We start from the raw sequence: 72089 nt of genomic DNA, 5'->3' as shown, positions 1-72089 counted from the left end.
CGGGTTCGTGCCCCGGTCCGGGAAGATCCCACATGCCGCGCAGCGGCTGGGCCCGTGAGCCATGGCCGCTGAGCCTGCGCGTCCGGAGGCTGTGCTCCGCAACGGGAGAGGCCACAACAGTGAGAGGCCCGCGTACCGCAACAACAACAAAAAAATGTACTTTAGTAGGAAAACCATTAACATTCTCATCAAACGAATTAAATAGACAAGGGATTCTTTAAACTCATGCACACAGAATTATTCTTTGGAGGAGCAGACGTGTCATACTGTTGTGAACAAAGGACACTTTTTTTTGTTTGTTTGTTTGCGTTACGCGGGCCTCTCACTGTTGTGGCCTCTCCCGTTGCAGAGCACAGGCTCCGGACGCACAGGCTCAGCGGCCATGGCTCACGGGCCTAGCCGCTCCACAGCATGTGGGATCTTCCTGGACCCGGGCACGAACCCGTGTCCCCTGCATCGGCAGGCGGACTCTCAACCACTGCGCCATCAGGGAAGCCCACAAAGGACACTTTTGCTACTGAACTCATTTGATGGAACAGATAAAGTTGTGTGTTTACTTTTGTAAGTGCCACAGTTTTACAGAGAATTTGACCAATTTCTAATAATAAACTATCATGTCATAAGGACAGGAAATTATAGCCTATAACAAAAGTTGAAGAAATGGGATTATTTAAATTTTAGAAAATAAGTCGTGAAGGATACATATCTGTTGTCTTCAGATAACTGATCTGTTGGCATGCAGAACTGAATTCAGACTTGTTCTGTGTTTCTCTGGGTGTCCCTGGTTCAAATTATGGTGCTCCTATGACTATATTATTTAGCTTGAGCTATACCATAGTTTTGCTGAAGTTCATATATGTGGATTTTAAAATTTCTTCTCCACAGCTAGTTCCCATGTCAATAGCTTGCCTAATCCCCATTTCTCCTTGATATATTCTAGAGGGTGAGTGCAGTTCTTTGACATGTGGAGTCCTATCTGAAAACTGAAGATTGATAATTGGGGACTGTCTTAACCATGAACAGACAGTGAGCACATTACCTGTATGGCTTTCCAAATAGTATCTGCCTGGATTATCTATTTCTGTACCCCACTCTATTTTGGAAAAGGATTATTCAGTTTTGTCCTGTGTCTCCAAATACAAGCTCTTAGAGAAGATTATTGTTTGCAAGAACACTGTGGACATACTCAGGAATATCCCCAGGAGTAGTCTTAAACATTAATATTTACGTTGCAGTTAGTCAACTTCTGAATCATAGCCCTAACACATTCCAATCCATAGTCTACTGATACATCATCAAATTGGGTTGATGAATCTCCAGATACTCGAAGTGTTCATTCTGATTTAATTTTATAGGTCTTTCACTGGTTTGCTTTTCACTACTGTTCTTTCTGTATCTCTAGAACTATAGTTACTACTTCTATTTCCAACGTCACTCCATAGTTCTTTACAAATGAAAAAACCCTTTGCAGGGCTTCCCTGGTGGTGCAGCGATTAAGAATCTACCTGCCAATGCAGGGGACACGGGTTCGAGCCCTGGTCTGGGAAGATCCCACATGCCTTGGAGCAACTAAGCCTTTGTGCCACAACTACTGAGCCCACGGGCCACAACTACTGAAGCCTGCGTGCCTAGAGCCCGTGCTCCACAACAAGTGAGGCCACCACAATGAGAAGCCCGCACACCACAACTCAGAGTAGCCCTCCTTCTCTGCAACTAGAGAGAGCCCGTGCGTAGCAACAATGACCCAAAAAAACACAGCCAAAAATTAAAAAAAAAACCAAAACTTTGCATATTTTCCTTAGAAAATAAAGATTGCTTTTATCAATGTTGATGATTTGAGTTTTTGAAAGCACAAGTTTCAATGCAAATTCTATTTCATAAAATAATTATTTTTTATTACAAGTCTCTGGTTGTCAAGAATATGAGCTTCCTAAAGAAATTAGAACAAATTCTGAAAAAATAAGATGCTAGAAATAAAGGATAAGTGTTGTGACATTTCTTTTCTAGTTGATTTTTGAATTTTCAATATGATTTTTTAATTAAAATATTCAGTATTACTGTCATAGGCAATTTTATGTTTTGGAAAGAAAAAATAACTTTTTATTTGTTTTAAAACTGAAGGAGGTTTACAAACCAAATATAATATTCATGTTTCATATTTTGTTTAGGATTTAAGATTTTCTCTACTGAGCTAAAACAAAGGATAGGATTGCTAAATCAGACTCATACAAATTAAAATCAAGTGATACTAATAAATTCAAGGATACAAGAAATCAAGAGGCACAGGCAAAGTAGAGAGATGCCATGTGTTCTGAGTGTGACCCCTCAGGTCTTCTTTCCCACATCAGCTGTGCTTTCTAGAGTTTTCTAAGACAAACGAGCAGGTAACTTCATCCAACGAGGAGAATTTTAGGATATGACATATCTCCATTTTATGTTCAAGTAGTTTCTTATGATATATAGCATTTTCCAGGATTCCAGAGATTCTAGATTTGTTTTCTTTTGTTTTTACCAAAAACAATTGTAAAGCAGGACTATCAGATCAAACAGCAATCCATAGTTAAAGAATCTCCTTTTAACAAATATCATTAGTCTGTATATTAGTCCATATCATCAGGTTTACACCTCATCATCTACTTTCTTTTATTCCCAGTGTGTCCTTAATAATGGAAAAGAAATGGATCTCAGGCTAGTTAATTAACTCCTGTCTTCCATCTGCAAAACTTAACTTGATTCTGAAAACCATAAGCGCAGTACACAAGCAGATATTACCCATTTTATAACCCCAGATAACTCCCCTCATTTTGGTGGAGCTGGGATAATAACCATGCTTGCCAGAAGTAAGGCTCTTTCTTCTATCTTTCTCAATTTATATCAAAATTTCTCAAAATTATTTCCAACAAGTTTTAAGGACAATCCACAGCTTTTATAGTATGACTTTATGATTGTCAGTAATTTTTTATAAAAATATAATTTATAAATTTTTCAGAAAAAATCTTATTGTTAGCTTCCTAGAGCAAAGGTAGAGTACTCAATTATGAAAATTGGAAAAAGTATAGGAAAGTCCTAGGTTAATAAAATTTACTTTAAAAGATAAAAAGAATTTGAAGAATCAATATTCAAAGCTTAAGTACCCTTATTGCACTGATGTGCTTTAAAATGTATAGCTCTCATAAGGGTCTGTTTCTCCCATCTATTTAACAGACAGTAGGCATTTCAATGAGCACCTGATGCCTAATTGTGTAAAAATTAAAATATGAAAAGTGTAATGAAAGCATTTTGTTATTTATGATAATAGGAAAATGAGCTTATTTCCAAGGTAATGATGTATAATACATTGAAAGTCACAAAAATGAGTGTTGGATAGTACCTACAAATACTAAAATGTATGGGGTCTCAGAGTGGTATTAAATCCATGGAACACAGTTTTCAAAGGGTTAGGAAATGATTCAGTTCTTGCTTATCTCTAAGAATACTAAACGATTTCCAGTTTATATGGTTAGAGTAACACTTAAAATTACCTTTCTTAATGAACCAATTTCTTTGTAACTATTCCTTAGCAAAATCCCAATTTTTATCCCTGTATTTAGTCATGGATAATTTCCTTTTTCTCTCTGGGAGGAGAAGCCCCCAGAGCATTTGGCAGGAATGCAGGAGATCCACAGGACTGGGGAAACACAGGCTCCACCCTAGGAGGGGGCATACAAGGTCTTGTGCACACTGAGACACAGGGCAAAAGTAGTGACTTCATAGGACCCTAGGCCAGACCTACCTGCTGGTCTCAGAGGGTCTCCTGGGGAGACGGGGGATGACTGTGTATCCCTGTGGGGACAAGGACACTGGCAGCAGAGGTACGGGGAATATTCATTGGCATGAGCTCTCCTGGAGGCTTGGTGCCATTTTGGCACCAAGACCTAGCCCCACTCAGCAGTCTGTAGGCTCCATTGCTAGGATGCCTCAGGCCAAACAACCAACAGGGCAGAAACACAGCCTACCCATCAGCAGAAAGGTTGCCTAAGGATTTCCTGAGCCCGGAGTCACCTCTAGACATGCCCCTTGACACAGCCCTGCCCATTAGAAGCCAAGACCCAGCTCCACCCATCAGCAGGCAGGCACAGGCCCCTCCCATCGGGAAGCCTGCACAAAACTCTTGAACAGCCTCACCTACCAGGCAGCAGACCCCAGAAGCAAGAAAACTATGATCCAGCAGCCTGCAAAGCCGAGTCCATAAACAGAGATCAGAACCTACCCTGGGACAATCTGGTCCCTGGCCCTTGCGTGATGAAATGGGTATGTGTACTGCTAGAACACATATGACATCCCCTACTGAGGGTCACTTCTTCAAGGTCAAGAAATATAACTAACCTTCCACACACATAAAAATACAAATAGAAATTTAGACAAAATGAGATGGCAGGGGAATGTGTTACAGACAAAGGAAAAAGATAAAACCCCAGAAGAACAACTAAGTGACATGGAGATAGGCAATCTGAGAAAGAGTTCAGAGTAATGATTATAAAGATGATCCAAGAACTCAGGGGAAAATGGATACACAGAGAGAGAAGTTACAAGAAATTTTTAACAAAAGAGGTAGGAAATATAAAGAACAACCAAACAGAGTTGAAGAATACAATAACTGAAATGATAAACACACTAGAAGGAATGAATAGCAGAATAAATGAGGCAGAAGAGCTGGAAGACAGAGTAGTAGAAATCACTGCCACGGAACAGAATAAAGAAAGAAGAATGAAAAAAAAATCAGGAGAATTTAAGAGACCTCGGGGACAATGTCAAATGCACCAAATTTCACATTATAGGGGTCCTAGAAGGAGAAGAGAGGGAAAGGGTGTGAGAAGATATCTGAAGAGATTATAGCTGAAAAATTCCCTGACATGAGAAAGGAAACAGTCACCAAAGTCCAGGAAGCAAAGAGAGTCCCATACAGAATTAACCCAAGGAGGAACACACCAAGACACACACTAATCAAATTGACAAAATTAAAGAGAAAATATTAAAAGAAACAAGGGGAAAGCAACAAATAACATACAAGGGAATCTCCATAAGGTAATCAGCTGATTTTTCAGCAAAAACTCTGCAGACCAAAAGTTAGTGGCACAATATATTTAAAGTGATGAAAGGGGAAAACCTACAATCAAGAATGCTCTACGCATCAAAGCTCTTTTTCAGATTTGACAGAGAAATCAAAACCTTTACAGACAAGCAAAAGCTAAAAGAGTTCAGCACCACCAAACCAGCTTTACATCAAAAGCTAAAGGAAGTTCTCTAGGCAGAAAAGAAAAAGTAGCAACTAGAAATAAGAAAATTACCTGATAGGAAAGCTCACTAGTAAAGGCAAACACACAGTAAAGTTAGGAAATTTTGAAGAACTCCTTCATATAAAAACTTAATACAATTTGATTATATACCCCACAAGAAATGAAAATCCAGCTTTGCCTCCAATCTCTAGTGATCTCAGAGGCTTAATTATAGTATCCTTGTTATCCCTTGTTTTGATATACTTTCCCTGAATTCTTCATCTTGCCTGTCTTGCCTCCTGAGGCTGGTACAAATATTTTTAAATTTGTAAGTTAGCTAACAAATATGGAACAAGCAGTGAACCAGCCCCAGACCTCTGGATTTTCATAAAACACTGCTAAGTTTCAGAAGTATTTTTGCAGCAAAATTTGAATGGAGGTTTATGTCAATGGAGGAATTGTAGAGAAGTACAGAACAGTAAGCCCCTAACATACCATGCATCTGTTCTTAGAAGTGCTTTGCTACTCCTGAGCCTCTACACCGAAAACACTTTACAAATTAACTTGCTCTTCAGCAACGTGCTTGCCTTCTTGCTCCTTAGGCATTTCAGACCTCTCCTCCTCCCTCCAACTTCTTTCCATAAAGCTTCAGGCCTTTACCCCTTCTCTCTTGGGTTTCTCCCTTGAAATTCAGAAATTTATTTATTTTATGAGGGCTATTGACTTGCTACCTTGTATCCAACTCAAGGTCTGTATTTCCTTATCCAAAAACAAATTAACGCATCAGGATCATGATAAGTTCAACTATGTCTGTCCTTAAATCATTTAACAGTGTGAAAGAACTAGCAGAGTTGTTAACATTTCAACCTTTTCTTGATATGAGCAAATATTTGGTTCAGGCTTCCCTCTGTCCATCTCTATAAAATGTAATCTTTCTTCACTTTAGAGAAACTTCCATTCACCATCACCCAGCTACCTTGCATTATAAGCTATAATTTCTGTTTCTTTCTTTGTTTGTTTTAAACAACAATTTGTTTTTTTCCAGCTACATTTATACAACCCATGGTACCATTACTGCACTGTATCACTTTCAAGAAATACTTGAATAAAATCTCAGGAGAAAATAAACAGTTTTGTGGAGCATGTCTATGTCAATATCAGAAAAAAAAAAGTCTGAAACAAAATGAAATAGAATTAAGTATTTTAAAAGTCATTTTTGACCAAGAGTAGAAGGAATTTAGTCATGGTAATATCCAACAGAATAACATTATGTGGACCCCAGAATATCATTTAGACTGGACTGTGATTCAAATATACATCTATATCTAATGCTCTAACACATGAAATGCTCGCCATCTCTCTGAATTATTTCAGCTGCCCATTCCATGTTTCTTCAAACACAGTGTCAGAACTATGAAATGTATCCCTGTAATACTTAGTCTCACTTTAAATCAGTAAAAACATTATCTGGATTTTCAATGTTTAATTTCAAATTATTTTCCTATAAAAATTGCTCCATTCATTGAGATAATGTGACACCAAATTATAAGCTCTGTGCAGCTGTCACTCTTTGCCAGGCATTCAGAAATATAAATGAAAACTGGCATGCCATTTATCTGAAAATTCAGTGTCACCAGTAATAATATCCCTGGGCTTTGTACATTATCAGTTTCAGGGAATATGTGAATTAAAATGAAAACTGAAAATAACTTTTGTGTATAAGAATAAAAGTGTACAACTGCTACTGATATTGGTGATATTTTAGTTTGCAATTGGGAAAACCTCAAGCACTATATGTGAAAATGAATATTATACTAGAAGAAGGAGAATCTTTTTTTTAAGTGAATGGAGCTCATGACAGTTATAAGGTGAACATTGCATTTCTGGAAACAAACAAGTTAACTTCCTATATTTGTTTAATGCCTTATAGTATACAAAGTAGTCATATATATAACTTATTTCACTTGATTATCCACAACTCTCGTGAATTTCAAAGGACTGTTATGTGTTCCCATTTTACAAAGTGAGAAATTGTATCTCAGAGAGTTAAATAAATTCTTCAGATTCTCCTGCCTGGCAAATGTTAATCCTAAAACTAGAATATAGAAAATGTGTCTTTTTAGTCTAATTTCCTTATCTTTTGTTTCATTGTCTCTCCTGCTTCTTCACTTTCATTCTTATTTCATAAGTCTTTCATACAGGTTTAGAATCATAGCTTAATTTTTATTTTAACATATATCTAAAGCAACATATAGTAAACAAAGAGGATAAGTTTCAATATCATAATTTCTAATAGTAACCTGTAATTTTCTTTCATTCTGCTTATTGCCACTTGTATTTATGTATTATTCTTTCTTAAAGTCAAACTTCATACATGCAAGAAACAGTTTTTACCACAGGATCAACAACCTCTATCAAAAGGGATCATAGCAGTCATGTCATATATAATGTTTTCCAAATAAAGGAATACCCCAAGGTAAAAAATCAGAGATAATTCAAAAATTCATGGATGTTTTAATTTTTCTCATTTTGCTAATCAGTCCTTTATATTAATATACTTGAATACATCTAGGAAAAAATATATATGATAAAAAAAACCAAAGTAAAAGTATCACATAGAAACTGAATTCAAATATGAAATAAAGATATTTTCTATATGATACTCTATTTCTTGAATCAGCTGCTTTAAGATTTTATTAAGGATTTTTAAATGTTGTAAATGGAGTCTACTTGTTGATATAACACATTCCAGATCAACTGACCTTAGTGCACAATTCAGAGCCAAGCTTTTGCTCACAATTTTCCTTAAGGAGATGTAACTATTTGGATGGATAAAGGGTAAACTTTTTCACAATCTGAGCTGACAAATAAAGTAAAACACACATGTAAAACAGTTACAAAACTTTTGCTAAGTGTAATGTCTTTAAGCTGACTAGTATATTTAAAGAGACATTTTTAAAATTACAAGAAACCTGTTTTAACCGAATAATAATGGTTCTCAAGGACAAAGTAGTCACTTGTATAGAGTCAGATCAGAATACTGTTTTCTAAATGCCACCAAGAAAGGGAGATGTATAACTTTACTTTTTTTTCTTCTGTGATATATATATACAGTTGGTGTACAATGTTATGTTAGTTTCAGGTGTACTACACAGTGATTTGACATTTGTATACATTATGAAATGGTCACCACAATAAGTCTAGTAATCATCAATCCCCAACAAAGTCATTATAATATTATTGATCATATTCTTTATGCTGTACATTACATGCCTGTGACTTATTTATTTTACAACTGGAGGTTTGTGCTTCTTAATCCTCTTCACCTATTTAAACCATCCCTCTCCCCTTTGGCAACCACCAGTTTGTTCTCTGTATCTCTGAGTCTGTTTTCATCTTGTTATGTTTGTATGTTTTTGTTTTTGAGACTCCACAGTACTTGTCTTCAGGTAACTTTACCTTTATTAGCAATGGAGAAAACTTCATGGATAAGAGTTACATCTAGGATTTACCCTTGTCTTTGCTGGAAGAACTAAAAAGTGACAATGGTTGGTTACAGTGGCTAGTTCTTTTTTGAGGAGAACAAGGATACCTATTTTTATGTAGTTCGATTCTGTTCAATCAGATAGTTGTTCTCCAATTGCTTATGATATTATTGTAGTTAAGTAGTCAACAAGTGCATATTTATATCCACAAAAGCTAACAGGTATTAGAATAGTGGCTACTCTTGATGGGGGTTGAGGGAGAGATAGACTGACAGTGGCATAAAGGAGGCTTGATATGTTCTTGACATAAACTTATAAAGGGCATGAAATTTCTGAAAAGGGAAAAAATGCAGATAAGAGGCTTACAGGGCATGGTGGATGATGATAATGTGTGTAGCCATCATGGATTATCAAGGGTAAACCAAGAGAACAGATTGGAACCTGATGGTTGAGGATCTTGTAGGATATGCTAAGCATTTTGATTTTATCCAATAGCAGTGGAGGTTCTTTGAAAGTTTAAGACAATTTTGTCTAATTGAAAGAAAGAAAGAATAACGAATTAAGAAAAAAACTACACCACTGGAGGACAAAGTTATTGAATAAGATAGACATTAATTAATCATTTTAGATTTTTTCCCCATAAAGACAAAATTCAAGATGTCAATATTAAATCTAAAATCTTGACTAATATAGATCAAAAGATTTTAAAAGATAAAACTATTACAAGTTGATGATACATAATTAAATTGTTCAGAAGTTTTTACACTTGAAGCCTTTATAGTCATTTCTATTAATTGCAACAATAAGACAGAAATATATTAAAACATATGACTCCCCACAAAATATTTTCTTTACAAAGAAATGAGAACAATTAATTAATATTGGATGGTTTTAGAGGTGGGAAATAAAACGGATACAAAAGTATTGCCTGCACTTTAAATATGTCTGCATCACAACTGTAACAATCTGGCCCAATCCATTTGTATTATCACAGGAACCTCCTAGCTGGTCTCCTTGATTATAAACCTGCTTCTTTTCACAATATTATGAATACAGCAGTTTGAGTGATCTTTTCTAAACTTATAATAGATATCACTACTTTACTCAAAATCCTCAAATTACATCTCATTTCACTGAAAGTAAATTTCAAAGTCACTATTATTGCAAGGCTCTCTCCCTATGTTTTTGGTTATTGCTTAGCTTTCTGATCTCATCTCTTAGTGCTTTTTCCATCATTCTCTGTGTCTCAATCACACTGACTCTTTCCTTTTCCTGAAACATGCCAAGCATGCTTCCAATTAAGAATCTTTAAGGGAGGCTCAAGAGGGAGGGGATATATGTATACATACAGCTGATTCACTTTGTTGTACAACAGAAACTAACACAACACTGTAAAGCAAATATACTCCAATATTTTTAAAAAAAGAATCTTTAGTTTTGTTGTTTTTTCTCCCTGGACTTTCATGCTTTCCCCCCACCAGATAAGACCAACACAAACACACCTATGTTCAGAGTCAGGTTTGTTAGCTTGCAGGGAGAATTCACACTGTATGGAACCTCAGGGAATCTCAAAAAGAGGAAGATGGGAGGCTCTTGCTATAGTATTTTAATTTGTATGGAGTCATTTTGAGGGAGAGCTTAAGAAAAGTAGGTTTGTTCACAAGTGGATCTTTTCAGGAAGCTTAGGTAATTCCTACTTTAACAGCAACACATTTTAAGTAGTAGATGGAAAGCACAAGTAGGGCTAGAATTGTCATTGGTAAAGAAACAGTAGTTATTCATAGGAAATGAGAGAGAAAATCATATTTATTTAGTAACCACTGAGCATACCGACCTGATCGTTTTTCTATATCATGGAGTCTCCCTATCTGACTATTGTTGATAGTCTGTGATGACTGTTTATGTTTTTTTGAGAATATTATAGCCTAGTTCTTACTCTTAGCTGTTACTTGCCAGCTCTAAGCTACCAGGGAGTTTTTCTCTTTTCTTCCTTCCTAGTTTCCTTCCTTCATTCCTTCTAAAAGATAACATCTCATTCCTAGCCATCAAACTGAACAATGTAATTAAATTGTCATAATAAACCAAAATCTTAAAAACAAAATTCAAAAAAATGGGAGAAGTAAACTGCTATGGTAGGTTATAGCTATCAGGAATTAGTATGATGTCTCTCCATCATTGTCAATGGAATAAATAAATGGACTGAATAAAGCTGTGTCTAAATAACTCATTGCAGCCTTTCGCAATGCAAATATTCTATCAAGCCAATTCTGGGAAAGTCATGAGAGATTATGTTTGACTTGAGACATTTTATGCTTTTTACATGCTCATGAATTCACAGATCAATACAAATAGGGCTATTACTTAAAGCATAAAATGTGCTTAATGTGGGAAGATAAATCTTCCCTGGATTTCTCAGTGTTCCTGCAAAACCATGGCCTCCTGAGACATGGAAATTGGTATGCTATGAAGACAGAGAATGTTTGGTTTTACTTCCCTCAAAAACATTTGCTTTTTACATGTCATGAGTATTAGATCTGATGTCATTTGTCTCCTTATTATCCCGTCCAAAGGGCAATAAACCTTCCTTTATTTTCCCAACAACTAAATGGTTGCATTCCAGGGTAGTGACCTGGGTTAACAGAAAGGGTGACTGAACAGCCTGTAGGCCTCCAGGGCAATTTAGAGAGTTATCTTCCTATGTGTTTATATTCAAAAGGGATAAAACCCTGGGCTGTAAACTGTAGACATTTACCTTATCTTCCTCCTGGAGAGATTTATTTAAATTTCAAAGGATTAAGACCCAGGATCTTACTCTTCCTCCTTAGAGGAGAGAATTTGTTTATGTTGAGAAGATTACAATTATTTTCCTCTCTCAGGAGGGGAGTGGGTGAGAGCTGTCCTTATTTGTAAGTACAGAAATTTATTTTTCTGCATTTTTATCCAATGGGAAAATCCTCCCGTAGGGGTAGGCTTATTTATGCGTCCCTCATCACATCATGGGCGGGGTTCTAAGTATAGGGAGATCCATGCTGCCATGTTACTCGGCCCACTGCTATTGCTGTGAGTAAATAAAGTCTGACCTCTGACTAGAGGCTTGGCATTTCTGCTAGTATCTATCTATATCTACATCGATATCCATCTCCATATCTATATCTGTACCTGTAATTTTATTTGTTATCAATATTTATATAAATATATAACTGTGCATGTAGTGTAATGTCTTAGATCTTTTGCAGTTTCTGACTTAACACTTACATAAGATATAATTCAACCCCATTCACTTAGGTACAGGGCAGATTTTGGAGTACCCCTGAAGTGTTACACAATAGAATCTTATTAAAAATATTCATAAATTGATGCAATAGTTATATAAATACAGTGGTAGTAAAGATTTGTTTAGAAATTAGGCCAATGTCAAAGTTAAGTGGCTCTCATTTTAGAATCAAAACTGTAAGGAAATAGATACTTACGTGCTTCAAAAATCAATAGCATTATACAATATATTATAATTTTTGTTCCATAAAAGCAGCAACATTTTAGTTTTTGTTTCAGTACCCCTTTCTATCCTAATGTTGCTTTTTTTTTCACTTTTTAAAACTTCAGTGTTAATAATAAAGAGTTTAATGGATTCATAGATATGTATTGGAATAAGTATAAGGGATCACACCACAGTATTTTTAAAAAAAGAAAATAAATTCCCATTGTCTTTGAAAACGTTATAAATCTTTAATAATTAGATATATTAATTATATACTATGTCCATTTTCTCTTTTAACAGTGAAGATATTTAAATATATAGATTCTATATTTTAATTTATCTGAAGAAAAAATAAATCACATACTTTTAATTTCCTAATAATCATTCAATCTGTGATTATTAGATAATCACACTGATAATTATACTTTAATTTTATCAGAGTGAAAAAGGACATTCCAATATTATATGAAAATTATTCACCTTTAGAAAATTCTTTCTGCTATACTATATCAAATTAAACTATTTTCTTGCAAAATTTAAAGGATTTTTAAAAACCTAACTAATTCAAAGTGTAAGTCTCTTTATTGTTTTATTGCTTGTGTTTGGTCACCAAGTTGTACAAGTATTTTTTTTTAATTTCTTAACTAAACATGAAGTAATTTTACTGTTATATGTTCAAAGGGTTAACTTTTTACACAAAAATAGCTAAGACATTATACATAAATAGGCTGATTCCACAGAAGTTACCAAATTTAACATCTACCACTGTGTCTTCTCTCTGCTAAGGTAAGTACTGTCAAGAAAACATAAATTTAGTTTTAATTCATCTTTTGGAGCTGCATGAATGTGGAGATCATTATTTATATACTTTTCAACAGTCTTATGGTATAAAAAGCATGGGAATTATCTTTAAAGGAGTAGTAATAAATTTTATAATAGAAAGTAATATAGATTGGACAAATGACTGCATTATACAGTTGATAAATTTCTCAGTTAGGAATTCTAAGGAAGAATGTACATGATTAGGTATTCTTAAAAAAACAATAAATTCCTCTTGAATAGACAATAAATGACATGATTTGTTTTCAAATTCTTCAAATATTGAACTATTAATATGAAACAGGTAATTATGAATTCCTCCCAAATAAAACAAATTCAACATTTCAGTATAATTTATAACATTCAGCGACTGGATTTTCTTTTGAGGGACAGTTTCAGATCCATTGAATCTATACTGTTAGAATGCTATTAAGGTTCAGGTAAATAATCTAAGGTCAGAAGACAAATAAAAGGGAGATGAGGGCTTCCCGTTGAGAGTCCGCCTGCCGATGCAGGGGACGTACGTTCGTGCCCCGGTCCGGGAGGATCCCACATGCCGCGGAGCGGCTGGGCCCGTGAGCCATGGCCGCTGAGCCTGTGCGTCCGGAGCCTGTGCTCCGCAGTGGGAGAGGCCACAACAGTGAGAGGCCCGCGTGCGGCAAAAAAAAAAAAAAAAAAAAAAAAAGGGAGATGAAATTGTGGAACAGGAGAAGGCAAGGAAGAAATTGGTGGTGTTTAATCAGAATGAAAAGTATGAGTATAAACTTGAACTTTCTGAAGAAAACTGATTCCCTGCGTAAGAGCTTCAATGATTGCGCCTTAAGCAGTTTCCTTATAAACCGACGAAGATTCTCCCCAGGACTGACCTCTACTGCTTCTCACTGACTCCAAGCCCATAATGAGAATTGGTGGACATCAAATCCCAGACAGAGAATCACAAAGATGATTCCTAGAAAAGATAGCCTATATACTGAATGTGTCACTGACTGATTGGCAGAAAATGTTACAATCTCTATCAGCAGAAGTCTGGGAAGCATAAGTAGATAGGCATGGATTTTAAGCAGAATAGAAGGCCTGGTTGTGGCAAGCCTCTTGACATAGGTGCCCTCAACTCAGAATCAGTTTAGTATTTTAGCTCAATAATCAGGACTGGTTTGAAGGATCCATTAGGTAGGCTAATTGATACCTGGACTCAGTGGTTGCCTCCACTGTTTGATGTTGAAATGTCAGAACCTCCCTCCCTTACTGTAGAGAATAAAGTCTGAACAGTAAACTCTCAAGGGAAATAGGAATAATGGATTCACACTGTTACTAATCACAGCACAGTTCATAAGAAAACAATCAAGCACCCACAAATTATGGAGCATTTTCCAATGTCCCATATTCTAAACTAGTTCATTTGATCTGTACTCTTTAATGATCTCAATGTCAAAAAAATATAAAGAAAGGCCGAGGAATTCTTTCAGATTAAAAGAAACTAAAGACGTGTGACAAATGAATGCAATATATAATTCTGGGATTGAACCCAGACTTTAAAAAATAAAACGGAGGGTGGTGGATGGCTCTGATGGGACACTGGTAAAACTTAACTATGGACTATTCATTAATTAACAGTATTGTATTAATAAAAAATACCCTGAATTTGAATTTTTCACATTGGTTGCCTGATACAATCTTCTTGTTCTTAGGAGATATAAACTGAACTATTTGTGGTTTAAAAAGTTGTGATACCTGGAACTTACTCTCACATAGTTCAGCAAAGTTTACAGTGCCAGAGCCTCCCTCCTGGTTCACTTCGTTGAAATGCCTTGCAATAGGTCAGAGGAATAACTTGACTCTGCTCTATTCTCCCAAAGTTTCCTATTTCCGTTCTCCAGAATTATGCCATATTAGGGCATGGCTAGTATACAAAGGTAATGTGAGTTATTGGATATTGTCTTTGAAAGACCCTAAGCCTGGAGATCCAAAACAACATTATGATGTTCTGACCTGAGTGGGGACTCAGGAGGTCAGGTATTAAATGGAGATCTTGCCCAAGTCATCTCACACTCGGTCCAGTGGGGCTGTGGAAACTTATTATTTACTTCCAGGTTCCAGCATGTAGAGAGGGAATAAATAAAATTATTAACTGGTAGATAACTTATGTTGCTTGCCTGAACCACTGACTGAAAGATAATACTGTAAAAAGACCTAAGTGAAAGCCCATGAAAAATGTCTCCGCATCCTACAAAGAGAGTAGACAAAATTAATGAGGACTTTTAATGTGTGGGAGAAGTGGTGGCTTAGTCACATACAGAATCTTCCCAGTCTGCTCAAGCCATTACCAATCTAATAGTTCCATCCAAAACATCAGATCTGTATATTAAAATAAAAGGGCAAAAAAAGTATCATGCTGTACGTTACATCCCCATAACTTATTTTATACCTGGAAATTTGTACATTTTGCCCTCTTCACTCAACTGTAGTCATCATGATGACTATAGTTAATAACACTGTATTGCGTATTTGAAAGTTGCTAACAGAGTACACCTTCAAAGTCCTCATCACATGAATTTTTTTTTTTGTATCTCGTATGGGGATGGTTGTTAACTACACTTATTGTGGAGATCATTTTGCAATATATGCAAATATCACATCATTATGGTTGGACACCTGAAATCAATGTGTTGTTATATGTCAGTTATACCTCAATAAAAAAGAATCATACATTCCTTGGAATATTACAGAAAATAGTGCTGCTATAAACTCTTGAAAGCTAAAAGTGTATGAATTCCTGCGACATATGCTTACCTCTGGCAAGGGCAAAAGTCAGATTGTGGAGAGATTGTAGATATTATAAATTCAGTCAGGTTCTGGTGTTGATCATTATCTGATTGTAACTGCATTCCTGGATTTGTTATCAATCCTGGAAAAAGTCATCTGAGCTCCCTGTATCTGCCATGAAGTTATTGACCCAGCAAGTGTTTCATTCCCTTACCTAACAGTAAAGATAATAAGAATCAAGCATATTTTTCCCCCAGTTTGGAATTTGAAAGGATTTATTAGACTCCACGGTGCATCCTAACATGAGGTTTCTATTTAAAATAATCAATAGAGACCAAGAAAAGAAAAAAAAAGATGCAGCATCAAGAGTCTCAGGAGAGACAGCTAAATAACCCAAACTCCTCATATCTCTACCTTTGTGCACAGCTGCTCTGAGTCTCCGTCTTCAACCCCAAAGATGTTTCCCAGGAAGGCTGGCTTTGAAAGAGTTCTAAGGTGTTCTGAGTGGGAGACCCTGGGTCAATAGTACCCTTGGTCAATAATCAAGTCACATTTGTCAAACCAATTAGGTGAGTTGCAAACCATTAGCTTGTATAGGTTGTCCATTTATTCATTCATTAGTTAATCATTCAGGCTAAGGCTTACCACAAGAAGATGGCAAAACTCAGTGTTCGCTTTTAGTCTCCTTCCCCTGCCTCTTCTATGCACTCTTCTCTCTCATCACTCTATATTTGGTTTGCTAACATATTATTCAGTTATATCTGCCCTATTTGATATCTTTCCATACGTTTTTAGATTATTTAATGGTTTTAAATGATCATGTTAATGATGATGATTCTCAAGTTTACATATAAAACCTAATTTTTTCCTGACTTCCAGGTTCTTATGTCTTACTGTTTACTGCCTACTCCCAGTAAGTGTTCAGTAGCCATTTAAAGCTTAGTATTTCCACAACAGTACTAATCATACTCACCTTAATTATCCTTCCTTCTATTTTCCTATTTCAGTGAATAGCACGAGAACACACTTAGAGGCTCACATTATAAACTGGCTCTAATCATCAATTCCTTCATTCTTTTATACCCCCATCCAATCTACTACCTGTGCTCCTTGAGTTTCCTTTTAGCTTGGGTTCACTGGATACTTGGTAACTTAATAAGACAAAGTCTAACAGGGGTTCTAATAACGTGGGAGATTTTCTTTATCTCATGATGCAAAAAAAACGACAGATGGGAAAAAGGAACTAGTCTGCCTTGAAACTGTCTCAAAGTTGTAGATTGTTATTGTAAAGATACTAACCTTTCTTTTCACAGGAAAATACATTTCATACATGGCACCAACTTCAGATTCCTCCACAAACTAGTGTGAAAGGTGATGGATACCTAAAGTGAAAGAACATTTTATCAGATTAAATAAAAGGAATTAGTAAATTTTGCCCAAATTTGGGATTGTTTTGTCTTCAGAGTTTCCAATCTATTATAGTATTCTGCTTAATGAGACATCTTGGCATTAAGAGTAAAGTTTAAGTCTTCTACCTATCATTAATGTATAAGATGAAACCCAAATGTTAAATACAGAGATAGACAGATAATAGAAATAAAAAAGAAAATCACTCAAAGATAAAGTATTTTTACATCCATACAATGGAATATATTCAGTAATACAAAGGGACAAACTAGTATATATACAACAATGTAGATGGATCTCAAAAGCATTATGCTAAGTTAAAAAAAAAAAAGACAACACATATTCTGCATGATCCTGTTTTACAACATTCTGAAGAAGGCAAAACTAAAGAGACAGAAATCAGACCAATGATTGCAATGGGCCCAAAGTGGGTGAGAATGCTCACTTCAAAGGGGCATGGGGAACAGAAATAGACTCACTAACATAAAAAAAAAATTATGGTTACCAAAGGGGAAAGAGGGGCAGGGATAAATTAGGATTTTGGGATTAACAGATACAAACTGTTACATATAAAATAGATAAACAACAGAGTCCTACTGGGACTAATATTCAATATCTTATAATAAACTATAATGGAAAATAATCTGAAAAGGAATATACATATATGTATGTATGTATAACTGAATCACTTTGCTGTACACCAGAAACTAATACAACATTGTAAATTAAATATACTTCAATTTTTTTAAGTGTGTGTATTAATAAAACTGTAGGTTATAGAAAAAAAAGGGGCATGGGGAAACTTCTGAAGGTGATAAAAATGTTCTATTATTTGATTGTTGTAGTTATATTTGTCAAAACCTATTGCATTATACACCTAAAAAGGATAAATTTTGTTGTTTGCACATGATACTTCAATAACCCAAATTAAACAAATGAAAAAACTAAAAAGCATTTCATATGCTCATTGGTGACCCACTCTGTCAGCTAAGGAAGACAAATTTAAATATGTGTATATGTATTTAAAATATAAATATTTTATACATTATATATAAGCAAAGGGATTCGATTTTTTTATTTTCGTCCGAGTTATAGATCTTATGTTCTCTTGATAATTACTCTTAAGCCTCTACAAAATAATTAATAATTCTTAATTTCAACTCATAAATATTTCTTAAATATGACCATTTTTTCTTTCCTTACTATATCTACCCATTTTAACCAGATCACCATCTCTCAACTAGCTTACTTCAAATGTTTACTGATGGTACTTCTGTTTCCAGTATTTCTCATCTTCAATCTGGTCTTCACACATGGAATCACAGTTTGATTTTCTAAGATGCAAATTTTAGGACAACATTCCCTGTTATGTAAAATGTTAATGACATCCCATTGCTTTTAGATGATGTCTGGATTCATTAACAAGACCCTCATGATTTGAACTTTCTTTATCATTCCTCTTTTATTGAATGCAACATTTTAGTCAGACTGAATGTTTGTAGTTCCTGAAATATGATTTATATTCTCTCTGACCCAGACGTAACAAAGCTGATCCTTTGTAAGATGACTCTTCTCCATGTCCCAATTCGCTTTCCTCTTTGCCTAATTCTTACTCAGATTTTATATTACACTCATGATACCACTTCTTTCAGAAAACATTATCTGATGCCTCTCAAGCAATGTTAGAAATACCTCTATCTACATAAAGAGTACCACTCCACTTTTTTCCTTGTATTACACCATACTATGACTATATTCATGCCCCCACTGAAGTATAAACCCCATAAGGTCAGAGTCCATGTCTGTACTTTTTAATACATGGACCATATTAAAGTCTCAATTTTTAAATGAATTACTGAATAATTAAATATTTGGTATTGCTTTTAGAGTCTGTACCTTTGAATTTCAGCAACTAAAAAGTATTGTCTCTGTAGATACATTTTAGGAAAAAAATATTCTCTAAAGAAATGACACTGCTCATGTGAAGAAATTATCAGATACACAAACACATCATGAATTAAAAGGCATTACTGTAATGTACTCTTTCACCTAATAAATTTCGGAACTTTCTCAAACATGAATAATTTAAACAATGAAATGTTTCTAGTTCAAGAGTGAATATTAGGGTACATTCAGAAATAGTGTGGTCTTTGGAACATTTTTTCCTGGCAAGGATGCAGTAGCTTTATCCACTTTAAACACCCCATCAGTTACTGAAACAGAAAGGTTCCCAGGAGAAGATATCTTGCTGTCAGCAGTGTTTAGCTCTTGTCCTAATCCTTGCTAAACCAGTTATTCTAATTAACATTTCAAACAAACATCCCAAAGGATAGGCTCAAAGTACAATCTACTTTTCTTCAAAGGGGAAACCCTCTATTATCTCCCAAGAATAAACCCTTTATTTTCCTGGACATCCCTTTAAAACACTTCACTGACATTTTTTAAGAGTCAGAGACCTGAATCTGCAGTCTCATATATTACATATGCAGTGAGTTGTGTGTTTTAGAACAGCTGTATCTAAACTGATTAACGGGTGCTATTAAATTTCACCAAGAAAATGGTTTTAGAAAAGTAACTTTGGCTGAATATTAAAATGTAACAGGTCTTTGTAATTGCACGTAACCTATTTGATAATGTTATACTTTCAAATTATAGATTTTTGGTAATTAATTTTTTTCAGAATTGGTATTATCATAATACCAATGCCAAATTAAAAACTGTGAAAGCAGGTGCTGTCAAGGTTATAAAATCAGACTGTTGAGCCATCACTTCTCTTTTCTTTTTTACTTGCATATCAGTAACTTGATAAATTAGTCAGATACATTTGATGAATGTTCAACTCTCATGAACAATGCAAACTTTCTTCTCTATAACAAGGATAGACTCTATTATGAGACATTAGGAACACCATAAAATATTTTTAAACATTTTGGAGAAAGGCGCCACTTATTATCACAAATGCAAAGAATAAAATTATGTTATATGGAAAATATTTTCATTTAAATGAAAATGAAATGATCACATATAAAATGTTAATGCATCCAATTACTCATGGAAGAGGAGGGGTGTTGTGTGGTTTAACCTGCAAAGGTGAAACTCAACAGAAATGTAAGAGGAGCTGAAAAGCTGTAATCTCACGAGAATGGAGTGTTGGCAACTTCTTTTGAGGTTGCTTTTTTAAAATATATATTTGTGTTGATTTTGAGGGGCTGATCTTCATCCATCCCACCTACTAAGCATTCTCATACATACCAGTTGAAATTAAAAGTGAATTTTTCCAGGGGTCATGCTAAGGATGTATTTATGGTCAAGGCCACTGGTTGTAATTACTTTTTTAAAAATCTTCTATATAAGACTCTGTGATAATTACAGAATGCCTTTCTATGCTTTGGCATAGCCAAGGTCCTTTTGATTAAAAATTATAAAAAGTCTCTTCTATTAATACTTTTTTGCAAAAAAGAAAGTTCATTAACCATAGTTCTTGAGATTCTCAACAGCTCAAAACTGTAGGAAATAAGAGAGAAAGAGAACAAAGAGATTACCAGTGATATGCTCTTATAATCTATTAGACATATGGAAAATAAATTAGCCTGAGAGTCATCTATAAAACAAGACTTAGTGGGTATAATCAAGATATTCAATCACCTAAAGGTGTAAAATAGATGTTCTGATATCAAATCTTCATTGCAAATAAAGTGAATCTATTAACACATTTAATGACAAAAATACTTTAATGACAAGTCTACCTTTGCCTAGTATTCCAACAGCTACTGTGCCAATCAAAGTCAAACAAAGACTGGGATGAGCCATAATTAAACCCTTTATTATTTACACCATGACTGTGTGAAGACGGATTCTTAGATGGATATTGATCTGCTGGTATTTACTATCTAAATCTATGGTTCTGCACTTGAGCATGTATTAGAATAATCTGAATGTTTGTTAAAACATAGGTTCCTAGAACCTAACCAGAGTTTCTGATTCAGTTCTGATTCAGTTTCTAATTTATTCTGATCCATCTAGATTGGTGGAGTCTGAAAATTTGATTTCCTAGCAAGTCTCCAGGTTCTGATTTGAGACCCACTGATCTAAACCATATATCAGTCTACATATTTTGATTTGTCACCAAGCAACCTTCAAATTCCATGTAGCTCACTCAGAAAAAAAAATTATGTTTTGTCAGATGATATGAAAATCAGGTTCCCTTCACTTTTCTACTTTGATTTTAAAAATAAATTAGCATTCTGGTTATTTATATATCAACTTTTGAGACTCCTATTAGCTTTAGTCATCTGCAAGATTATTCAAATATGGGATCTAAACAGATTATTTTTTTAGGGTGCACAATTGCCTACTCAAAAAGATATGAGGCGTTTTTGCTGGCTTTCCCAAGTGGGAGCCCAAACATTAAATCTCCAACAGAACAATTACAGTATTCTCTAAGTAGGATTTCTCTTCAAGAGATTGGCAAAACTAAAATGAAATAGTTCTATTAAACCTGAGATAGTATGAAAACTAACCTTATTTCACATTTTAGGGTCATGTGTATTTCAACAGTGCAACAACTCTTATATTTGTCAGCATCTTCTCCTTCACCCAGAAAAAAAGGCAATACATCCACTAAAAGGTGCAGGAAATGTACAATCTAAGTAAATTATTATTTTCTGATATGTTTTAAGGCTGAAATATAGTTACTAAGTTGATGGAATTATTTTATAAGTTTTTACATGAATCTGTTTTTCAATATTTTATACCATTAAGACCTTACCTAGATTTCATAAGCCTGCTGCAAGATATCACAAACATGAAGGCAAAGAAAATGTGAAAATGGACATGGTTAAACAAACATTTGAATATTTATACCTAGAATTTCTTTTTTCAAAATTCTTTAGATTTGAATGCCTAATATGATATGATGAATTTTTGCTGTTTAGAAAGAAATACCATTTTAAAAACATATACATCTCACCTCAAGGAAATACAGTATACATGGCAGTGACATTTGCTATTTGTGCGTGCACACACACACAAACAAGGACTAAGTTTTAAATCTAAGGTAACCTTATGTTTGATGAAACATTCCTCCTCTTAGGACTTAAGGAAATGGTTCCTATGGAATACATGTGTGTGTGTGTGTATATATATATATATATATATATATATGTCACTATACATATTTTTATAGATATATCACTAGATTATTATAAAGAACTTCTGTACATATTAATAAAATATATATTCTTTTTAAACAAATGACTCTTTTAAAACATATTTATTAACAAACTGGACAAATTATTTTAGTTAGCCAGATATAACTGCATTTTAATTCTCAGGCAATACATATTTTATACATTATGAAAATATTTGTCAAATTAGGAGACTATTGTTTGCCCTCACCACCAGTCCTCCTGCCAAATCAAAAGTACTGTTGCCATTCCCAACATAAACCAAAAGTCCTGGTGTCTCATGATCCTCATTTATTAACTGACCCATCAAAATATAGATTTGTAGGTGTACATTGTTTGACAAAGTGGTTGTGTAGATGTGGCTTTAGTAAGGTCCTTCCAAAAATGTCAAGAAATAAATTTGCCTGCAGAACATCTAAAAAACAAAAAAAAAAGAAAACAAGGAGTTTTATGTAAGACTCTAAGGAGTCTTACATAAAAGCTCATCTCTAATCTATTTAATGTTTCCTGACTGGATTCTAGTCTTTTTAGGGTTACACAAATATTTGCAAAATTTTTTATGTATGTTCATATACCCATTATCTGACTTAAATTGTCATTTTGGGAAAGAATTTAATGTTTTTAGTCATTTCAGATATATATCTGCTTTACCTTTCTCATCTACATTAGTGAGATACCACCAACATTCACCAATATTGGATCAAATAAATTTGGTTCAGTCCTGCTCATACATGCAATTTTTATCTTTTATTTATTCAAAAAATATTTCTAAAAAAAAAGAAAATGCATACAGGAGCAGATATACACAGGAGCTGAAAGCAAGGTAAAAATGTAAGGGAAGCATAATAAGCTAATACAGGTCTGTTTTCCCTTAAAAATTCTGTATTTAATCTATTCTAAAATTCCTCAGGAGAGATCATTGAGAGGTGAAATGAACCAAGAAGGACTATTTAATTTTACTATTAAGATAAGAAAACATATCAGAATGTGCATAATTCAATCTTACATTTAATTTTCTCTACAAGAAAACCTAAAGAGTATTTTTTCTATCTGGAGGTTTTTAGAAAAAATTAAACCAAACAAAGAAAAAGGAGAGGAAAATTCCTTGATTTAATCTGCTGGTTCATCAGAAAAACTTAAAGCTATATTACACTTATCTGTATCTTATCTCTCAGGTTTAAATTATACTCTATTATCTGAGGATACATACAAGCACTTATTTTTCTGTTTTTGATTTTTTGGGCTAGTGTGGAGAAAAAATAAAGCCTCTGCTATTTCTGGCAATTTAGACATGTGTGCTTATTCCATGAGAATAGTCTCTTCTGCAAAGAAGACTTCCATTTTTGGTATTAGGGGATGATAAAGGAGTATTTTTATTCTAATGCCTTAAGCAAATTGTATATAATTGAATTTGAAAATGTGGCTAAACATGTACATGCAAACCTAATAAAATTTTATATTACATTCTCATTTAGTGAAATATAGATGTTTTAAGACCTCAAAAGGACTTTGCAACACCTAAATGTGAAAATCCCCATTAGAAGTAATACAATAATTACATCCATAAATTATTAAACACGCACACACAAACACATTTCCTGAATTTCTTAGCTATTTGAGTAAACCTTTTTTTTTTTCCTTTAATTCAATTTTCCAAATCATTTCTATTTAGTCTTAGTCTGGTCTGCTGCCATACTTAATCAGTGGTTCCCTCCAAAACTCATATTAACCTACGCTTAAAAGGAGTTTTACTGCATCACAGAATAGTATCTCTGTTGTTGCCTCTAATCCTCCATGTATACAAGCTTTACCTTTAAGGGGATTGTGGGGGTGGGGATCCTCTCCTACATTTTGGTCCATTAGCTATACTTCCTTTTTAAGTCTAATTCTTCTTAATCAGTCTTTCTCTGAAGATAATTCTTATCTCTTCTGGTATTAAAAAACAAAACAAATACCAAAAACAATGTACATCATAAGATTTCATCAATAAAATTGATTCTAGCTTCTGTTTATGCTAACTAAAATTGTTAACATTGTTCCTGCAACTCAAAGATGGGCTGCCAATGCTCCACACTGGGTGGAACCTGTCTAAGTGTCTGCCTGAAAGAGGAAACACATTCTGACCATAATTATAACACTGAAGTTACCAAGACTTTTGGAACCAATGCTAGTGAATGTGCATTCACTTTTCCTGTAAGACTTTATGATAAAAAAAAAAGTCAACCCTTTTATCCTAAATCTCAGGTATGAACTTCATGAAAATTGTCTGGAGGACAATGTGATTGATCTATTTCTGGACTCAATCTGAACAGTTCCCATTGTAAACACTTCTAGCCCTTGTTTCATTTCTCTTCATCTTAAGGTTTATTTCTTTTCTTTTTCTTTTTTTCTGTTATGGTTGCTTTGTTTTGTTTTCACATGACGATTACTCTATTAGACTTTTCACTATGCTCAGGTTTGTCTGAAAGTTTAGAATCAAGGCAAGACCTCTGATACACACAGACATGATTCTATAGCAAGGAATCACGTATCCCAGACATTTAATAGTGCATCTGTTCAACATAACTACAACCATTTTCCAGCTACAGTATTCAAATAAGGTTTTAGGTTCTATATTTCACATACAAGCACAGTTAACTTCTGACAGTAAATTTTAAACTAATTACAATGTATCCATCCATGCAAGATAATTACAATATAAATGTTTAGCAGTCAATCTGGTGCTTTCGTTAGTAATTAATATTATAAAATTAATATCAAATGCTTCTATACTACATATATTGGCATAGAGAATTTTGATAAACATTTAATTATTTATAAGTGTACATTAGAATTCCTACCATATAAAATCATTAAAAAGAAATAATGGACAAGTAAACACAAGCAGGAAGCTAATCTTACATTAAAACATGTTTACTGTTTCTTAATGGCCAAGCCATTATCAGCACCCAAGAATGAGAGATGTGGCATCTTGACTAAACTCACTTATTTAGGATAATCTCTGTCTGCCTATTTTATGTTTATAATGAATAAGGTGTTGCTTATTTTAAATGACTAAACCTCAAAATGATAGAAATCTAGATCCAGAAAAGACTTTCAATGTTATTTTGTTCAGTGCCATTATTTTATAGATATAGTGGAATAATTTAGTGATAGATTCAGACTAAGTATCAGTCTTCATAACTGCCATTTCCAGAGTCTATTTACCATTCAATGCTGCTGCTCTTATAAAGTAATTAATATCTATTATCAGCAATAATTAAGAATATTTATAATTCTATTTATGTACTAAGATTATCATTGCCCTTGAACTCATAGAATGAGAGCTCTAAATAATACTTTCTTACTTCTATTTTTCATTAGATGAGTTTAGAGTAAATAAAAACACATTCATTAATATTATTAATATAAATTTTAATTACAGGGCACATTTCAAAATAGATTTAGGTATGAAAAAGTTGCATTCATAATATTGGTTATGTGATTATTCTTTAGATTTTTACATGTGGTAAAAAATTTAATCTATTTCATTGTTTCATTAGAATACAAAGGTAGTGATAGACATATGTTCACAGCTGGTACTATGTATTTATTCAACTAAATAATGTTTGCTGTTTAAAATGTGGAGCAATATAGATTTTATTCTAAATATCAAGGTGATTAGTTTGATAAGGAAATATAAATTGTTGGCATCACTAAATTATGTACTGAATTAAGTAATACTTTTCTTGCAGTCAATACTAATTAAGTCATTGGCTTCAAAAATAAAATCAAACAAACGGAGTGCCAATAATTTTAAAAATTTATTTGTTATTTAGCTACTCTAAAATCTCTTAGGACCATGTTATATTTAAACTTGAATGAATTTTTTAACCATAGAATTTCCAATTATAAATATCTGAAAATCAGAAGCAGAAAGAATGTACTTTCCTTTGCTCACAGTCTTTAAATTAGTGAATGTACTAAAAAAGTAATCTTACCTAGCAGCATAGTTTTTATTCTTCTGAGGCGGGCAAACATATTTTTAGGAAGATGCTCTGAGCTACAGTTGGTGCAGGGTGCCTTCTTTCAGAATAAGTAATCAAAACGAAAATCAAGTAACAGTATCCACACTATTATTTTATTATTTTCCTCTGGGAATAAGCAATATTATCCTGCAATATGTTATACTTTCTTTATTGACTAAATGAGGACAACAATTTTCTTTTAGTTACAATCCACCTTCTCCATTGGTTACACTGACCACAGAGGTAGACCAGTAAAATTAATCAGCACAATAATTATGTGTCCAATAATGTCTAAAAATTGTGTAAGATACCCACAACTAATTGATCTAAGGAAGTTAGAGTTTAAGTAAACCTTTGCTATGGCAAAACTATTCACTGTATCACTTTGAAAGTTTAAGATTATATTTATTACATTATCCTGACCCCCCAAAAAAGTTTAAAAGGCAATAATGTAAATCATTTAAATTATAATTTCACATATTAATTTTATCAGTAAATCTTTAAAGATGAAATTTTGAAGTTAAGAACCTTATTCATTTCCACATTAGCATATGGGTATTAGAATTCTAATCTAAGAGAATTATATTAAAACAAATTAGGCAACATATACACGATAAACATAGCTAGAAATGAAACAGTTCTATTTAGTTTTAAGGAATATATTTACACCTCAGAGATATTCAGAATCTATTAGTGCAAACTAACTTAGACAATGTATCTTCATCTCCAGAGTTAATTACAACTTACTCTCTTTGTTATATCTATGTTTTACTTACATGTTATATGTATACATTTCATTACAAAAGCAAGTTGAACATAATTATTATATATGAACAGTTGGATTCCAAGTAGTGTATTCAATATAGGCCGAGCTAAATTTTAATACTTACACACTCGAGGTCTATTTTATCCTAATGTATTGAGTAGCTATGAGTTATTATCCTCAAACTCTAAATGAATCCCATACTTTTCATACTTTATCTCTAATTTTCACAGAAATTTTTAAAGTTATTATTACATTTGTGAAAATTGAAGCTCTGATTAACTAACATTCAGCTAGTAATTGAATGATTCTTGTGTTGAAACCAAGCCTGTTTGACTACCCCATGCTTTTTCAGCTGCACTACAGAAATATTTTTTTAGACTAGTGCACTGGATGTTTATGAGTTTCAATAAAATAATAAATAAATGTTATACATGCCACAACTAATGCAGTAGTTCATAATCTGCTAGAGGTCATTAAAAATTATTTCTATATAAGCCATAAAAAAGAATGAAATATTGCCATTTGCAGCAACATGGATGGATCTAGAGATTACCATACTAAGTGAAATAAGTTAGACAGAGAAAGACAAATATTATATGATATCACTTATATGTGGAATCTAAAAAATAATACAAATGAATCTGTTTACAAAACAAAAACAGACTCTCAGACATAGAAAACAAACTTACGGTTACCAAAGGGAAAGGTGGGGGAGGGATAAATTAGGAGTACATGATTAACAGATACATAATACTATATATAAAATAGAAAAGCAACGAGGGTTTACTGTACAATGCAGGAGTCAATATATTCAGTATCTTGTATACTGAAACCTATAATGGAAAATAATCTGAAAAAAAATATTTATATATAAATATTTCACTTTGCTGTATACCCAAGACAAACACAATATTGTAAACCAACTATACTTCAATAAAAAAAGAAACAGGATATTAAAAGATGAAAAAAATTATTTCTAATCACAATTTACTGCATTCACACAGACAATGAGCACTTCAAAGAGGAGGGAATATGCTTTAAAGTAGATTATTTGCAATCTTTAAATTCCTTTTTTTCTAAACAAGAATTGTTGTAATGTGGAAGTCCTAAATTAGACTTGAATTATAAACAAAACTATAAATGAGGTGCCTAGAAAGGCAGAGACCATGTTTTTGACACTGGAAGTTATTATCATATTACAAAATTAATACTGCCATGATCTGTGGTTACCTTAATTTATCTGTTCCATGCACCTCTCCTTTATGTAATGAGTGAATAATAAATTTAATTATATATTTTGATAATACTGTTATATGGTAAAATAAATGGAGATTAAGACTATAATTACTTGTATAGTAAATGATATTATAATTGATTTCTGGTGTTATATATATCTATTTTTTTCTCTCTTACTGCTTGCCTATAAAATAATTGCATAGTAATTATAGGACTGACAAGTTAATTTTACTTTGATGCAATTTACATATGTATCAAATCAGTAGTGGCAAAATCCTAATACACTTGTAACATTATACAAATAAGATATTTGGAACTATCTATTTTATGACCTGTAAATTTTAATAAATGACAATATTTAATTAATATTCTCATTTTAAAAGGAGTTTAGTAGAGTGCAAAATACCTACATTGTCCATGCTGTAGGTATAACTCATTATAAAACTAATTTAAATTAAAAAACCAAAACAAAATAAAATCTGTAAATTATCTTTAATATAAAAATTGATTTCAAATGCTACAATTGCTCAAATTTGCCTGTGAAAACTCTTTTTAAAGTTATAAATATAAAAATAATAGCTAAGGATTAATCAAATACTAGATATTTACTCTTATTACTTGAACTTATATTTTTCATTCTGAAAATAATAACACTGTTTTGTGGATAGTAAGTGTTCAATAAATTTTAACTGTAGGAAATATTGGTAAATTAAAGTTTATGAGCTACTGGAGATATAAGAGAGAAAATATTATATTATTTGAAACTCGGGCATTTGGGATATATTAAGCAAGATAACCCTCAGTCTATTCAGCTTTAGGGTAGATAATCTTAAAGAATACTTTTTTTTTAATGGGAATAAATGTGAAGATCACTTTCACTCTAATGCTACCAGGATCTGGGGATGCAAAATAAATGCTCTATTTTCAGTGAAACACTGTATTGTATTTGTAAATTATGTTTTATAGAAAATGTTTAAAATTTTTTTAAATTCTAATTATTTAAGAAACTCAGTTTTTAATTTTTAAAATTAACCATGAGATCTAGTGCAGATCTTTAAAAGACCTTGAGCTCACGATGAATCTGGGTCTAGAAAGTGAGGTAGGAAGGTAAAGTTTAATGAAGAATTGCTGAGGTTGTTTGCTTCCTTCTTCATTAAAATGTCTGTTAGCTATGGAAGCCAATAAGTGATGATTACAACACAAAAGAAATAAGACATAGAGATGAATGTGACTTTGGGGCAAAATCAGGGATGTTACAGTTACCTTACAGACTAAGGTCTAGGGATGAGTATCTAATTAATGTTATGATGATAAAAGCAAACAGGCACTAGAAATACAGCTTTACCTTTTTTCTGCTACAAGAAATAATCACATCTAAGGCTTCTAATGAAGTTTTTGTGTTAAAATTTATAAAAACCTCACACAATGAAATGAGATTTTGCCTTTGAATTTAGATATACTAATAATCAAAGGTTACTGGAGAGGCCAGTTGCAGGTGAGCTCCTATTAAGGGATACTCCTTAAAATGGTAACAAGGCTTGGTAATCTCCAGGAGGTGGGTTTAATAGCAACTGAACAAGTTTTAATATTTATGAAATCCATTTAAAAGCAAAAGTTATTGAACATTTTTCCAAAAGATTTTAAAAAATCAAATGTAGGATAACTTTTTAAATCTTTTTATTTTGAAAATTTAATATCATCTTCTTCCCTTCTTCACATGACTAGCTGTTTTATCTATGTTAAAATTTTGATTTAATGTTTATTTAATTTAGTTAGATCAGCTTTGGTCTAAAACTGAGTCACTTATTATCCATAACTGGAAAGGGAGATGGACCTCAAGGTAGATAACCTTCTGGGAGTGTGTATATGAAATGTTCTCAAAAATACTTAAGGTCTGGGGCTTCCCTGGTGGCGCAGTGCTTGAGAGTCCGCCTGCCGATGCAGGGGACGCAGGTTTGTGCCTCGGTCCAGGAGGATCCCGCATGCCGCGGAGCGGCTGGGCCCGTGAGCCGTGGCCGCTGGGCCTGTGCGTCCGGAGCCTCTGCTCTGCGGCGGGAGAAGCCACAGCAGTGAGAGGCCCGTGTATCGCAAAAAAAAAAAAAAAAAACTTAAGGTCTGGAATCCTAAAGCCTATGGGCATTAATACCCTTATACCTGGGTCCTGTGTTTTAACATCACTAAATTTGTTCATGTATTTTTCCCCTTTATTGAGTCATAATGCATTTTTGAACTTTTTACCTTATAGACTACCAGGTCATTTTCATAGAATAATTGGTTACAGAAGAATTAGTTATGAAAGTGTAATTATATAACTGTAATCAAAAGATATATTTTCATTTAGGAATAGCATTTTCTTAAAGTTTTGTTAGTCACTATAAAAGAATAGAAGTTAAAATCATTTATAATTGAAACACTTCAGCAAATACTGTATGATTGATCAAATACAAAATAAACTATACAAATAAAACTAAATAAAAGCTTAATATGATCAGTACCAAACATATTTCTAACCAAATAAATGGTATTTTAATATTCTTTTGGTCACTTATAATGAATATAAATATTTTTATTTCTACTTAAAGTACTGTTTTCATTATTCTTATAATTCTTTATGGCTCATAATGGGCCATTTTTCTTTTAAGAAATGCATTTTTCTTTATTAAGAATTTTTTTTCAAACAGGTGATAACATTAAAATGTTTGAAAGTAAGCACATACTTGTTTAGGAGTATCAAGTTTATTTTCTACCTACTATATTTCCAAAGTCAAAGCCATCATATTGAAATTCTCTCTATATGTTACAGATTTAACATATGTTGTTTATGTAGCTGCAGATATTTTTACAATCTTATATCATTAGAATTAAAATAAGTTGAATCAACACTGTTGCCCAAAGACATCAATGTTATACTTATATAATATTTAATTTTATATTCATTGCAGAAATTAAATACTGACTCTTGAAGGTTGAAAACCAGTAAAAAATATATTTGACCTAATATCTGATAATCCAGAAGAAATTAAGCATGTCATGGAAAATTAAAAGTAGGTAATTGATGTGGAAACCATTTACCAATGGACGTCAAATACTTAGACACTGTGTGCTGAAGATATAAGTACTACATACTTCCATATCATCAGTTAATAAACAAGATGGGTTTTTAATATGCACAGATAGAATAAAAACAGTATCCCATAGTATCTCCGGCACATGAAATCCAGAAGGATGTTAAACAATGGTGCATTTGCAAGCTGGACATCCCTGGGTAGCTTGAAAGCATTCATGGAGAAAGAATATACACTAAGATAACAGAAGGTTCAGGGATTGGGTTCATTTTTATTACGGGTAGTGCATCAATCAATACTTCTTACACTATCTTAACATTTTACTAACAAAAATTTACAAAGATATAATGAGAAAATCACTGTCCATAGCTCATCTATGTAACAACACAGGCTGTGTTTTGTTGTACATCTTGAAGACTATAACATCTCACCTTCCTCTCTTACTCACAACAAAAAAATAAGCAATAAAAAATAATCCTACTGAGACATTTTAACTTGGTGTCCCTACAACCATAGAGCAGCTCTCAGAACACAGCATGGTTTGGTGGGGACAAACCCATAGCAGAGTAAGGAATAAAGATCACAACACTGAATTAACAGAACTTATAAAACTGACACTAGTTGATTTTTTTAATAAAAATTACGAAACAGATGAAAAGTGGTAAGTATCCAGACAAGCCTCTTAGATAGCCTCATCCACCAGAGGGCAGACAGCAGAAACAAGAACTATAATCCTGCAGCCTGTGGAATGAAAACCACATTCACAGAAAGATAGACAAGATGAAAAGGCAGGGGACTATGTACCAGATGAAGGAACAAGATAAAACCCCAGAAAAACAATTAAATGAAGTGGAGATAGGCAACCTTCCAGAAAAAGAGTTCAGAATAATGTTAGTGAAGATGATCCAGGACCTCGGAAAAAGAATGGAGGCAAATATCGAGACGATGAAAGAAATCTTTAACAAAGACCTACAAGAATTAAAGAACAAATATCTAGAAGAATTAAAGAACAAACAAACAGAGGGGAACAATACAATAACTGAAATGAAAAATACTAGAAGGAATCAATAGCAGAATAACTAAGGCAGAACAATGGATAAGTGACCTGGAAGACAGAATGATTGGTTACAGAAGAATTAGTTACGAAAGTGTAATTATATAACTGTAATTATATACAGTTAACTGTAAATATATACAGAATGGTGGAATTCACTGCTGCGGAACACAATAAAGAAAAAAGAATGAAAATAAATGAAGAGACCTCTGGGACAACATTAAATGCACCAACATTTGCATTCCCAGAAGGAGAAGAGAGAGAGAAAGGACCTGAGAAGATATTTGAAGAGATTATAGTCAAAAACTTCCCTAACATGGGAAAGGAAATAACTACTGAAGTCCAGGAAATGCAGAGTCCCAGGAAGGATAAACCCAAGGAAAACCACACTGAGGCACACAGTAATCAAATTGACAAAAATTAAAGAAAAGAAAAATTATTAAAAGCAACAAGGGAAAAATGACAAATAACATACAAGGGAACTCCCATAAGGTTAACAGCTGATTTCACAGCAAAAACTACAAGCCAGACAGGAGTGGTGTGATACACTTAAAGTGATGAAAGGGAAGGACCTATAAACAAGATTACTCTACCTGGTAAGGATCTCATTCAGATTTGATGGAGAAATCAAAAGCTTTACAGGCAAGTAAAAGCTAAGAGAATTCAGCACCACCAAACCAGCTATAAAACAAATGCTAAAGGAACTTCTCTAAGTGGGAAACACAAGAGAAGAAAAGGACCTGCAAAAACAAACTCAAAACAATTAAGAAAATGGTAATAGGAACATACATGTCGAAAATTACCTCAAACGTGAATGGATTCAATGCTCCAACCAAAAGACACAGCCTTGCTGAATGGATACAAAAACAAGACCCATATATATGCTGTCTACAAGAGACCCACTTCAGACCTAGGGACACATTCAGACTGAAAGTGAGGGGATGGAAAAAGACATTCCATGCAAGTGGAAATCAAAAGAAAGCTGGAGTAGCAATACATATCAGATAAAATAGACTTTAAAAAAAGAATGTTACAAGAGACAAGGAAGGACACTACATAATGATCAAGGGATCAACCCAAGAAAAAGATATAACAATTCTAAATATATATGCACCCAACATAGGCACACCTCAATACATAAGGCACATGCTAACAGTTATAAAAGAGGAAATCAACAGTAACACAATAATAGTGAGGGACTTTAACACCTACTTACACTAATGGACAGATCATCCAGACTGAAAATTATTAAGGAAACACAAGCATTAAATGACACAATAGACCAGATAGATTTAATTGATATTTATAGGACACGCCATCCAAAAACAGGATATTACACGTTCTTCTCAACTGCACATGAAACATTCTCCAGATAGATCATACCTTGGGTCACAAATCAAGCCTTGGTAAATTTAAGAAAACTGAAATCATATCAAGCATCTTTTCCAACCACAACATTATGAGATTAGAAATCAATTACACATAAAAAAAACCATAAAAGACACAAACACATGGAGGATAAACAATACGTTACTAAATAACCAAGAGATCACTGAAGAAATCAAAGAGGAAATCAAAAAATACCTAGAGACAAATTAAAACGAAAACACGACAATCCAAAACCTATGGGATGCAGCAAAAGCAGTTCTAAGAGGGAAGTTTATACCTATACAAGCCTACCTCAAGAAACAAGAAAAATCTCAAATAAACAATCTAACCTTACACCTACTAGAGAAAGAAGAACAAACAAAACCCAAAGTTAGCAGAAGGAAAGAAATCATAAAGATCAGAGCAGAAATAAATGAAACAGAAACAAAGAAAATAATAGCAAAGATCAATAAAGCTAAAAGCTGGTTCTTTGAGAAGATAAAATAATTGAAAAACCTTTAGCCAGACTCATCACAAAAAAGAGGAAGAGGACTCAAATCAATAAAATTAGAAATGAAAAAGGAGAAGTTACAATGGACACCAGAGAAATACAAAGCATCATAAGAGACTACTACGAGCAACTCTATGCCAATAAAATGGACAACCTGGAAGAAATGGACAAATTTGTAGAAAGGTATAACCTTCCAAGACTGAAGCAGGAAGAAATAGAAAATATGAACAGATCAATTACAAGTAATGAAATTGAAACAGTGATTAAATATCTTTCAACAAACAAAAGTCCAGGACCAGATGGCTTCACAGGTGAATTCTATCAAACATTTAGAGAAGAGCTAACTCCCATCCTTCTCAAACGCTTCCAAAAAATTGCAGAGGAAGGAACACTCCCAAACTGATTCTACGAGGCCACCATCACCCTGATACCAAAACCAAAGATATTACAAAAGAAGAAAATTACAGAGCAATATCACTGATGCATATAGATGTAAAAATCCTCAACAAAATACTAGCAAACAGAATCCAACAACACATTAAAAGGCTCATACACCATGATCAAGTGGGATTTATCCCAGGGATGCAAAGATTCTTCAATATATGCAAATCAATCAATATGATACACCATATGAACAAACTGAAGAATAAAAACCATACGATCATCTCAATAGATGCAGAATAAGCTTTTGACAAAATTCAACACCCATTTATGATAGAAACTCTCCAGAAGGTGGGCATAGAGGGAACCTACCTCAACATAATAAAGGCCATATATAACAAACCCACAGTAAACATCATTCTGAATGCTGAAAAACTAAAAGCATTTCCTCTAAGATCAGAAACAAGATAAGGATGTCCACTCTCACCACTCTTATTCAACATAGTTTTGGAAGTACTAGTTATGGCAATTGGAGAAGAAAAAGAAATAAAAGGAATCCAAATTGGAAAAGAAGAAGTAAAATGGTCACTGCTTGCAGATGACATGATACTATACATAGAAAATACTAAAGATGCCATCAGAAAACTACTAGAGCTAATCACTGAATTTTGTAAAGTTGCAGGATACAAAATTAAAGCATAGAAATCTCTGGCATTCCTATACACTAACAAGGAAAAATCAGAAAGAGAAAGTAAGGAAACAATCCCATTCACCATTGCAACAAAAAGAATAAAATACCTAGGAATAAACCTACCTAAGGAGGCAAAAGACTTGTACTCAGAAAACTGTAAGACACTGATGAAAGAAATCGAGGATTACACAAACAGATGGAGAGATTTACCATGTTCCCCGATTGAAAGAAACAACATTGTAAAAATGACAGTATTACCCAAAGCAATCTACAGATTCAATGCAATGCCTATCAAGTTACCAATGACATTTTTTACAGAACTAGAACAAAAAATCTTAAAATTTGTATGGAGACACAAAAGACCCCGAATAGCCAAAGCAAACATGAGGGGAAAAAACAGGAGCTGGAGGAATCAGACTCCCTGACTTCAGACTATACTACAAAGCTACAGTAATCAAGACAGTATGGTACTGGCACAAAAATAGAAATATAGATCAGTGGAACTGGATAGAAAGCCTCGAGATAAACCCATGCACATATGGTCAACTAATCTATGACAAACGAGGCAAGGATATACAATGGAGAAAAGACAGCCTCTTCAATAAGTGGTGCTGGAAAAACTGTAGAGCTACATGTAAAAGAATGAAATTAGAACACTCCCTAACACCATACACAAAAATAAACTCAAAATGGATTAAAGACCTAAATGTAAGACTGGACACTATGAAACTCTTAGAGGAAAACATAGGAAGAACACTCTTTGACATAAATTACAGAGAGATCTTTTTTGACCCACCTCCTAGAGTAATGGAAATAAACCAAAAATAAAAAAATGGGACCTAATGAAACTTAAAACCTTTTGCACAGCAGAGGAAACTATAAACAAGATGAAAAGACAACCGTCAGAATGGGAGAAAATATTTGCAAACGAATCAACGGACAAAGGATTAACTTCCAAAATATATAAACAGTTCATGCAGCTAAATATAAATAAAAACTAACAACCCCATCAAAAATTACGCAGAAGACCGAAATAAACATCTCTCCAAAGAAGACATGCAGATGGCTAAGAGATGCATGAAAGGCTCCTCAACATCACTAATTATTACAGAAATGCAAATCAAAACTACAATGAGGTATCACCTCACACTGGTTAGAATGGGCATCATCAGAAAATCTACAAACAAATGCTGGAGAGGGTGTAGAGAAAAAGGAGCTCTCTTGCACTCTTGGTGGGAATGTAAATTGATACAGCCATTACGGAGAACAGTATGGAGGTTCCTTAAGAAACTACAAATAGAATTACCATATAACCCAGCAATCCCACTACTGGGCATATACCCAGAGAAAACCATAATTCAAAAAGACACATGCACCCCAGTGTTCATTGCAACACTATTTACAATAGCCACATCATGGAAGCAACCTAAATGCCCACACAGAGGAATGGATAAAGATAAATGCCTACACAGAGGAATGGATAATAGAGAAATGCCCACACAGAGGAATGTATAAAGAAGATGTGGTATATATATACAATGGAATATTACTCAGCCATAAAACGGAATGAAATTGGGTCATTTGTAGAGACATGGATGGACCTAATGAGTGTCATACAAAGTGAAGTAAGTCAGAAAGAGAACAACAAATATCATACATTAACGCATATGTGGAATCTAGAAACATGGTACAGATGAACCAGTTTGCAAGGCAGAAATAAAGACACAGATGTAGAGAACAAACATATGGACACTAAGGGGGGAAAGTGGGGGTGTGGGGGTGGTGCTGGGATGAATTGGGAGATTGGGATTGACATATATACACCAATATGTATAAAATAGATAACTAATAACTTGCTGTATAAAAATAAATAAATAAAATAAAATTCAAAAAAAAGAAAAAGAAAGAAGTGGTAAGTATCCAAATATTGTTATTTAATGGTCTGAGTCTCTTTCTTCTCCTCTCCCTTCCACACCTGTTCCATGCTCACATCTTACTCCTTAGGCAAGTCTGCTTGTAATTTTCAGGTCCTAACTTTACTCCAGTTCTAGCTCTAAACTGACTGATAGCTTTCACTAGTGCATTAATAATTAAAATCCCTCCACAAAGTAACTGATTTTTTAAAAATAATTGTAGAAAGAGAAAACACTTGTCAATAATATTTTAAATATTGGAATTTCAAGTAAAAACAAAATTTTTTTTTTTTTTTTTATAAATTTATTTTTTTATTTTTTTATTTTTAGCTGTGTTGGGTCTTCGTTTCTGTGCGAGGGCTTTCTCTAGTTGCTGCGAGCGGGGGCCACTCTTCATTGCGGTGCGCGGGCCTCTCACTATCGTGGCCTCTCTTGTTGCAGAGTACAGGCTCCGGATGCGCAGGCTCAGCAGCCATGGCTCACGGGCCCAGCCGCTCCATGGCATGTGGGATCTTCCCAGACCAGGACTCGAACCCGTGTCCCCTGCAATGGCAGGCAGATTCTCAACCACTGCGCCACCAGGGAAGCCCAAAAACAAAATTTTTAAAAAGGTTTTTAAGAAGGCAAAATTATCTTCAAAGTCTTCCAAGCTTGAAATTATTTTTTAACATTCTTTATTTACTTTTTTCTCTCTCTTTAGGGGTAATGAGAAAGTGAGATTTAAAATGGTATTAGGATGGAATTTTGGTGAAGGGAAAAGAATATGCAAATTCTGCCTTGGAGTAGCCAAAGACCTCAAACTATATCCATACCAAATAATGTCCAGGGGAGGTTTGGGTGAGAAAGGTTGACAAAAGGAATCATAAAGTAGTGAGACTAGGGTAGTGAAATCAATTGGAAAGCTATTTGAAAACCTAAAATTATGAAATGGCACATATGCTCTGGGGAAGGACTATGTCAGACTAATTTAAAGGATAATAATAAAGCAGAATAAAAAAGGAAATAGGGATCCACTGAGAAGAAACCAGCAGATATGTAGGCCCATCTAGGCCTATCAAGTCTTCATTTACTTCTATCTTTACTTCTAAGTGTGATTCCTTTTCTATATTGCATAACAAATTACCACAAAACTAGTGGCTTAAAATAATACCCATTTATCATCTCACAGTTTCCGTAAGTCAGAAGACTAGGCCCAGCTTTCCAGGTTTCTTTCTGCTCCTAGTTTCACAAGGCAACAATCAAGGTTTCAGCTGGGTGGTGTTCTCATACTGAGATTCAGCTAAGGAAGGATTTGCTTCCAAGCTCCCTCAGATTGTTGGCGCGAGTTTTTCCTTGTGGTTGTACAGTTCATGGTAGTTTTCTTTTCCAAGGCTATCAAGAGAATCTCCTGCTCCAGTACGTAAGTGACAGAGTCTTAGCCTTACATAATATAACATAATTGTGGAAGTGATTCTCCCATTAATTCTGTCATGCAATATAATCTAATCAAGGGGTGCCTATACTGTCACCTTTGCCATATTCTAATGTCTATAAGCAAGTCACAAATGCCACCTCACTTCAGGAGAGGGGATTATACAGGGGTGTGGGTCATTGGTGGTTATCTTAGAATTACGCCTACTACAAAAGTTGTGTCTCTTTTAAGAGGAAGAACCTTCAACATCACCCTTAAGAAGAAAAAGATAATTTTATATAACTATTATGGATAAATTACGTTTCCATAAAAATTCATATATTAAAGTCCTAACCCTCAGTCCTCCAGAATGTGGCTGTATTTGGAAATAGGGTCTTAAAGAGGTAATTAACTTAAAAAGAGGTTACTAGGGTGGACCCTACTTCAATATGACTATGTCCTGGTAAGAAGAGACATATGCAGAAAAAATATCATGCGACAACAAATAGAAAAGACTGCTATCTACAGCCAAAGAAACAGACTTCAGAAGAAACCAACACTGCCAACGCCTTGATTTCAGACTTCTAGCCAACAGAATTATGAGAAAACAGATTTCTCTTGTCTAAGCCATCTAGTCTGTGGTACTTTGTTGTGGCTGCCCTAGAAAATTAATACAGTCAGTTTACACTGTGCTGATTTTATCATACTTCATAGGAAGGCAGTTTTCCATGGTAGTAAGCTCACGTTTAACGTGGGCATGACAGGACATCATAGCCTACTTCCATATTGAATGTGGTTCACCTCTTTCTCTCAATTTTCTCCTGGATGGAGAGAGTAAAATAATTAATGGTATACAATTTTCATGAGTGTGTGAACAGAATTCCTTTTACAGCCTTTCTAGGGCACAAATGTTCAAAAATTATCATTTAAAATGAGCACAACACTTGATCCATTAATTATTCATTGCATAGTTATTGAGTGTTTAAATTACCAGAGTGCTTTTGGTGCTTACGATAAATCAGTAAACACAACAGACAAAAGTTCCTGTTATAATGACTCATAATCTAATGAGGAGAGAGAAAAAATATAATAAATAAATTATAAATTAAATAGAAGGTGGTAAGCACTGTATAAAAATTTTTTTAAAAAGGACTGGATACTGTAGACTGAATGGTTGGACATTTTTCACATGTATGGTCAAGGTAGGACTGAGAAGTTGGCATTTAAAATAGGGTGAGAGATTGACCTTCCACAATTTACAGGGAAACAAATTTGTTGCCAAAGAAACTGCTAATACAAAGGCCCTGTGGCCTGGCGTGTTTGAGAAACAGCAAGAAAGCTCCTGTGAAGGACATGGGAGGAATGAGGGGGGAGATTAATAGGACATAAATTCTTCTGAGTAAAATGGTATTACTCAGAAGATTTTGAGCAAAGAGGTGATATCTTGTACACTGAACTGAGGCTAGGTCATAGGGGAGCAAGAGACCATTTAGGAGGCTATAGCAATGACCTATGTGAATGAGGGTGGTGGCTGGGAGATCTGGAAGCAGTGGAAGTGTTTAAAAGGAATATAGCCTGGACATATTTTAAAGCTGTAGACAGTAACAAATTTTTTCCTCTAAATTTATTCTACAAATAGCCTTACAAAAGTGAATGAAGATATATGTAAAAAGATATGCACTAAAGTTTAGTAATAAAAAACAACTGGAAATAGCCTAGTGCCTACCAAAAGATATCTATTTTTAAAATTCTGCTAGAACAATAAATTAAAATTCAACAGTCAATAAAAAAAAAGGTAGGTCTGGAGGTGTTAACATGAAAAAATGCACAAAGTATCTTCACAAATGAAAAATTAAAATTGTAGAACAACTGCATACAATTTGTTTAAAAATAAAAAGTCTGCATAAAAATATGTAAGTGCATATGGTTAGATATTCCTTAAGCTAATTAACATGAGAGAATAGAATCAAATTTAGGAAATGGAGAAAGATGTTGCTTTTCATTTTTATATCTTTTACTACAGTTTGACATCTATAAGTTATTACATGTTAGTTTGCTAACAATACTTGTTATTATACATACTGTTTTTTGAAGGAAAAATTATACTTGTTTCCCCCCAGCCTGAGAATCTTCGACCTTACCTTACAAACTCATAGTTGTAAGCAGGAAAACAAGGATCATCCCAGAAATGAGTACTGATTTCAATGAGCAAAAACTTTAAATAACATCACAGAAAATAAAAGTGTTGCAGTGTTAATACTGGAAAATGAACTATGAAAACAATAATCAGTATAATAATAATTTCAAAAGTAAAATAAAACCAATCAATACTTGACTTAGCTTGTTCATGATGTAAAAAAGCCTGGTTGCTACTACATGCAGTGAATATAGCATATCTTTTGCTTTCACAGTCATGCAGGGGCTGCCCACTGGAGCTATCTAGAATAAAATTAATTAAAAAAAATATTTAACAGAAATTCCCCTCCATGACAAGCTGCTACATCTGTCATTATTTTTTTTTCTAGGCTAATTCTCACTTTTACACCAGTTCCAGACTTAGGGTTTCTTATTTCAGGCTAGCAGTCTGCACTCGCTTTCCATTCTATTTTCCAAGCTACTGCTCTCTTCCTCCAAACAGGTTGTGCAGAAAGTTCTGAAAGACATAATTTCCCCCTAGGCTTACTATACTCTCAGTTTTAGGTAGTTTCATAAAACACATAGTTTCTATTCCCCAGTTTTTGTCTTGCTTTTCTTTCAGTTTCTACTATTGATTTGGCATTGTTGTAATTTGTTTGTATACCCTAGATCCTACAGTTTGCTTAATTAGGCAGATACCAGTTATAATAAAGTCCATTAATGGCACAATCTGTTCTGGTTACTTTTTCAACAGTAAACATTAAAAAGAACATGATCGGGCTTCCCTGGTGGCACAGTGGTTGAGAGTCCGCCTGCCGATGCAGGGGACGCGGGTTTGAGCCCTGGTCTGGGAAGATCCCACATGCCGCGGAGCTGCTGGGCCCGTGAGCCATGGCCGCTGAGCCTGCGCGTCCGGAGCCTGTGCTCCACAACGGGAGAGGCCACAGCAGTGAGAGGCCCGCGTACCGCAAAAAAAAAAAAAAGAACATGATCAATTTGACCTGGTATATCAGTTTGCTAAGGTTGCCACAAATTGGGTAGTTTAAATAATAGAAATATATTTTCTCATAGTTCTGGAGGCTAGAAGTCTGAGATCAAGGTATCATCAGGATTGGTTTCTTCTGAAGGCCATGACAGAAGTATTTGTTTCAGGATACTCTGCTTGGCTTACAGACAGTTGTTTTCTCACAGACGGCTGTCTTCTCCCTGTGTCTTCTCCCATGGTCTTATTTCTATGTGTCTATATCCAAATTTTCTGTTCTTATAAGAATATCATTCATACTGGATTAGGGCCACCTTAATTATCTCTTTAGAAACCCTGTCATCAAATGCTGTCACATTCTGAGGTACTGGGGTTTAGGACTTCAACATATGAATTTGGGAGTAGACAGAATTCAGACTACAACACCTGGGTTCTAGCTTCAGCATGAAACTTTCTACCACATAATAGAAATAATGTATTAAAAGGGAAGTTTGGAGTGACCTAAATAAGTAACTTTCAGCTAAGCCTAAATATTTTAATCTGATGATCAGAGTTTTGATACCTACATACATGCTAACAATGAAGCCATGTTGCTAAAATATTAATCAATCAATTCAACAGACAATATGCGCCACACACATGCCTTCCTACTTCACAAAAGGTGTCATCTCTTAGAATTTGCCATGCTTTGGGGAAGTCTTGTTCTTTAGGAATCAGGTGATCTTCTACTTCTCAGGGATCTTCTACTTATACCCATTCACAATCTCAAATGTTTTCTTTAAGTTTTATTTCCTTAGTTCAGAATAAATTTGTATTTTGCCCCATTTCCAGAAAGAACCCCAAAACAGCCATCAATCGCGTCTCAGTCTACATGCAATTCCTATCAAGTCTTTGATGATTTATCAAGTAATCATTTTAAGGAAATGTTATGTTCTACAATCTTTGCTCGTGCTCCCATAGTGCACATTAATAGACGCAGTAGAGATGAGCTGTATTAGTTTCCTGTTGCTGTTGTAAACAATTTTCATAAACTTTGTGATTGAAAATAACAAAAAATTGTTTTTTAGTGCTCATAGTAAGTAGTCCAAAATGGATCTCACTGAACTAAAATCAAGGTGTCAGCAGGATTGTACTTCTTCTGCAGTTTGCAGGGGAAAATTTGAATCCTTGCCTTTTCCAGCTTCTAGGAACTGCCTATTCTCCTTCCATCTTCAAAGCCACCATAGGCCTGCTCAGTCTTTCTCATGCTGATATTGATTTTCTGACCTCTCTCGAAAATATGTTGGGCCAACCCAGGTAATTCAGGAAAATCTCACCATGGTAAAGTCAGATGATTAGCAACCTTAATTCCATCTCTCATCTCACTTTTTCTTTACCATGTAATGTAACATATTCAAAGCTTCTGGGGATTAGGACATTGACTTCTTTGGGAGCAGGAATGGGGATCGTTGTGCCTATTACAGGCTATGGACCAAGAACTGTCTGACTATACATCCTACGTAGAGACGTGTTAAACAAAGTTAGTAAAAAGGAAAGTACTTAACAATTGGGCTTTTTTTTCATTATAATTATTATTTTCATTATCATATAGTGAGTGGACCAGTACTAGGTTGTGGAGATTTGACAAGGAATTCAGAATTTGATGAGAGGGTCAGGATAGAGACATCACCATTTCCAGTTGGCTACATGGCTATGTAAAACAGGGAAGCAGCATTTGGACAGGGTATTATAGCTTGTAAGAAATCAAAGATGGTCTGAATTTTTGAGCAAAGGTTTCACTGCAGATAAATATGTAGTACAGTAAATACAAGCAGAATCTGCAAATAGCAACTACGAATTATAGGGCAGTTTTTGCATGAGGGAGTCTAGAAGTTCCTTCACAGATACCACAACAATGCTCATGAAGGTAGCTAAGCACATTGGCAGACTCAACTTCGCTATTTAACATTGTTTTCACCATCACTCCCTCAAAGAATTGGGTGCCTGATGGTCAGAAATACTGTGTGCTTGGTGGCTGCCTATTAGGTATGGGTCCTGGTGCCCATATGGTGACTGAAGAGATACTGAGGCACAACTTTCTCTCTCAATTTAGTGTTCATAGTTTGTAAACCGGAACTTCTGCTTTTATCCATATGCCATAGTTCTGGGCTTTGGCCACCTTTACTACCATCCTGAACTATTTGTGGAGTCTTGCCACAAATGAATTGATTCTCTAGAGATCAGCAGTCCAGATGACATCTTATAATCATAAAATTCGACAGAGGATCTAATTTCATATTGGTTTGCAAAAAATTCTATAAATGGTTTGCTTTATCTATTCTTCTTTAAAGATATGGATATCATATCAAAGCCTCATTAATTTTTACTAAAACATCACTGACGTCCCTCTATACTATTTTTTAAATATAGCATACTACTTTCGTGGTGCATTCTGAAAAGTTTAGAGTATATGTAAAAGTATAAACCAATTATAAGTTGAAAGGACTATTAAAAATTAGAAAAAAACAAGTTAAAAAAAAACCTTTTTCACAGAATTTCTAAAATACCCTTTTTATCTAGCAGTTGGTAAATTGTTGCTTATTCAAACAATCTACAGAAAAAAATATATTTTTTGCTTGGAAAGTATGAGAAATTCTAGCCCGAAAAGGTACTTGTCGTGAAGTTATATACAAATGAAAGTATGAGCTAAGAATAACAGTACCATCTGAACCATAATTATAGTGCAGTGTTATAATCTGAATCTACAGTAACTTGGTAGAAATAATTATTTTTTAAAAATTGAAAACTACTCTTAACACTTTAAAACTAGCCTAACTCTTAAGAATATTAAGATGCCAACTCTTTTAAAGTTACTCTTCCTAAAGTTGTTTTCTTTTAGATTTATGAGCAAGAGTTGAGCCAATTTGAGCAACAGTTTATAGGAGTATCTGAATTACACATATAAAGTTAATTTTAAAGGCATCTGAAATGTTTAAAATCCTAAACTTATCAGTAACTTGGGTGGCTGCCAAATCCTCTAATATAGTTAGAAAAATTTTGATATATTAATGCTTACCTCCTATGTCACCAACCAAATATCTAAGTGGTAAACAATTACAATCAATAATAACAAAATTAACAATGGTGATAATAACTGAATATATAATAAATATATGTTTCAGACACACTTAAAATATATTACCTACGTAAAATCTCAAAATAATTATAGAAGGTAGATATTTTGATTTACAAATTAGGAAACAAGTTCAGAAACATTAAACATTACTTAAACATTCAATTTTTTATCTTTTTTTAAAAAATATATGTATTAGTTTTGAGCACTATACCCCTAAAAATATGGTACACTCAAAGTGCTTTTTTCAATTTGTTTTCAATTTTTATCTTTAAAAATAATACTTTGGGGCTTCCCTGGTGGTGCAGCGGTTGACAGTCCGCCTGCCAATGCAGGGGACACGGGTTCGTGTCCCGGTCCGCGAAGATCCCACATACACTTTGGGACTTTGGACTTTATGTTTACTTTTCACAGTTTTAGAAAAGGTTTCCCACGGCTAAGAGAGATGGTACAAAGTAGAAAACATCAAAATGTTGGCCTTAGAAATGTCTTTAGAGAAAAAATTAAAAGACTGAACAAAAAAAAACTTCACAATTTAAAATTTGGTATTCACACACTTAGTGCTAATCTAACAGAATCTAATTCTCCAAATTCAGTTGTTACAGCTGTCTCTATTATCAGGTCCTTTATATTCAACTGAACCATTGTCTTCAAAGAGTTTTAAATGGCATAACATAGACAGTTCCTGCACTTCACCTAGTTGGGTGCTTCCAATTCTATGAACTATGAACCTTTGATTTCTAGAGATTCTAGTCAACCCAAGGAATTAAGAATGTTTAATATGAAAAGGTCAGCAGATAATGAGCAATTCTAAGTTTACCAAAAATCGAAGGCTCCTATTTATTTCCCCAAATGGAAAAGGCAACCAATGATAGTTAACACAAATATGTACTTTTAGGAGAATGTCTCTTGTAATCATGTCATAATTCTCACCAAATTCAGGCATATTTCCTTAATCAGTATATATAATTATTATATCCATTTTGGGAATAATTTCTTGTCATTTTCTTCATATCATTTAACTCTTTTCAGTCTCACAATGGTTTTTAGCATACTAAGATTGCTTCATGTTAATCATATTTCTTTCAGTAGTATCTTGAGTTTGCCATTTTCATCTGAAAGTAGTGCTACCCAGTAGTGTTCCACAATTTAAAGCCTCAACTAGTGCAGAATCACACAGCTTCTGCTCCTATATAAAAAACGTTCACATTAGTAACATTGCACCTTTCAATATTCAATTTAACTCAATAGTTCATTTACTATTACAATGAAATATTTATTATATAATCACCCTGTGATATATTAAAATTTTAGATGTCTGGACTTTATCATAAACCAGGAATTCTCACTCTGGCTGCACATTAGATTCATTTGGGAACCATTTAAAAATTGCCCTGTCCTCACTCCTGAAACAATTGATTCAGAACCTCTGGTGGTAGGGCCCAAGCATGGGTATCTTTACAATGCTCACAGTTGAGTCTAAGAACGTTGAGATTTGAGAACTGGAAACTTCATGAATTAAACTTACATGGAATAGGGATTAGGATTTTCTTTTAAATTAATTCCACCATATTGTCTTTTGTACATTAAAGTTGTGAAACAAATCTCTAAATAGTATCTTATTTAGTTTTTCTGTCCTGCATATTTGATGAATTTTCAAAATCTGGAAAGAACACATAAAATCATTTTTCTATCCTAATAAAACAACAGCTAATTAATAGGATGATCTTTTTATATTTTTATAAAGTACACCTGGTGTTGTATGCCCTCATAAAAATGGGAATACTGTTAATTGATATTCTAAGATACATGCTTAAATTGTTTAAAATATTACCAATTCCATTATATATTTGAGATTTATATAATTTATGCCATTATAACCACAATATAGCTAACATTCTCAGATAATACAATAGCGTAAAAAACTTTAAGAGATAGTGTAATATAGTGGTTCATAATCTCAGGAGCTAGACTGTTCAAATGTCACCTTCAACTGTTTACTAGTTGTGAGAATTAAGTCAAGTTACTTAGCCAAGAAATGGAGATATGGATACTCAAAGTTAGCTTTGAGTATTAAAGATTTTATAGGTAAAGCAATTAGAAAACTATGTGGCCCATTATAAGTATTACAACCATACTTGTTTTGTTACTTCAAAACTAAAAGGTATTAATATTAAAAACACTAATAAAGTTTCTATTATTACCTTTTCTCCCTAGAGATACGACTTATGGGTCTGGGAATCAAAAGGTTAAAGTAGGAATGGGCCTAAGTTACTACCACTCCTAATGACCAACTTAGAGAATTTGTGTCTTCTGTTTCTACAAGTTAAGTCTATGTGGGTCTAGAAGTCCTACTGACTTTCACCAGGAGAAACAGAAAGTTCCATTACACGTCAAGCCATGGCTACTGTCCTTTTGCCTTGAGCTCTTTGTGCTAAGAGACGATCTGGAAAGGACAGAAAATCTATCCTGGCAGGGGGCAAAGGACTCTATTCTTCTGAAAGAGGTAGGATTGCTGTTATAAAATGGAGCAGAAAATAACACATTTGGTTTCCGGATCATTTACTAGGGCCTCTATTGGTGTTCTCCTCCTTAAATTTAACAAGTGAAGCAGTCTGAGCCTATGAAAAGTATGGTGACCAAGGGCACCAGAGAAGCAGACCTCTCAGAGATGAAGGTCTGAGTTATCCCACCACCTAAATCACTTCCATGAGGAAAGATGCTATTTAAAGGTGACGAGAATTTATAATAGGTAGTGGAGGATATAGGGAAGCTCCAGTTTCAGGGATGGTTTTTTTTTTTTTTTTTTTGGTGGTACACGGGCCTCTCACTGCCGTGGTCTCTCCCGTTGTGGAGCACAGGCTCCGGACACGCAGGCTCAGCGGCCATGGCTCACGAGCCCAGCCGCTCCGCGGCATGTGGGATCTTCCCGTACCGGGACATGAACCCGTGTCCCCTGCATCGACAGGCGGACTCTCAACCACTGCGCCACCAGGGAAGCCCCAGGGATGGTATTTTTTAAATTACCTCTTATAACTTTCTTCAGGAGATGGAAACTACCAGAATCCTGGAGAGTTGGGGTGAATTTACTTTATAGATGGGGTAAAGTCCTTTATGGTAGAAGTGAGTATAAGTGATGGAAACAGTAGACTAACTTTAGACACCCCTGGAAAAAGGAAGTGTGGTTGGTCCCACCAGAGATAACGAAATGCAGGTATTGGGGAGAAAAAGTGGTCACCTTAATAAATCGGAGTGATATTTTTAAAGAGTTGCTAGGCAGTCACAAACAGATGTCCATTGTATCAAAGGGCAGAAATATTGCTTACAGGACTGAAATGAAACACCATATGTAGAAGAATCCCATGGTTTACTGAAAATATCCTAGAATAAAGATGGAAAATGATAGCAAATAAATCTTGACCCAGACTGGAATATTTATTATAAATAAAAAACTATGACTGCATTAATATCTAAATTATTCATAAGAATTTCTATGAAGAGATACATAGAAAATTCACGATCCTACAGCAAATTAATTTTAAGTATGACTGGTGTATTTATCATTTATCTGGGGAGACAGTTAAGTACATAAATATACCTTTAAAAAAAAAAAACCTCATTTTTAAGCAGAGAACTTCAAGAATCAGTAATATCTGCAAGTTTTCTACCAGTAAATTTTATGACCTGTATCAACATAAGGCTTTATGACTTTATGTTAAGGTATATGTAGCATTACTACTAACTACCTCTAGCCAATCAACCCCTGTTGGTACACAATTCCTATTTTTTTTGAAACTTATCCATTAAGTCTTCTTTTGCCCCACGAAGTGTCCCATACCTTACTTTTTTCATGCCTTTGAAAATACACTCTGCATAAGTTGAATTCAACATTCAATGACAATCACAGATTTTGGTGATTATTTAAATATCATATTTTTATGAAAGTCATCATAAAGACATTTAAGTGAATATAATTAGTAAAATGTTTCATATCTATTAAGTAATTTATTCAGTTACCCCTTGTGATATACAGTCATGTAACAAAAAGAAAAACTGGCACAAACACTTTACATCAGGGAAACCCTGGTGCACAGTACTAAAACTAATTTTACTTTATTTGTTCTTGCACAGATTAAGCTACCATATGTGTTTTGAAAGGTAAAAATACTATAAAATGCAATTTATAAATTTAGTCATTCTTTTGAAACTGGAAACACATATCAGCATATAACAAAAGTTATCATTGGATGATTAAATAAAACCTTATCTTTGCTTCCAAGATCACATATACTTTTATTCCCAAAGGTTGATCTATGAATATATATGGGTATTTCATTAGGGCAGTGCTATCATATGTGGATAAAACATTAGGTTCATGAGTTACTTGGATTCGTTTTTTTTTTCCCTTCAGTGTGATTATTTCAATCATTTGAAATTAACCTAGGCTGATTTGATTTTTTTTATAATACCATTTTTTCTTATCCTTCTTGATTTTATCTATTTTTGAGAATGTGAAAAACTTACCTAAAAGTTAAAACTAAGCAAAATTTATACTCTTAAATGTGTCTTTTCCCCATACATTCTATGCTATCTCAACTACCCACCCTTTCCACCCATTCTATCCTATCCTTTTTAATCATCAAGCTTATTATTGTCTGGTTTAATTGTCCTGTATTTGTTTTACAGAAATGATCAAAGATATGACTACTTTCTTATTTTTCTTCTAATAAAAAGCTAACACACTATAAATTCCCTTTTGTGCTTTACTTTTTTTTTAAACTAACAATATATTCTAGAAATTATTCCCTACCAGTTCAAACAGATGTTTTTATAGATGAATATTTCTACAGTACATAGATATACCATAGTTTATTCAATCAATATCTTGTGAATGGGTGCTTAGGCTGTTTGCAATATTTTGCAATTACAAATATTGCTGTGATGAATATATTGGAAATACCTATTTTCATATTGTTAGAGGCACGTTTTCAGGATAAATTCCCAGAATTGGAATGCTAGTTAAAATCTAAATGTACATATAGTTTTGTTACATATTCACAAATTCCTCTTCAAACTTGCATTCCCATCAGTAACATATGAATATCTGTTTTCTAAAGTATTGTCGACAGAATATGTTTCCATATATCACTTTCATATATATATATGTCATTTCAGTGCAGGGCTTACTTGTATTTCTCTAATTATGAGGTAGTTGGCACATCCTGTCATAGGGTGTAGAACCATTTCTACATCTTTATTTGTATTGCCTGTTCTTACCTTTTCTCCATTTTTCCTATGGGGTTCTTGAGTTTTTTTTTTTCCCCTAAAAAATTTAGGACTTATTTTTATATTAGAGATGTTAGTTCTTCATCTGTGATATATATTGCAAATATTTTCTCCAGTTTGTTAGTTATATTTTTATTCTGTTGTTTTGCCACACAATAGCCTCTTAATTTTATGTAATCATTTATCAATAATTTCCTTTATCACATCTTTATTTTGAGTCACTTTTAGAGAACACTTCCCTATATTCAAGTTATAAATGACTCTATTCTTGCTTTCTTTGGAAAATTGTATGGCTGTCTTATTTCTTTTTGCTGTTGTCAATAATTTGTCCTAATATTATGTCCCCTATTTATTGTGTATATAAAAGCTATTGATTTCTAAATATTAATTTTATTACATGCTACCTTTTAAATTATTTTATTATTTTAGTCTTAGGGTTTTTTTGTTTTAGTTTTGAAAAACGTTTTATTCAAGAATTACATAATTTCAAATATGTTCCAAAATACAGTTTCCTAGATTGCTACAAAAGAAAGCATATCCAGTAAGAAATTTAAATCATTAAATATATTTCACTAGTACATACAGAAGGCCAAGCAATTAATATTTAGCCCTGGAATGTGTACCATGTCTTTCATTTTTTCTTATTGAAGGCTCAATCCAGCACTTTGTATAGGCTATGTACAACAGGCAAAGTTCAGTGTTCATAGAAGTCTGACATTAGCTGCTTCAATTTATAGCTGTGGTAGTTTGTCCACAGGGGTGTCAAATTTGAAGTCTGTAGGAAACAGATCTGGGGCCTAAGGATAGATTAGTCTGTAGGACTGTCTGTAACACCATTAATATCTCCAATTTCTTTTTGGGTCCTTTACTTAGCTGATGCCTGTGAGGCCATGTAAATGGCGGCTGCTGCCACAGATATCGGGCTCCTTCCAGGAACCAAGTCCAACTCCACAGCTTTATGGGCTATATGTGTAGCTGCCATCTGTACTTGTTTAGGAAGGCAAAGGTTGGAACAAAACCTGGACATGAAGTCCCCAGTTGTAATCAAATCCACACTGGTTTCTAAAGCTTTCAAAATAAGTTTAAAACATCGACCAATTTCTTTCTTAGAAATTTGTGATATAGCACGTATTTCTTTAAATGTCCTAGGAACTCCTTCCTGTCTGCAGGCAATATAGAGACAAGCAGAAGCTATGGCATCATTAGCCCTTCCCTTCAGGCTCTTCTGTTCATATGCTTGCTTGAATAGATTATTTGTTCAACCAACTATATTTCGAGGGAGGTTGATTCTGTCTGCCATGGTAGTGATTTCTTTGAATGCATTCATCATCGCCCGATCAGAACTACTTATGGTTCTCCTATTCTGGTACTTAGAATTACCACATTCATCCAAACTTGCAGCTCCTGTACCCTTGCCATTCATAGTAGACAAATCTCCATCACTCAGAAGAGGATTCTGAGAATCTCCACCTCGAGATGGATCTTTTGTTGCTACAACCAGACCACATTCAGGACAGATCATATCACCAGCTCTGTAGTCCTCCACTAAGATCGCATCTGGATGGTTTGGACATGTGACTCTTGGAAGAGCATCCAAACGGCTGGTAGACGCCATCTTCACGGACACTGCGGTTCCAGCCACCAGGTACAACAGACGCAGTGCAGACACGAAGAGATTGTATAGTCCTAGTTTTTAATATTGAGTTTCTGGGATTTAACATAAATTCTTAGGATATATAAACTTATTTCATATAAACTGAGACTGTTTATTTCTTGTTTTATAATTCTTATTATTCTAATTGATATATTTTGTCTAACTGTATTGGCTAATGCCTCCAGAAAGTGTTGATCCTTAACAGGCACTGGTTCCTTGTTCCTCATCTTAGTGGAAATGCAGTTAGTATTCACATGTTACATAAGATGATGGCTTTAAGATTTAGAATAGATTATATATATTCTGTTAGAATATATTTAGAGTATATATCTTATCCTTACACACACACACATTTCTACTTATTTGAAGATTTTTTTCCAGAAATAGGATTTAAATTTTGTCAAAAACTTTATATCTATGAATATGGTAGATTATATTCATAATTTGACAATATTAAACAAATCTTGCATTTCTGGAATAAATTACACTTGGTCATGGTAAATCATTTTCATAATATGATATTGGGTTTATTAACTTATATTTAATACTATGCATTGATATTTCATAAGTAATATTCTTTTTCTGGTACTGTTTTTACTAGGTTTGCTTATGAATGTAACACTCCATAAAAATTATAGGAAGATTTCCTTTAATTTCAATACTCTGAACCAATTTATGGAACATCGCAACTATTGGGTTTCTGAAGATTTTGTAGATTTTTCCCTTTGAATTCATATGGCCTGACTTTGGCAGGGGAGTGGGGGTAGCTCCTTTCCTACCCACTTTTTCTCTTTTACTGTTGTTTTCTACAGACATTAGTAAACTTAAGCTTTTTATCTCTAAAGAGGATGGCTTTGGTAAATTGTATTTCCCTATAAATGTATTTATTTGAAGAAGGGTATGAAAGCACTCATAATTTTTCCCTTTTCCCCATTTCAATACCTAGTTTCACCTTGCCATTTCTGTTTTGTAAATTTGTTTTTCCTTACTTTTCTTAAGTTAGCTAATGTTCTTTGGTAAAATTTTTCACACAAAATCAATTTTCTCCATGTCATTCATCCCTGTTTTTATATTAAAATCCCTCATCTTACTTAGCATTGGGGGTTTTTTAGGTTACTTTTTCTAGTTTTTTTTTAAAGAAAACTGGGAATCTAATTAATTTATTTTCATTTATGTTCATTTTCACTGATAAAAACATTTAGGGCTATGACTGTTTGGTCTGATTGCTGCTTTAAATGACTCCCATGTATTTTGATATGTAGAATATTCATCAGTAATATTTCTAAGAATTTTTTTATTTTTAGTGTTAGGTTACACTTTAGCCCAATAATTATCTAATACAAAGCTTTAAAACTTCAAGATGGAATGGGCTTTTATGTTGTTAATAACTTGTAGTGTTATATCACTGTGATCAGAAAGTCTGTTTGTAATACTTCTGCTTTAAGGAACATAGTGGTATTTTCTTCATGACAATACATAAAGTTTCATGAACAAATGAGAAGAAGTTATATTCTCTATTTTCATGGTGAAAGTCTATAAATATATATTTAATATTCATAACATCTATTTATTGATTATATCATTCAGTTCTTATATATCTTTAATCATTTCTCCCTACTTTATCTTTCTTATAATGAGAATGCTGTTAATTTCTGTTATTCATAGTATTTCTATCTATATCTCATTGCTTTTCAAGTTTTTTATTTATAAAGGTGATTGCTATAATATTTGGTGCATTAAAATCTATGTTATATTTTTAATTGTCTCTTTTATTATTAAAAAGTTTGTTGTTACTTTCAATATTTTGTTTAAATTCTAATTTTAAAAAATTATCATTAAAACAACCCCAGATTTCCTAGTTTCCAATTCTCAGAATACATTTATTCACACTTTTCTATTTAGCCTTTTAGATTCATTTTTTTAATATTTAGGGGTTTTGATTTGTTAGCTAAATTTATTTTTTTCTCTCTTTTACAGGCAAGTTATATCCATGTTGATTTATTGACATAAAAGATAAGTCTTTGGTATTGACTTTGTCATATTATTTTATGGTACAATTATTAAGTGTATTATGATATATCTTTTGCAGTTATCTATATGACTTTTTTCACTCTTTTATTTATTGAAATTTCTTACTTGTGTTTAGGATGGCTTAACGTTTTGTTCTAATAGGTACCTTTGTATGTATACCTCTTAAAACATTCTGTTTTCTAATTTAACTTTTAACAAAACAATTTGTCCATTTAAAATAATGTAATTTACCTCCAATGTTTTACCTAAATGGCAACAACTTCAATACTTCTTTCTTCCTATTTTCTCCTATATTTAATATATAATTCTTGTTTTGTCATAACATGTAACACAAAAAATGACATATTGTATAGCATATAGCATAAATATATATATATATATATATATTTACTTTTTTTCCCACCCTTGTTTTTGTTTTCAATTAAAGCAAATGCTCATGTTTCATCTTTTTGCTGAAGTCTCACCAGTAATTTCTTGCTTCAATGGAACTCTTTGTCTGGTTGACTGCTTGAGGAGGTCTCATGGGTAGAGAATTTCTTGATCATTTGAGTGAAGAAAACATTGTTTTATTGCCTTGACACTTGGAAGACAGCCAAGCAAGATTTCAAGTCACTGAAACAATCTTTTTACAAACAAATTTTATAAAATCCTTCCTCACTGGTGAAATCTGAGTCAGTTTAATTCTCTTGTCCTTTTTAGTTATCTATTATTGTGGCCAGGAGGCCCTGAGGAAATTTTCTTTAACTATAAAGTGTAACAGAATGTCTTTGAAATGTCTAAGAATTGATTGTGGTAGGTCAATTTTCCCTAGTACTTCCTTGGCCCATTGAATATGTAGATACAGGTAGTCTTTGGTTTGGGGGGGGGGCGGGGAAGGAGGATTATAGTTTTTGATATAAGTTCTATCCCATTATTTCAGTTGGACTCTCTTTAGAGATTCCAGTTAAATATATGCTGGATCATTTTTGCCTGTCTTCCATTTCAGGGCTGACCTCTGTCCATTTTTTATTTCTTTCCTTACATCATTCCTTTGGCTGTTTTGCTGCTTTTCTTTAATTGCCCTTATTAAGTTTTCATTCAGATATATTTGATTGTACTTGATTGTAAGAAAACTTACAATTTATTCATTATTTCATATATACTTTTATTTTTTCTTCTATTTATTTTCTGAGTTCAGTCAGCTCTCATTACTTTCCCCCTATTTATATTCCTAATTTCTTTTAATATTCCCCAAATGCTTGGTGGAATATATCTAATTGGTTGTGTAGTTTTAATTTGTAAATTGAATTGATTTCTTTCCTAGTTTCTGGTTACTTTTTATAGGTGAAAATTATTTGATTCTTTGTGACTTATGGTTTAAGGTGTTTAAAAAACACCATCTTCATGAGTATACTTTAACAAAACATGGCTTCTTTTTCTTTTCAGAAAAACTTGCATTTATTTCTAAATATTTTGAAAATAAACAATTGTGACAAATTTACATATAGTTTCTTTTCAATTTCTGTGATTATACTAGTAACGATTCCAATAGATTTCCTGAAAATGTCATTTGCACTTTCTGTACAATTACTTACAATGGCATTTTCAGTTGAAATAGTTGGGTTAGATTAAGAAATATCAATGAATTATTTTTAGTCCAAAATCATGGTTCTTTATGGATGATTTTCTAAAGCAGGAGCTGTGGAATGGCAGGGTTCTAAGCTTATGTTTTTGATGTTCCTCATGTTACTTCCTGTATTTTCATGTTACTAAATTTACATATTTTTTTTCAAATAAATATTCATTCTTCCTTTTTACGCTCTGCTCCCCTGAAACTTACATTTCTCCAGATCAGGGATGAATCTCTTCCAGTCCTAATTGACACTGGAGCCACACTTTCAGGGCTCAACACCACTACTATAAAATAGCCCCTGCCTTGGAGTACTAAAATATATAGTTCTAACAGTGGGGATCTCTAATGAACCTAAAGAGGTTCATGTCTCTGAACCTAATCCCTTTTGTTTAGGCACTCTGAGAGATACAAACTCTTTTTTTCCTTATTTCCTCTACTTCTATACATTTATTAGGCTGAGACTTCTTAGGGAAGTATCATGCCAGAATTTCTTTCTCCAAAAAGGGGGAATCATTCTTGAATTTGACAGTAGTCATTAAAAGTAACCAACCAGTTGAGTTAAATTACTCTTTGACATTTTATTTGTTCTGCCTCTGAAGGTAATAGAGCTGATTATGAGGGGGGGGGAAGCCTGATTATTTGTCCCTATTTATTTAGCTAGTATCCTTCTTATGGACAAAATTTCCAACTGTTAGCTGGTAATATTCACAGAGCACATCCCATCAAGATTCAAACAGATTCCTCAAAAACTCTTCTCAGAACTAAGCAATACCCTATAAGATGCCCTTCAAGGTATTAAGCCCATAATAGAAGATTACAAGACTCAAGGCTTCATTATCCCTTGTATGAGGCCTTGTAACACTTCCCTTTTACTGGTAAGAAAACCTAAGGACTAGGAGTGGAGGTTCCTTCAGGACTTTCAAGCAATAAGCAGACCTGTTAACCCTTGATACCCTGTTGTTCCTAACCCTCATAATTATTAACATCCATTCCCATCAGAAGTAAATTCTTCACTATAATTGATTTATGCAGTACCTTCTTTAGTATTCCAGTTGATAAATTTAGCCAATACTTTTTGCCTTCATTTAGGAAGAAAAACAATTCACCTGGACAGCAATCCCTCAGGGTTTGACTCAGAGGCCTTCTCATTTCTTGAAAATCATGAAGACTGATCTGTATGATAGAAAGTTCCCTAGGGGTCCTATTTGTTGCAATATGAGGATAATTTGTGTCCTTCTCAAGCTTCCTCACAGCAAGAAAGCACCTAATTGCTAAAGTTTTTAGCCTTAAAGGGACAAAGAAAACTTGCAGTTTGCCCAACCTAGGTTTAATATTTAGGGCAGCTGACATCCGAACAAGGCCTGCACTTAGATCCAGATAGATTTAAGGGTGTCCTAAACTTCCCAAAATCCAAATTAAGTGCCAAATGTGAGGATTTCTCAGGCTACTTGGTTATTGTTGAAATTAGATTCCAAGTATCTCTGTTGTGGCCAAACTTCTGTATGTTTTACTCAACAATAACAACCTTGACCCAACTTGATGGGCAGAACAGGATGACATAGCCTTTAAGGCCTTAAAGGAGAGTTTGATGAACCTACTTGCCCTTGGGCAGCCCAATGATCTTATTTCCTTTTTCTTTTGTGTATATGAAAAGGAAGGGAATGCCCTTGAAGTACTCACCCAAAAACATAGGGACCACCATCAACTCATAGGGTATTACAGCCAGTAACTGGACTTTGTGGCACATCGATACCCCCTTGCCTTAGAGGCATTAGAGCCACAGCCCTTTTGGTTAAGACAACTGAGAAAACTGTTGTGGGTTCCCCTTTAACCATTTTTGTACCTCATGCAGTAAAAGCTCTTTTTTTTTTTTTTTTTTTTTTGCGCTACGTGGGCCTCTCACTAAGTGTGGCCTCTCCCATTGCGGAACACAGGCTCCAGACGCGCAGGCTCAGCGACCATGGCTCACGGGCCCAGGTGCTCCGCGGCATGTGAGATCTTCCTGGACCAGGGCATGAACCCGTATCCCCTGCATCGGCAGGCGGACTCTCAACCACTGCGCCACCAGGGAAGCCCAGTAAAAGCTCTCTTAAATTCTCATCATACTCAATATTTCTCAGCCAGTTGCCTCAGCTCCTATGAAGCCTTTGTTAACTCTTCTTCATGTAACTTTTATGTTGTAATACCTTAACCTTGTTACCTCCATCACTGATGAAGTCCCTCCCAACTGCTTCAAGTTGACTGACCACCTCCTGAGTATTCATGATGATCTGCAGGAAGCTACTTTGGGTAACACTGACTTCTCATGGTTCACTGATGGTTCTTATTTAAAAGGTGACAATGGCAAACATTGTACTGGGAATGCTATTGCTACTCCTTTTGATGTTATTAAGGCAGCCTCTTTATCTACAGCTCCTTCAGCCCAACAGGCTGAATTATACACTGTGATACTGCAGAAATACAAAAAAATTTTAGAAAATAGTATGAACAGTTATGTGCAACAAAATGGACAATGTAGAAGAAATAAACAAGTTTCTAGAAACATATAGCCCACCAAAACTGAATCAAGAAGCAATAGATGATTTGAACAGACCCATCACTAGAAGTGAAATAGAATCTGTAATAAAAAAAATACTAAAATAAAAATAAATAAAAAATAATTTAAAAATAAATAAAAATTAAAAAGAAAAATAAACAAAACTCCTTGCAAACAAAAGTCCAGGACCAGAGGGCTTCACTGGGGAAATCTACTAAACATACAAAGAAGAACTTATATCTATCCTTCTCAAACTTTTCCAAATGATTGAAGAAAGGGAACACTCCCAAAGTCATTCTATGAAGCCACCATCACCCTGATATCAAAGTCAGACAAAGACAGAACTAAAATAATTACAGGCCAATATCTTTGATGAATATAGATGCAAAATCATCAACAAAATATTAGCAAACTAAGTCCAACAGCACATAAAAAGGATCATACACCATTATCAAATTGGATTCATCACAAGGTCACAAGGATGGTTCCACACAGACAAGTCAATCAATGTGATAAACCACAACAACAAAAGAAAAGACAAAAACCACATGATCATATCAATAGATGCAGAAAAAGCATTTGATAAAATTCAACATCCATTCATGATAAAAACTCTCACCAAAATGATAGAGAGAAAATATATCAACATAGTAAGAGCTATTTATGACAAACCTACAGCCAACACAATACTCAACAATGAAAAGCTGAAAGCCTTCCTGGTAAATTGAGGAATAAGACAAAGATGCCCACTTTCACCACTTCTATTCAACATAGTATTGGATGTCCTAGCTATAGCAATAAGAAAAGAAAAAGAAATAAAATATATCCAAATAGGAAGAGAAGATGTAAAACTGGCATTATGTGCAGATTACATGATACTCTATACAGAATACCATAAAGACTCCACACAAAAACTATTAGATCTTATAAATGAATTCAGCAAGGTAGCAGGATGCAAAATTAACATACGGAAATCCATTGCATTTCTTTACACTAACAATGAAATATCAGAAAGTAAAAAAAAAAAAAATCCTGTTTAAAATCGCACCGAGAAAAAAAAAAAAAACTCTAACCAAGGACGTGAAATGTATAATTCTCAGCATATAATTCTCTTATATGCTGAGAATTATAAAACACTGTAAAAAAAATCAAAGATGATTCTTTGGAAATTAAAAGAGATCATATGCTCTTGGACTGAAGAATTGATATGGTTAAAATGGCCATCCTACCCAAAGCAACACACGGATTTAACACGATCCCTATCAAATTACCCCTGACATTTTTCACAGAACTAGAAAAAATAATCCTAAAATTTATATGGAACTATAAAAGACCCAGAATTGCCAAAGCAATCCTGAGGAAAAAGAACAAATGTGGAAGTATAACCCTTCCAGACTTCAGACAATAGTGCAAAGCTACAGTAATCAAAACAACATGTTATTGGCACAAAAACAGACATATAGATCAATGGAGCAGAATAGAGAGTCAGAAATAAACCCACACATCTACAGTCAATTAATCTTCAACAAAAGAGGCAAGATTATACAATGGAGAAAAGGGAGTCTCTTCAGCAAGTGGTGTTGGGAAAGGTGGACAGCTGCACATAAATCAATGAAGTTAGAACATTCCCTCATACCATATATAAAAATAAACTTAAAATGGCTTAAAGACTTAAATATAAGACAAGACACCATAAAATTCCTAGAAGAGAACATAGGCAAAATATTCTCTGATATAAACCATCACAGTATTTTCTTAGGTTAGTCTGTCTCCCAAAGCAAAAGAAATAAAAGCAAGAATAAACAAATAGGACCTAATCAAACTTATAAGCTTTCAACAGTGAAAGAAACTGTAAACAAAATGAAGAGATAGCCTATGGACTGGGAGAAAATATTTGCAAACGATGTGACCTACAAGGGATTAATTTCCAAAATATATAAACAGCTCATACAACTCAATATCAAAAAAACATACATCACAATTTTAAAAATGGGCAGAAGACATAAATAGACATTTCTACAAAGAAGGCATACAGATGGCCAACAGGCACATGAAAAGATGCTCTACATCTTACTACATTACTAGAGAAATGCAAATCAAAACTACAAATGAAGTATCACCTCGCACTGGTCAGAATGCCCATCATCAAAAAGCTACAAATAGTAAATGCTGGAGATAGTGTGGGGGAAAGGGAACCCTCCTACACTGTTGGTGGGAATGTAAATTGGTGCAGCCACTATGGAAAACAGTACGGAAGTTCCTTAAAATAGTAAAAATAAAGTTACCATATGATCTAGGAATCCCACCCCTGGGCATATATCTTGAAAAGACAAAAACTCTTAATTCAAAAAGATACATGCACCCCAGTTAGTTCATAGCAGCACTATTTATAATACCTAAAACATGGAAGCAACACAAGTGCCCATCAACAGATGACTGGCTTAAGAAGATTTCATATACATATATATATGCTACCATGGAATATTAATCATAAAAAAGAACATGTTGCAGCAACATGGATGGATCTAGAGATTATCATACGAAGTGAAATAAGTCAGACAAAGGCAAATATCCTATGATATCACTTATATGTGGAATCTTAAAAATAGTACAAATGAACTTATTTACAAACCAAACAGACTCACAGACATAGAAAACAAATTTACAGTTACCAAAGGGGAAGGAGGCGATAAATTAGAAATATGGGATTAACTGATACACACTACCATATATAAAAACGATAAGCAATAAGGATTTACTGTACAGCCCAGGGAACTATATTCAAGATCTTGTAACAGCCTATAATGGTAATATAGGTAATATATATATAACTGAATCACGCTGCTGTATACCTGAAACTAATACAATATTATAAATCGATCATACTTCACTGAAAATGAATAAATTTTTAGAAAAGACAATTGGCAAAATTTGTAGAGACCCTCCAAATACCTTGGCCAAAAGCATTGCCATTGGTCTTTCTAAATTTCAGACCTACCACTTGCAGAACTTATAAATTCTCATCCTTTGAGATAGTCACAGGATTCCCGATGCACTTGGCTCCTGCTTCTTTTGACCCACAACTGATAAAAGGACAGATATTCCAATATTTCAAAGGCCTAATTGCTTCTATTAAAAATAACTATACTTTAACAGAGCAATCTTTTCACAATGCACTTTCTGGAGACAAAGTCCTTAAGCATCCCACCTTGCAACCTGGAGACTTCCTCTACTGGATAAAGCACCTCCAGATAAATTATCTTCAACCTCATTGGAGAGGACCCTATCAGGTACTACTAACCAACCCTTGTGTCACCAAACTCTAAGGAACAGTCTCTTGGATTCCCATGACAAACCTAAATAAAGCACTGAACATTGACTGGATCTGCACATCATCTGGTGATCTGAAAGTAAAAATTTCCCGGAATTGAAGCAGATGACACCTAACAAGACAACTTTCTCAAGATACCTGGAACAGGCCTGTTAGAAGTTTGTCACCAGATCTTAATGATTATATAATGCTTCAGATGATCTCCAATGTTTACGATCTTGATAACATATGGACTTTAGATAAAAAGTGCTATTCCTTCTTGTGACTCCAATAGGTTTCCAATCTGTGTACTTTCCCTCCAACTTGAAACATTACATCCAGAAAAGATCTTTCTTGGCATGGAGAGAGAAAAGGCCACTGAAACTAGAACACCTGACTCTTGATCAGCAGTGTTTTCAGAGAAAGATCTTGATCAAACGAAGAAAATATTTTTAAAAATAATAATAAACAGAAACCTCAGTTAAATAGAGTCACAAGACCAGAGAGACCTGAAAGCTCTCTCTGCCTGTGATGATAGCAGAACCCAACAGGGAGAAGAAAGACTCCTCTTCTTTCCTGGCAAGAACTCAGCCAATGAAAAGGCATGGACTCTTTTTTACTATGGCCCTCTCAACTTCTTTTTCTTCTCTATAAAAGCGTTCTCCTTCTCTTGCTGTGTGGAGCCTTACATGTGGCTTGCCAGGTGGCAGACCCCAAATTGTACTTCTCTGCTAATCCTGAATAAACCCATCTTTGCTACAGAGATATCTGGCAGTCTATTTATTTCAGGTCAACATTTCTAGCTTCCAATTTTTTATAAAAATAGATACACTGAATTTTACTCTTTTTTTTAACCAAAAGTCTATATTCTCCATTGCATCTTCTTAGTTCCTCCTGCTATATGAATAGTGCCAAAACTAGCAGGCTAGCCAATTTTTAATCCTACAAAAGAAATACAGCAGAGTTGAGAAACATATATTGTTTCTTCTACTTTGGCTCTTTGTTTCTTTAGCAGTAGATCTGCACCACCATTACGTGTGTGTATTTTAACTTTCATTGGCTTCTGCCTGTATATACGAATATCATCATTTCAACAGTCAGGTTTCTAATTTATCAAAGCAAGTAAACTTAACATCTGTGTACACAAATTACACATGGAACTCAGGCATGCAGGATAAAGAGAAAAGGATAATAGGAATCAAAGTTTATTAAAATATAATTTTATGCCTGATTTGGTTAAAATTGGTCTGATTTCATTTGCACTTCACATCAGCAGCTGCCAATTTGGTATAATTTGGAACCATAAATTATTGATGACAAAACATAATTAAATTTCTTAACAAGTTTAAGGAGTTTGAAGGTTTTTTTCTGTTATAAAGAGGGAGAAAACCCTTACGACATACAGTGAAGGATATTACGTAAAAGGAGTATGCTTTATGTAATGCTCTATGATGGCTTTAGTTTAGGAACAAAACAAAAATTTTATGGAGATGAAATGACATTTCTTCTCTTCTACTCATGAATTTGACAATATCCCCAGTGTTTTTCTTCTTCTTCCTCTTCCCCCCTCCTGTCTCCTCTTCTTCTCTCCCTTTTACTTCCCTCTTCCTCTTCCTCTTTTTCTCCTCCTCCTCCTTCTTCTCCTGCTACTTCTTGAGCTTCTCATTAACTGGAGTCCTAGTGTTCTGCCATGAACTAATGCTGTGTTCTGGCTAACACAGACCACAAAACAAGTATTAGCAGCCTCAGAAGAATTTGATGTAAAAAAACCACACCTGGAACAATTAGGTCAATTTCAAATTAATAATGCTTCCCCATTTTGAACTGTAGGAAGTTTATATTTAACTGGATTGTCATAAAAAGAGAGATAGAGTGAGGCAGATCTTCAGCAAAATTATAAAGGAAATGGTATGATGAAAGAATATGTGTACTGATATAGAATAAGATAGAAGAAATTGAAAAGAGTACATAAAATAAAGGAATAAAAACAATTTCATTTTAGACTATTAAATATAGTATAACCTCCTTGAAGTTAAATAGTATCAGTCAATTACATTTTATATCCAAGAAATCTAGCAATGATCTTTTTCACTCAGTGAACTACTGTAGGTTTAAATTAGTTAACATGAACTGGGTAAAATTGCAAATAAACACAATTACATTTAGAAGAATGCAAGTCCTGTGATTTTAAAATATCATCCTTCCATTCTATAAGAGAGGATGTTCAAGATGAGCTATGTTCCTTAAAGAGAAAATAAAAATTGCATTAGTGAAAAAGTCTATGAATTTTTTTTTTTTTTTTTTTTTTTTTTTTTTTGCGGTACACGGGCCTCTCATTGTTGTGGCCTCTCCCGTTGCGGAGCACAGGCTCCGGATGCGCAGGCTCAGCAGCCACGGATCACGGGCCCAGCTGCTCCACGGCATGTGGGATCTTCCCAGACCGGGGCTCGAACCCGCGTCCCCTGCATCGGCAGGCGGACTCTCAACCACTGCGCCACCAGGGAGGCCCAGTCTATGAATCTTTAAAAAAAATAGACATATTCAAATATAGATTTATAAAATCATACTCTGTCAGAAACAAAGGAAGCTCAAAAGTTATCTAATCTAAGCTCCACTTTTACATTTAAATAAATACATAAATCCAAGGAAATCTTAGAGAAATGCTTTTCTTGGAGGAAGAAAAGCTTGAGGAGCATAAGGTAGTTTTCCAAAGCAAATGTTATCTGGTCAGCTGCAAGAAGCTGAACACAGCTGTCTATGGTCAAAGAAAACGCTAACCCGTGACAGCCTCAGATATCCTTCAGATGCTTAGGTACTTCCAGAATTCTGGGCGAGTTCAGCATGCAATGGAGATGTTAGTAAAAGTGAAGTTGGTAACTTAATGCAATGTGAATACCAGAAGCCAGAGATAGAAGCAAGTCCTTCATGAGAGCAGAAAAAAGCCAATAATGAAAGGATTGAGTGGCTGATATTGTCCTGAGTTTGAAACAAATGAGTTCCCATTATCAGACATAGCAAGACAAAGTCAATTTCCCTGGGAAGTTGAACTTAAACAATAGAGCTTGGCTAGAGGCCAGTTTTATACTAACTGATGCTCTTTAGGTTACAAAAAAAGTATGGTTTAAAAGAGCCATTGTTCTTTCTGGGTTTTTAGGAGGCTTCTTTCTAATAAAGTGCAGGGACTCTAAGCTGTTGAGAGGAAGGAACTGGTCAAGGTCCAACAATTAGCAAATAACAGGTTTAGAACTAGAACCTGGATTTTCTAATACCTGAGTTGTTCTGTAATTCACTACAGTTCTTTAGTGTTGATGCTCTAGGAATACAAGAAGCAGGCAAACAATTTTCATATTTACTATAACAATTATAAATGTTTATGCACACAACATAGAAGCACCTCAAAACATAAGGCAAATACTAACAACCATGAAAGGGGAAATTGACAGTAACACAATGATAGTAAGGGACTTTAACACCCCACTTACACCAATGGACAGATCATCCAAACAGAAAATAAATAAGGAAACACAAGCTTTAGATGACACAATAGACCAGATAGATTTAAACTGATATTTACAGAACATTCCACCTGAAAGTGGCAGAATACACTTTCTTCTCAAGTGCACATGGAACATTCTCCAGGATAGATCACATATTGGGTCAAAAATCAAGCCTCAGAAAATTTAAGAAAACTGAAATCACATCAAGCATCTTTTCTGACAACAACACTATGAGATTGGAAATCAGTTACAGGAAAAAAAACTGTGAAAAACACAAATACATGGAGGCTAAACAGTGTGCTACTAAATAACCAAGAGATCACTAAGAAATCAGAGAAGAAATAAAAAAATAAATAGAAAAAATTACAATGAAAACACCACAACCCAAAACCAATGGGATGCAGCAAAAGCAGTTCTAAGAGGGAATTTTATAGTAATTCAAGCTTACCTCAAGAAACAAGAAAACTCTCAAACAATCTAACCTTACACCTAAAGCAACTAGAGAACGAAGAACAAAGAAAACCCGAAGTCAGTAGAAGGAAAGAAATCATAAAGATCAGAGCAGAAATAAAAGAAATAGAAATGAAGAAAACAATAGCAAAGATCGATAAAAATAAAAGTTGGTTCTTTGAGAAGATAAACAAAACTGATAAACCCTTAGCCAGACCCATCAAGAAAAAAAGGGAGAGGATGCAAATCAATAAAATTAGAAAAAGGAGAAATCACAATTAACACCACAGAAATACAAAGAATTATACTACTACTACTAACAACTATATGCCAATAAAATGGACAACCACGAAGAAATGGACACACACTTGGAAAGGTACAATTTTTCAAGACTGAACCAGGAAGAGTTAGAAAATATAAACAGACCCTATCACAAGTAATGAAATTGAAACTGTAATTTAAAATCTTCCAACAAACAAAAGTCCAAGACCAGACAGCTTTACAGGAGAATTCTATCAAACATTTAGAGAAGAGCTAACACCAATCCTTCTCAAACTCTTCCAAAAAATTGCAGAGGGATGAACACTCTCAAATTCATTCCACGAAGCCAACATCACCTTGATACCAAAACCAGAAAAAGATATCACAAAAAAAGAAAATTATAGACCAATATCACTGAGAAACATAGATGCAAAAATTCTCAACAAAATACTAGTAAACAGAATCCAACAACATTTTAAAAGGATCATACACCATGATCAAGAGGGATTTATCCCAGGAATGCAAGGATTCTTCAATATACATAAATCAATGTGATATATATTATCAAATTAAGGAATAAAAACCATATGATCATCTCAATAGATGCAGAATACACTTTTGACAAAATTCAACACTGATTTATGATAAAATTGCTCAAGAAAATGGGCATAGACATACCTTACCATAATACAGGCCACATATGACAAAGCCACAGTAAATATCATACTCAATGGTTTAAAACTGAAAGCATTTCTACTAAGATTAGGAAGAAGACAAGGATGGACACTCTCACCACTCTTATTCAACGTAGTTTTGGAAGTTTTAGCCACAGCAATCAGAGAACAAAAGAAATAAAAGGAATTCAAATTGGAAAAGAAGAAGTAAAACTGTCAGTGTTTGCAGATGACATGATACTATAGAGAATCTAAAGATGTCACCAGAAAACTACTAGAACTAATCAATGAATTTGGTGAGGTTTCAGGACACAAAATTAATGCACAGAAATCTCTGGCATTCCTATACACTTACAACGAAAAATCTGAAAGAGAAATTAAGGAAACAATCCTGTTTACCAAAGCAACAAAAAGAATAAAATACCTAGGAATAAACCTACCTAAGGAGACGAAAGACCTGTATGCAGAAAACTATAAGACACTGATGAAAGAAATCAAAGATGATGTAAACAGATGGAGAAATATACCATGTTCTTGGATTGGAAGAATCAATATGGATTGGAAGAATCAATATTGTGAAAATGACTATACTACCCAAAGCAATCTACAGATTCAATGCAATCCCTATCAAACTACCAATGGTATTCTCCACAGAATTAGAACAAAAAATTTTACAATTTGTATGAAACAAAAAAGACCCTGAAGAGCCAAAGCAATCTTGAGAAAGAAAAATGGAGCTGGAGGAATCATGCTCTCTGACTTCAAACTATAATATAAAGCTATAGTAATCAAGGCACTATAGTACTGGCACAAAAACAGAAATATAGTTCAGTGGTACCGGATAGAAAGCCCAGAGATAAACCCACGCACGTATGGTCAACTAATTTATGACAAAGGAGGCAAAAACCTACAATGGAGAAAAGACAGCCTCTTCAATAAGTGGCGCTGGTAAAACTGGACAGCTACATGTAAAAGAATGAAATTAGAACACTCCCTAACACTGTACACAAAAATAAAGTTCAAATGGATTAAAGACCTAAATGTAAGACAGGACACTATAAAACTCTTAGAGGAAAACATAGGAAAAACACTCTTTGACATAAACCACAGCAAGATCCTTTTTGACTCACCTTCTAGAATAATGAACATAAAAACAAAAATAAAGAAATGGGACCTAATTAAACTTAAAAGCTTTTGCACAGCAAAGGAAACCATAAACAAGAAGAAAAGACAACCCTCAGAATGGGAGAAAATATTTGCAAATGAAACAATGGACAAAGGATTAATTTCCAAAATATATAAACAGCTCATGGAGCTCAATATCAAATAAACAACCCAACTGAAAAATGGGCAGACTTAAATAGACATTTCACCAAAGAAGACATACAGATGGCCAAGAGGCACATGAAGGGATGCTCAACATCACTGGCTATTAGAGAAATACAAATCAAAACTACAATGAGGTATCACCTCACACTGGTCAGAAAGGCCATCATCAAAAAATCTAGAAACAATAAATGCTGGAAAAGGTGTGGTGAATAGGGAACCTTCCTGCACTGTTTGTGGGAATATTAATTGATACAGCCACCATGGAGAACAGTATGGAGGTTCCTTAAAAAACTAAAAAAATAGAACTACCATATGACCCAGCAATCCCACTACTGGGCATATACCCTGAGAAAACCAAAATTCAAAAAAGACATACACCACAATGTTCACTGCAGCACTATTTTCAATAGCTAGGACATGTAACTAACTTAAATGTCCATTGACCGATGAATGGATAAAGAAGATTTGGTACATATATATACAATGGGATATTACTCAACCATAGAAAGGAACAAAACTGAGTTATTTGTAGTGAGGTGGATGGACCTAGAGTCTGTCATACAGAGTGAAGTTAAGTCAGAAAGAGAAAAATACCATATGCTAATGCATGTAAATTGAGCCTAAAACAAATGGTACTGATGAACCTAGTGGCAGGGCAGAAATAAAGATGCAGACATAGAGAATGGACTTGGGGACATGGGGGGAGTGGGGAGGGGAAGGTGGGGCAAAGTGAGAGTAGCACTGACATATATACACTACCAAATGTATAATAGTTAGCTAGTGGGAAGCAGCAGCATAGCACAGGGAGATCAGCTTGGTGCTTTGCAATGACATAGAGCTGAGGGATAGGGAATGTGGGAGGGAGTTTCAAGAGGGAGGGGATATATGCATGCAAATGGCTGATTCACTTTGTTGTACAACAGAAGCTAACACAGCATTGTGAAGCAATTATACTCCAATAAAGATGTATAACAAATAATAAAATAAAATAAAAATACTGAAAAAAACAATGAAAGTAACCCAAAGTATGGTACAAAAATTTAAATTGACCACTCCAAATAATAAAATTAGTATAGCCTTCTCCTTCCTCTCCACCAGCTTTCCATTTCAGATGAAACAGTCTTTAAATAATATAAAAAGGAAAGTATATAATAGGTGGAAGAAATATAGGGTTTAGTTTATTATCTTAGAAGAGGGGAAGGTTTTCTAAGCATGATAACAAAACCCAGAAACACAGAGGGAAAGATTTTTTAATTGTCTGCATAAAAATGTCTGTATGAATAAAATACCATGACCAGCATCAAAAGACAAAAAATAAATAGTACATGAAACACATCTGACAAGGAATAGTTAGGCTTTTTGATTGTTTGTTTTCACTATAGAAATAGTTATTATAAACCAATTTGCTAGAAAAATGATGAATAACAACACGCAGTTCATAAAATAAAAATAAAGGTGGAGTAGGATGATAGCTAATAAATACAGGAAAAGAAAGCTAATCCTACTGAGAAAACAAGCAGAATAAATTAAAAAAAAAAAAACAACTAGGGGAAAAGGTTAACAAGGGAAACTCTCACATTGGCACATACTGATTATTTTGATAGCAGTAATTCTGTTTATCCCTTAGTGTGGCTATACAGTTTGAAGATATGTTTTGGGAGTGACACCTCTCTTACAATATTGCACCAGATGGGTTATGTACAACTCTTTGCAGAGTATGGTTTGATCTCATAATTGTTGCTATTTTACCAGTTATGCACGATCTAAGAAATTTAAACACTTGTCTGTTTTCCATATTAGAAATCTCACAGTGTTCAAAAAACCCTAAATGACAATAAGCAGTATTCACTACTTTCATCTGATGCTACGTGGCCTCGCTAACCTAAATTCCCCCAAACTGTAACCTCAGAATAATTCAGGTCCCTTCTGGAACTTGGGGTCTCTGAATTGGGTAGTGTCTTAGTTGTTCTATTAATGAAACATTTACTGCTTATTTTTTCAGATAATATCCTGTAGCCATTCTGACTCAAGCAGAATTTTCACATATTAATATCAGTTGCAATCTTTATCCTATAGAAAAATATACTGCAATTATTTCAGAAAGTTTAGTGACTGAGGAAAAGAGCTTCCAGATTTTGGCCAGTACTTCTAATACAGACTTCTCCAACTTTCCTCTAATGTCTATACTTACACAGATAAATAAAGAATACTTATACCCGAAGTGAAGAAGATTGGTGGAGAATATCATATTAGAATCTAGGTGGAATAGTGCTCTAATACAGATGAAACTGGATTGAGAAAAATCTTCCCAAGGTTAGATTTGTGGTAGTCCTATGCATATAAGGAAAAACCCATTGCATCATGCAACAAAAGAAATTATATACCTAATATAGAGAAACATGAATGGTATCATCAGGAAAACTTGGCTACTGTAGTCTCTTTCTACAACTTCAAAAATACTATGTGAAATATTATTATATTTCCCCACCCACCTGCTCTTATCTAATAATTCCAAAGAAAAGGATACAAAAATTCTGTAAAAGAAAACAAAAATCTATACAAAACAAAATCTGGAGAGGATGAAGGAACGCTTGATAAAACTGTAGTATTCTGGGGTGGTTATTCCTGAAATCAATAGGACAGAGGTAGTAGAACTTCTGAGTGGTTTTACATAATAGCAATTTGCATTTTTTCATAACCTATTTACTCATAACATTAGGAGTCATAAGTTATTTTGATATTTTGACTTTTAGTCATAAGTCAATAAGTTATAAGAAAATGCTATCTAGGAAAACAGATTTGTACTAGGTCTAAAATTGTTAATAATTGGGGGTTTTGAAAGTTTTGAGAACTGCTCACAGCACTCTCAGATCCAGCATAAACTTTGAGAAGGAAATTTATCCATGTACAAATGGAAAATTCATGCAAAGGGAATTCCACTGATCAAGTCTCTCATCACGTATGGGAAGCGAAAAAAAAAATGGAACTCAGAAGATAGATCCTGAAAAACTAGAGAGAAAAAGAGCAGCTGAGGATCAGAAAAGCACACTTCTAAAAAATAATCCACTGTTGTATTGTCCAATTCATTTGCTAAAGAAACAAAAAAATCCTTATTGCTCACAGATGTAAGCAGGTAATCGTTTTATATCTCCAGAGTGTAATAAGACATGCCCTTTGTGAAACAGACATGGAAAGTCACAAGAAAAGTGTAGCTGAGATCAAAATATCATAATATGAAAGGGAAATCAAAATTGATAAGGCAAGGAGCTGGAACTCAAATAGCACTGAGAGTCATACTGAGATGTTGAAGATTAGAATTGCTTCTCTAAAACTAGTATCAGTGAGGGGAAGGGCAAAGGAGAGGTGCTCCCAGAATGTAAAGAAAAGTGTAAATAATTAAAGCATGAACAAGAAGATAATCATAACAGGATGAGATAACAAATAAATTAATGGTATTCCAGGCTCAGAGATCACCACAAATGGAACAAGTGCTATACAAAACAAATGAACGCCTTAAGAAGTTAACAGAAATTTAAATTCATAAGGACATTTAAAGAAAAACAAAACATGACTACGTACTTTTTATTTCAGAAAACAAATTATTCAGTACCTGAAATGCTCTAAGGACATAAATAAATCAAAGTGGGGAGACATGATTATTTCAATAGATGTTAAAAATACATTTTTAAAAATTCATCAGTTGAAGAATTAAAATGAAAACTCTAGTAAAATTTATTAAACTCTGATTAGGGAAGAAAAAATATCTATATCCTTAACATGGTAAAGATTTATGTCTTAAACTGACACTCAACATCAGTGTAACAATCTAACACACAAGCCATTTCCTTTAGCATGAAGAACAAAATAAAGATACCCATTGATGGCATATTATCATGCTATATGTAATAAATTCAAAGAGGTGATCCATTACACAATTAAATCACGAAAAGTCATTAAGAACCCTGTATACTAGCATTAACATTTGAAAATATATGGGAAAAAAACATGGGAAAATATTTGCAAAGAGGAATCCCAAAACAAGAAATTCAGCTACAAATCTTAACTGTATATTATAAAAAAACAAAATATAAACACTTTACCATGGTTATCTAGATCCTTTATTATGTAATATCTTTATACATCTCCAACATCAGTTTGAGCCTGTCCCCATTTCCCACTGAACTACAGATACATGGGTCACCTTTCCTTTCCTTCAACAAGCTGTTTTCTACCTTCAAGATTTTGCATAGGCTGTTCTCTTTCCCTGGAATTCTTACTATCAGTTATTTATTTAGTACTGCCAACTCTAGCACCAGTTCAAGTTTTCTTTAAATTTTGCATCCTTAGAAAATCTTTCCCAGGACATCCATCAAAATAAAATGTATCCTACCATCATGCATATACATTTTGTGATCTCAGCAACTTGATTTTCACTTTCATAGGT

The 72089-nt window shown here is 34.0% G+C and overlaps 1 pseudogene; it reads right to left on the bottom strand.

Annotated features, from left to right (window-relative positions):
- Positions 1–51007: 51007 nt before the first annotated feature.
- Positions 51008–51958, bottom strand: LOC101289899 (transcription initiation factor IIB-like; annotated as a pseudogene).
- Positions 51959–72089: the final 20131 nt, after the last annotated feature.

The sequence above is a fragment of the Orcinus orca genome, chromosome 5 (genome assembly GCF_937001465.1).
Source record: "Orcinus orca chromosome 5, mOrcOrc1.1, whole genome shotgun sequence".
NCBI classification, from domain to species: Eukaryota; Metazoa; Chordata; class Mammalia; order Artiodactyla; family Delphinidae; genus Orcinus; species Orcinus orca.
Note: the sequence above shows the minus strand (reverse complement) of the source record. Positions and strands in the feature narration are given on the sequence as shown.